The sequence below is a fragment of the Tachysurus fulvidraco genome, chromosome 20 (assembly GCF_022655615.1).
Source record: "Tachysurus fulvidraco isolate hzauxx_2018 chromosome 20, HZAU_PFXX_2.0, whole genome shotgun sequence".
NCBI lineage: Eukaryota > Metazoa > Chordata > Actinopteri > Siluriformes > Bagridae > Tachysurus > Tachysurus fulvidraco.
In genome coordinates, this window is record NC_062537.1 from 7,120,861 (window position 1) to 7,173,318 (window position 52,458).

General features: G+C 41.2%; 1 protein-coding gene across 1 annotated transcript; it reads left to right on the top strand.

Moving 5' to 3' along the window:
• Window positions 1-9,954: 9,954 nt before the first annotated feature.
• LOC113638296 lies at window positions 9,955-35,374 on the top strand. Its single transcript, XM_047805109.1, has 8 exons — window positions 9,955-10,076; window positions 20,774-21,067; window positions 22,437-22,712; window positions 28,069-28,404; window positions 30,101-30,271; window positions 31,328-31,432; window positions 33,711-33,776; window positions 34,995-35,374. Exons 1-8 carry the CDS (start codon window positions 9,968-9,970, stop codon window positions 35,081-35,083), a joined length of 1,446 nt encoding a protein of 481 aa, XP_047661065.1. The 5' UTR covers window positions 9,955-9,967; the 3' UTR covers window positions 35,084-35,374.
• Window positions 35,375-52,458: the final 17,084 nt, after the last annotated feature.

Genomic DNA, 52,458 nt, shown 5'->3' on the forward strand with positions numbered 1-52,458 from the left:
CCTCCCCCGGTCCAAAGACATCCATGGTAGGTTGATTGGCATCTCTGGAAAATTGTCCGTAGTGTGTGAGTGAATGAGAGTGTGTGTGTCCTGCGATGGGTTGGCATTCCCTCCAGGGTGTATCCTGCCTGAGGTAAAGGACTGCCTGAGGACGCCTGAGATAAAGCGGTAGAAAATGAGCGAGTGAGTGAGTGAGTGAGCTTATAACGGAAATCAGAATGTTGGCTTCTAAAGCCAACATAATAAATTCTATAGGAAATATGTTGCACAACCACCTGCGACAGACAGGCAAGTTTAGCAGGCACCTTTTCCATTTACCTCAGCGCGTTAAACATGTCACTCATTTGTGTGCAAGGTTTACTATTTAATACATTTTGCATTGTGTTTTAAGAGTTCTAATTTAAGATTTACTTTAAAATATTGCCTTTTCTTCAAAAAATAATTTAATTTAATAATTGCAGTATATACTGTATGGTTTATATTGTTATACCACTAACTGTTAAAAGTACTGTTTGCTACTACATTAATACTTTTTTTTAAGGTTTCTTGTGTTTTCATTTTTCATCCAGTAATGGGCATTTTTGTACTTCTTTGCCAGAAACAAATAAATCTTAATAACTGAATGAGTTGTATACATTCTTTAGTTTTAAAGGTAGAAAAGAACACAGGTATAGGGTTGGTATCTGTATCTGCCGATACTGGCAAACGCTGGTTTCGGAATCGATTCGGAAGAGAAAAAGTGGTATCGATACATCCCTAGTCCTGAGAGTCCACAACAGCTTTGACACACATACATGTACAATCACACCAGTTTCACAGACTTGGAGCCCAATCCGAATATTTTCCTTGTTAATACTGCCAGCTACAGTGTACTTGTGTTTATTTGGACAGGATTAAAGTGTATAATGCAGTGTGTGCAGGACAGGACATCTGGAGCAATAGAAAGCAGCTTGAAAGTGATAACTTGTGGAGGGGTTCGTTGATGATTGACACACATTCTCTGTTTGAGACAAGGGTGGTACACATTCTAATTTCTCTGAGGCGAGTGGAGCACCTGTCTTAACCAAAAACATGATGTTTTTAATGCTTGCATTTCTCTGGCCTCTCACCCTGCTTACTGACAGCCAGTTCCACAGTCAATGCAGACAGAAGAATGTATACCTGGGGGAGAATACATGGAACAAACATGGAAGGTGAGAATCATGCTAGATTAGTTAGATTGTAATTTTCTTTGGATGCAGACATACTGTAGATTGTAATTTTCTTGAATGCAGACATAGAAGGAATCTGATACCAGCTGGTCAACACAAAGAGGAACCATTCTTGTTCTGAGTGACATTTGACAGTGGAACTATAAATCTGCACAGTATATAGCTGTAGAAGGCTGCTATTGTTTCGAAAAATATATGAGCATATTGTGAATAGGAAGTAAAGGAGGTGGTGCTGTAGCTCTCATAGTTTCTCAATGTTTCTTTGTTTCATCCTGAGCTTGAGTTTCTGTCTGAATACAATTTCTGTGCATGCTTATCCTGTGTCCAAATGGAATTCTTTCAACCTCCCAAAACATGCCATTTGGGTATGATAAATCACTACTAGATGAATGAGCATGTGAAGGTAATATAATATAAGTAAACTAAATATTTGCTCTTTCCAAACATATCTTACACCCAAGATCCTTGGTTTAGAGGATAATATGTATAGAGCGAAATAGAGAGAGAGAGAGAGAGAGAGAGAGAGAGAGAGAGAGAGAGAGAGAGAGAGAGAGAGAGAGAGGGAGAGAGAGAGAGAGAGAGAGAATCTTTGGAAATATTTAGGGTATCTCTATAGGTCCATCCACAGCAGCAGAAAGTGATTCAGTGCAGAATACATGTATAAATACAGTAGTGTAGCCTGCTAAAATCAAGGGGAAAACTGTTCTGTCTGATAAAAATGCTGTATGATTAGTAATATGGTATTCCCATTGACAGCAATACTATATGTCTAATTATAATGATGCATTCTGGACAGAATCTGATTCTGGATTCATTTTCTTCTGTGGATGGTCCAATAAAAATGATCTTTTTATATTTATATATTTTTTTCTCTTTTTCAAGTCAGACAAACAGCCTTTAAAATGAAGAAGCAAGAAGTCCATGCTAATTAAATAAGAGCAGCTTCTGCGCATTGAGGACCATGACTTCCTGATGAGGCCTGGTTTTTATATATATCTTAATTTTTTACTACATTAATTCTTTTTTCTCCTTATGTCTAACTTCTGTTCTATGTTTATGTTCTGTAAAGCTGCTTTGAGACGAAGCCCATTGTAAAAAGCGCTATACAAATAAACTTGAATTGAATTGAATTTATGGTGAGAAAACACATGCAGTCTTCTAATGATGACTGATTCAAAACCTTTTGATAACTAGGGAGAAAAAAATTAAAAGGAGAGACAGAGAGACTTTGGTTCTGTGGGTGTAAGAGAGAAATATCGTAGCAATGATAGGTCTATGTAAATTTTAATTTATAAATAACAACTGTGCCAGCCATCCATGGCTAGGAGCCAAGGAACCAAGTTGCTCACTAGTTGCTAGTTGTTGTATGATAGCCAGAGAGCTGACTGGAGGTGAGAAACATAAACATCTCTGTGTTGGAGCTATCGGGACTATTATTAATTAATGCATAACTTCGAATCAGGTTTAAAATGTTTTTAGTGTATTCCTTAAGAATGATTACATATCCAAAATATGCTCGATTAAATGTGAGATCAATCTTTGGTATGAACCCCCGTCTCCCAAGTCAAGCAGTTTATATAGAAGTGCTCATAAAACTCAGGACTTCTGGTAGTTTCCAGAATATCTAAGTCTACTAAAGGTTTTAGAGCGTTTTCTTATTTAGCTCCCAAACTTTGGAATAGTCTTCCTGATAGTGTTTGGGGCTCAGACACACTTTCCCAGTTTAAATGTAGATTAAAAACTCATCTCTTTAGTCAGGCGTACACATAATAGTATCATGCACTAGTACATCAGACCTGCACATTTTTATGAACAGCAGATATGTTAATCCCTCTCCACTGCTTCTCTCTTTGTACCCATCCCGAGGCATCCAGACATTGTACCAGCTCCCAACGTCCTCTGTGGGACGAAGCCTTTGGACGTCCACTGAGCTGAGGCCGACTCTAAGAGTCCTGAGACATCTCCAGTTAGACTCTGTGATACTAAGGAGATCCAAAGTCCATGATCCTTACACCAATACAACATTTATCTGACTGTATATTACAATCACACCCCCAGTGTCACCCATATGAGGATGGGTCCCCCTTGAGTCCGGTTCCTCTCAAGGTTTCTTCCTTTACCAATTTAAGGGAGTTTTTCCTTGCCACTGCTGCCTGAGTCACCTCAGACTTGCTCATATGGGGATAAATACATACAGATTGTGAACTATTTATATCTAATAATAATCTAGAATTTTTTATTCTGTCAATTCTTTTACTTTTATTATTCGTTATTTCCTTTATCATTAATTATGTTTACCTTCTGCTCTATGTTTATGCTCTGTAAAGCTGCTTTGAGACAAAGTCTATTGTAAAAAGCGCTATACAAATAAACTTGGATTGAATTGAATTGCTTATAGAGACCCTTATGACCAGTGTGCAGCACAGCCATCAGATTAGCAAATGGGAGCAATGTAAATTAGACTGTCATTTTCCATCCTAAGAAAACACTGTGACCCAGAATTGCAATTGAATACACAGTGGGCACAAAGGACTCACATGTGCTTTAGTTCTTATCTGGATTAAAATCCTAGTCTCTCATTATTTAGACCAAAGTTCAACCTTACAGTGAAGTGGTCAATAAAATAATGTATCATGACTTTGTCTTTCAGTCATTTTATCCACTGATTAGATTATACCCAGCATTATTTGTAAATGTTTAAAGGGCTGTTTCTATGACAGTGCAAAATTGCTTCTCAGCAGAAAAAGCAGTTGTGCTATGGAAAGAAGTAGAGAAAAGGAATAATTGCTTGTTTGGATTGCTGAAGTTGTGTTTGTTCTTTAAGGGAAAAATATGTCTTTGTGTATCTCGCTAAAAGGTAAAGTATACAAAGTACAATATTATTAATTAACCACAACAGAAGGATTAAATCAGAGAGCATTTATCCACACAAAGCCCTGCAAATATAAGCATCAACCTTACTCATACAAGAAGGATGTTTTTCGTGGAGAAAGTGAAGTGATCTCAGATTTTATATAAATTTCTGGATGTGGTTGTCTCATTGCTCATCTGCTATTGCAGTGGTTCCCAAAACCTTTTTTAAAACTATTTTAACATTTTAACAACAGGAGCAAACTTGAAGATTAAATAACCAGACAATTCATTTGTTTAAATTGTGCATATGTGTCCTAATTTTAATTATGCATATTTTAATTATGCACATGTCAATTTATGCATGCCATTTCTTGCACCTCTCTGCATCTCTGGCACCGTTTTGTCATGGTTTATTTCATACCTATCTGATCGTCAGTACTACATACTGTATCTATTAAACAGTCGACTATCACTCCAGTCACATATGGTGTTCCTCAGGGATCTGTTCTTGGGCCTTTACTTTTTACATTTACATGCTTCCATTAGGTCACATTATCCGTCGTCATGGGCTTAGTTATTACTTATACGCGGATGACACACAACTATACATGAACTTTAAACACACTGATCCCTTTCCCATAGATGTTATAACTCCTTGTATCAATGAAATAAACGTATGGATGACCAAGAACTTCCTCAAGCTAAATACAGATAAAACAGATCTGCTCTTAGTTTGCCCTCCTAAATGTACTTCATCTCTTATTATTGATAAAATTAATATCGCTGGCTGTCATGTAAACCACTATCAAAAACCTGGGAATAGTGTTTGATTCTTCTCTGTCTTTCTCCTCTCACATCTGATCTCTCACAAAATCTGCCTTCTTTCATCTACGAAATATTGCCTGATTACTCTCATGTTTAAATATCAATGATGCTGAGTCCCTTGTCCATGCTTTCATTATCTCCCCTCCCCTAACTTCTTGAAAGAAAAAGGTCAGACAAAGGTGTGTCTCTTAAGTGGCTCACTAGCTCCCCTGTTTGTCTAAAATGTGGGGTTTCATTTACCTACAGTCCCCAAATGGGTCAGTAACAACATAATATAGTCCACTGATATTTACCCACTTGATGCACTTGCCCACTGTGCATTGTTTTCTGGGCGGCACCGTATAGCGATAAAAAAAACGTGCGAGGGCCCGCCATCGCTGCTTGCAGCTATATTTATAGGCTGAAATCTTTTGGTGGTAGAGCCTTCTGTATTGCGACTCCCAGCCTCTGGAATTCTCTCCCCCAGAGCATTTGAGACCGGGCCTCTTTACACTTATTTCTAGTCAAAACTAATCTGAAAACTTATCTTTTCACTTCTTGATATTCAAATTCTCAAGTCCATTGACATGGTTTTGTGTTCTCTATTTTTCTCTTCAGTATTGTATGCATTTTTTGAATGTTTGTTGCTCTAATGTCTATGTTTGTTGATTGGGATGTTTTGATGTTTTGTTTCCTTTTCTATGGTGTATGTGTATGTTTTGTATACGTATAGTGATGTTGATGATAGTTCCTTAATTCTGCTTGATTGTATATCACATCATGTAAAGCGTCCTTGCGATTGTTGAAAGGCGCTATATAAAATAAACGTATTATTATTATTATTATTATTATTATTATTATTATTATTATTATTATTATTATTATTATTGAATTAAGCCCTTGATTAATTGTGAAATGCTAATTAATGTGAACGCTGAGCCTGAATTTATTATTATTATATTGTAATTTATTAATTAAGAGACTGGATATTAGGCATGATATTCATGACAGTCAGTTTAGACACAAAAACAGTTTAAGCTTAGAAGCAAGCTGTGTCCTGCACATTATTTCCGGGTTTCAGCAGAGTTTCCCCGTTTTTTTTTTTTTTTTGATTGGGCAATTAAGAGTGTGCACTCAAAGGATTGATCATTTCCAACTCTATTCAGTGCGTCTCAGATATCTTGATATAACAAATTATAACAAAAAAATAATACTGTTTTTTCCAGGTCAAATTGACTTGAATGTGGTGTATTTAAAGCCTGTTTAATGAAAAGCGATAATAGGCACTTATGCTTTGTTCATGATTATGAGAACCGTGAAGATGTGAGTAAAATAAATGGAAACAGTTGTGATTTAAATTACAATTTATAATGTGAATGTAGTGATGAATATTATATGATGTGATTATTTACATTTATTTAGGCCACGTTCACACTGCAAGTCTTAATGCTCAATTCGGATATTTTGCTCAGATCTGATTTTTTTGTTTGGCTGTTCACATTACCTTTTAAAATGAGGACTATATCAGATACCAGTGTGAACTGTTTGCTGTTTCTACCTGACCCGCATGCGCAAACGAACAATAACAATGACGTCACACGTAGCACGCCATTGCGCTAAAAAGTTGGCGAGGTAATCTAGGAAGTATTGTATCATCTGGTGCAAGCAAACATATCATGTAATGCTATAATGTGATGTATTCAATGCAAACATTATGAGCTGGTTCACGTATATCCACTCTTAACACACATACGTTACCAGTCACTTTTGTGTCACGTTTTCGCCGGGACAAAAAAAAAAACTGTAAATAAAATAAAAAAGGTTTCGCTGGCCCAAAAAAACAAAACAAAAAAACCCAAAAGGTTTTCGCTGGCGCATAATTATGACGAATGTCGATGTAGATTGACGTAAAAGTCGCATCAAATCCACCTTGGCTGTTCACACTGTGGCCACATTGGAAAAAAATCAGATTTGGGTCTGATTCAGGACCACATATGGAAGTGATTTGAGTGTTCACACTACTCCTGAAGAAGTCTGACCTGGTCACTTGACCCCAAAAATATCAGATTTGAGCCACTTTTTCCTGCAGTGTGAACGTGGCCTTAGAATACATGATGCAGTGTATTGTTCACATTGATGCCCTATTGAGTTACTGGGACAAATATGGACTTTATTTTAAAAGAGAGAATTTATTTGAACATATGGATTTTTGAATACATAGTTAATAGGAAATGTATTTTCCTATTGTGTCACTATGTTCTTTTTCTGAAACTGAATAGTTGCAATTCATGTTGACCTTATCTGAGAGAAAACAGAAAAGAGAAAGAAAGGTCAAAGTTCATTAAACATTGCCAGAGCTCGCAGCATAAACATGTGTCTGTTATTTCTCTGCAGTGTTATACATTCAATGCCCCTCTGGGTTTCTCTGACCTAGAGCGGGTAACATTAGCAAGTGACCAACTTTTGGGAAGAGGTCAAGAGATTCTTAAAAAATAGCTAAATATTGACATATAATTGATGGGGCTATTAACACTATTAGCAAATTTTTTAACTTCAAATCGGGTTCAAAATATATTTTAATCAAAATCAAGCAGCTTATAACATGCTTATTGCAAGCCTGATGATCAGTGTGTAGCTCTGGAAAGCAATCCGGAGAGCAAATGGGAGAAAAATTGCTTAGACTGTCATCTTGTGCTTCTAAATCTTCTGTCCTAACAACATTGTGACCCAGATTTGCATTTGTGCCATGCACACAGTGCTCACAAAGAACACAGATGTGTTTGTTTTATTTGTTGTAAATCTGGATTAAAAACCTGGGTTGTCTCTGAGGATGTAGGATAAAGTTGGTCCAAGCTTACAGAGAAGTAAGATTGTATCCAGCTATATTTATAATTGTTTAAGAGGTTGTTTCTATGACAGTTCAGTTGTGATGTGGAAAGTAGAGAATTGGAATTATTGCTTGGATTTCTGCAGCTGTCTTTGTTCTTTAAGGGAACAAATATGTCTTTGAGTATCTCCTTAAAAGGTAGGGGATACTCAGTACACTATTAATCACAACAGAAAGATTAAAAGAGTGAGAGGTGTTATCCATACAAAGCCCTACAATTATAAACATCAGCCTTAGTCATACAGCAAGGATGACTTTCTGTTTGAAAGTGAAGTGCTCTCACTTTTATATAAATATCTAGATCGGGTTTTATCATCACTTCATCTACTATTCAATCCTCATTAAACAGAAGGATTGTAAAGAGAACATATATGAAGCCAAGTACCTTTAGCAAAAATAACAAGATTTTGCTGTGAATCATGGTTCCATCAAAGGAACAAGCAGCTAGATCAATAGTTTTGCTCAAGATACATTCTGCCTAACTGTGCAGTCATATCATGAGTCCTACAAGTGGCTTAAAAAAAATTCTATAATCTTTTTGTAGGAGATTCCTCTGCAGGGTAATTATTGTAAATGTATATCCAAATTTGCCTGGTTGGTGGCACTAAAGGGCTTGACTGGCATAGAGCAAAATTGCAGAGAAGGTAGCTGAGCTTTATTTATTTTTGCTCTATTGCAAGATTCATTAAGCATACAAAACAGACAGAATAATAATAATCATCATAAGGAAGAGGAAGAGGAAGAGGAAGAAGAAGAAGAAGAAGAAGAAGAAGAAGAAGAAGAGTAAGTAAGGGTGTACCTACAGTATACTGCTGTTCTTGTCTGGACTAGGAATACATCTTCTCCTTTTACCAGCTGGCTGCCTGGTGTAGTCAAAATAACCTTAAAATTAATACTGCATGCTAAAAACTGTGCAGGTTATAGTGGATTTCAGGAAAAACCCTTCATCTCTCCCTCCCCTCACAATTCACAAAAACACTGTGACACCTGTGGAGTCATTCACATTCATCCACATAGACACCATTGTTAAAAAAAGCCAAGCAAAGATTATACTTCCTCTGCCAATTGATTGATCTACCACAAAAGCTGATAATACAATTCTTTACAGCTGTGATTGAGGCAGTCCTGTATACATCCATTACAGTCTGGTTTGGTTTAGCCACCAAATCAGATATCAGTAGGCTACAATGGACTTTTAAAATAGCTGAGAGGATTATTAGTGTGCCCCTGCTCAACCTACAGGACTTGTACAACTGGGTGAAGAAATGGGCAGGTAACATCATCAAAGACCCTGCTCTTCTGCCATCAGGCAGACGCTATAGATCACTTTGCTCTAAAACATATAGACACAAGGAGATTTTCTTCTCACAGGCCACTTTCTTCTCACAAGTAGCACACCAACCATTACATGTCCTGTCTGTTAAAGTGCAAAACTAGAATATATGTAAATATGAATTTCTCTATGGTTGTATAAATGTACAGTATTCACAATTGTTATATGTAGGCATGTCTGTAAAGAACTCAACTGCACCTTACATATTATTTATATTTTTGTATTTTTACCCTTTAGTCTTTATATATGTATACACTGTTATATATGTATACAATGTTATGGAGAGCTCCTGTAACCCCAAACATTCCTTGTGTGAGCATGGTGGTGAATAAAGCTGATTCTGATTCTGATTATTGCTGCCTCCAGTGGTAACCTGGTTTAATCATAGCTATGCCAGTACAAACCAAATTCTGAAACATGTATAGTATATACCTATACTGTGAATTGCACTTAAGTAAAAATCTTATCTTGCACATAAGTAAAAATATACTGTTTTAATTTGAATAGGCCACCACTGTTGTTTTAGATTGTCCTGACTTATGCTGATCCGAAGTCTTCAGCCACACAGCATTATAGTAACTCATGACAGGAGTAACCATTTTGTTATTTATATCTTCACATTTAAACTGTGGAGTAAAAAAGTGTGCCTTATATTTTTTCATTAAAGAGATATAGTGAAGAAATAGTGAAACATTTACCATCTATGGTAAAATGGTCTTCACTGGGAGTGTCAACCTTCCACTCTCTTTTCAAACAGCATTTTCTATTCAGTTTACACAAAGGACAGGATCAGATTACATTCCACTGAGAAAGCCTTTTAAATAACCCTTCTTCTCTCTAAGTTTTCATTCTCCCTCTATCAATTTGCCATCACAAATCATGTTCAGTAAATCCAGTAAGAGTGTGTTTCCAGTAAGAATGTTATACACATTTTTTGGGATTTATTCTCTCTTATGGATACAGTCCCATGCTCAAATCAAGATTACAGGTAATATTTGGTTATCTCTTTTTCATCATTGCGCACATAAACACATGAGATAGTATAATAGATTTGCACAACTTACCACCATCCACATGTATAGGTTTGGTTATTAGGTGCTATTAGGATAGTAATTTGTTTTCAATTCTAATAAATATGAACTCTTTGCAAATTGGTAATTAAAAAAAATTATAACAATGTTTCTTATTCAGTATAATAACATATGATTTACTCTAAATTCATCCATGGATTGGATGCAATTAAATTACCACTAAACATTAAATTAGCTACATACTGTACAACTCAATATTTATACAAAAAAAGTATGTGGCATTTGAATCTCTATACAATAAAAGGTTGCTTACCTTCTTCTGGGAATTAACTCTGTATACTAGACATGATACTGTACACAGGGAAGACATTTCAAATTGGATAATCTAACAACATTGTAGTTAGATATTTGGTCAGCTATGCATATTGCTGGGGAAGTAAAATTAACATTATACATATGTGTAAGTAGTAAATAGTTTCAATGCTAAAATAATTAAATTTTTTACACATTTGTGTATAGGGGATTATGTTATGAAGAACAACAATAACAAGCCTTTTTTAATGCTACACACTTTTAAAATGCACTGTTCTGCACTTTTTTCTTGTGGCAAACAAAACAAAGCATGCCAGTGAGTTCATTTAATTCACAAATGTTTTAAACTTACGGTTAATAGATATAGCAAATCTAACTCACGTTCACGTATAATGGTATGTTTTTTGAGTCGGGACTGACCTTAGGGCTGGTGTGTTGTACAGTACATTATGCTACGCTTTGCTAGGTTAGGTATGATATGTTATGTTATGCTATGCTATGCTAGGTTACTTTATGCTATGATAAGTGCACTGACTGGAATATAAGGTATACATTTATTTGTCCCACAATGGGGGAAATTTCTCTGTTACAGTAGCAAAGAGAAAGAAATATTGCACACAGTCATTCATTCATTCATTCATTTTCTACCGCTTATCCGAAATTCTCGGGTCACGGGGAGCCTGTGCCTATCTCAGGCATCATCGGGCATCAAGGCAGGATACACCCTGGATGGAGTTGCACACAGTCACGTTTATTCAATTCAATTCATCCATCCATCCATCCATCCATTTCCTACCGCTTATCCGGGGCCGGGTCGTGGGGGCAGCAGTCTAAGCAGGGACACCCAGACTTCCCTCTCCCCAGACACTTCTTCCAGCTCTTCCGGGGGAATACCGAGGCGTTCCCAGGCCAGCCGAGAGACATAGTCCCTCCAGCATGTCCTAGGTCTTCCCCGGGGCCTTCTCCCGGTTGGACATGCCCGGTACACCTCCCCATGGAGGCGTCCAGGAGGCATCCGAAACAGATGCCCGAGCCACCTCAGCTGACCCCTCTCAATGTGGAGGAGCAGCGGCTCTACTCTGAGCTCCTCCCGAGTGACTGAGCTTCTCACCCTATCTCTAAGGGTCCGCCCAGCCACCCTGCGGAGGAAACTCATTTCGGCCGCCTGTATCCGGGATCTTGTCCTTTCGGTCATGACCCAAAGTTCATGACCATAGGTCAGGGTAGGAACGTAGATCGACTGGTAAATAGAGAGCTTCGCCTTGCGGCTCAGCTCTTTCTTCACCACAACAGATCGGTATATCAACCGCATCACTGCAGAAGATACACCGATCCACCTGTCGATCTCCCGCTTCATCCTTCCCTCACTCGTGAACAGGACCCCAAGATACTTAAACTCCTCCACTTGAGGCAGGAGCTCTCCACCAACCTCAAGGGGGCAAGCCACCTTTTCCGGCTGAGAACCATGGCCTCGGACTTCAAGGTGCTGATTCTCATCCCCGCCGCTTCACACTCGGCTGCAAACCGCCCCAGTGCATGCTGAAGGTCCTGATTTGAAGAAGCCAACAGGACAACATCATCTGCAAAAAGCAGAGATGAAATCCTGTGGTCCCCAAACCGGACTCCCTCCGGCCCCCGACTGCGCCTAGAAATCCTGTCCATATAAATAATGAACAGGACCGGTGACAAAGGGCAGCCCTGCCGGAGTCCAACATGCACCGGGAACAGGTCTGACTTACTGCCGGCAATGCGAACCAAACTCCTGCTCCGGTCATATAGGGACCGGACAGCCCTTAGCAGAGGGCCTCGAACCCCATACTCCAAGAGCACCCCCCACAGGTCACCACGAGGGACACAGTCAAATGCCTTCTCCAGATCCACAAAACACATGTGGACTGGTTGGGCAAACTCCCATGAAGCCTCCAGCAACCTGGTGAGGGTATAGAGATGGTCCAGTGTTCCACGACCAGGACGAAACCCGCATTGTTCCTCCTGAGTCCAAGGTTCGACTATCGGCCGAATTCTCCTCTCCAGTACCCTGGCATAGACTTTTCCGGGGAGGCTGAGGAGTGTGATCCCCCTGTAGTTGGAACACACCCTCCGGTCCCCCTTCTTAAACAGAGTGACCACCACCCCAGTCTGCCAGTCCAGAGGCACTGTCCACAACCGCCACACGATGTTGCAGAGGCATGTCAACCAAGACAGCCCCACAACATCCAGAGACTTAAGGTACTCAGGGTGGATCTCATCCACCCCCAGTGCCTTGCCACTGAGGAGCTTCTCAACTACCTCAGTGACCTCAGCTTGGGGGATCGACGAGTCCACAACCAAGCCCTCCGCCTCTGCTTCCTCAATGGAAGACATGTTGGTGGGGTTGAGGAGATCCTCGAAGTACTCCTTCCACCGTCCGAGGATGTCACCAGTCGAAGTCAGCGGATTCCCACTCCCACTGTAAAAAGTGTGAGCAGGGCACTGCTTCCCCCTCCTGAGGCGCCGGACGGTTTGCCAGAATTTCTTCGAGGCCAACTGATAGTCCTTCTCCATGGCCTCACCGAACTCCTCCCAGACCCGAGTTTTTGCCTCTGCAACCAGCCGGGCTGAAGCTCGCTTGGCCCTCCGGTAACTATCAGCTGCCTCCGGAGTCCTCCGAGCCAACCAGGCTCGATAGGACTCCTTCTTCAGCTTGACGGCATCCCTTACTTCCGGGGTCCACCACCGGGTTCGGGGATTGCAGCCACGACAGGCACCAGAGACCTTACGGCCACAGCTCCATGCGGCTGCATTGACAATGGAGGTGGAGAACATGGTCCACTCGGACTCAATGTCTCCAACCTCCCTCGGGATCTGGTTGAAGCTCTGCCGGAGGTGAGAATTGAAGATCTCTCTGACAGGAGACTCTGCCAAACATTCCCAGCGGACCCTCACAGTACGTTTGGGTCTGCCAAGTCTGTCCAACTTCCTCCCCTGCCATCGGACCCAACTCACCACCAGGTGGTGATCAGTTGACAGCTCCGCCCCTCTCTTTACCTGAGTGTCCAAGACATATCAGGTCAGATGAAACAACCACAAAGTCGATCATGGACCGTTCATTATGGACAAACTGTGACTAGCACAGAAGTCCAATAACAGAACACCACTCGGGTTCAGTTCGGGGGGGGCATTCCAATCACACCCCTCCAGGTGTCACTGTCGCTGCCCACATGAGCATTGAAGTCCCCCAGTAGAACGACAGAGTCCCCGGTCGGGGCACTTTCTAGCACCCCTCCCAGAGATGCCAAGAAGGTCAGGGACTCTACACTACCATTTGGCCCTTAAGCACAAATAACAGTGAGAGACCTCTCCCCGACCAGAAGGCGCAGGGAAACGACCCTCTCGTTCACCGGGGTGAACTCCAACACATGGCTGCTGAGCTGGGGGGCTATGAGCAAGCCCACACCAGCCCGCCGCCTCTCACCGCGGGCAACTCCAGAGTAGTAGAGAGTCCAGCCTCTCTCGAGGAGTTGGGTTCCAGAGCCCAAGCTGTGCATGGAGGCGAGCCCAACTATCTCTAGTCGGTATCTCTCAACCTCCCGCACCAGCTCAGGCTCCTTCCCCCCAGCGAGGTGACATTCCATGTCCCTAGAGTCAGACAGAGGTGACAGGCCAGAGGTGACAGGCCAGACAAAGAGCGGTTCAAAAACCCTTATGAAGAAAATTAAAACAAGGTCCGTGACGTCGCCCGGTATGGCGCAACCGGGGCCCCACCCTGGAGCCAGGCCGGGGGTTGGGGCTCGCATGCGAGCGCCTGGTGGCCGGGTCTTACCCCACGGGGCCCGGCCGGGCTCAGCCCGAAGGAGCGACGTGGGGCCGATCTCCTGTGGGCCCACCACCTGCAGTAGAAACCGTAAGGGGCTGGTGCAACGTGGATTGGGTGGCAGTCAAAGACGGGAGCTTCGGCGACCCAATCTCCGGACACGGAATCTGACTCAATTCAATTCAATTTAAGTTTATTTGTATAGCGCTTTTTACAATGGGTTTTGTCTAAAAGCAGCTTTTCAGAACATAAACATAGAATAGAAGGTAAACATAAGGAGAAATATAGACAATTAATATAGTAAAAAATTAAAGATATATATAGTTCACAGTATGTATGTATGTATGTATGTATGTATGTATATGTATTTATCCCCAATGAGCAAGTCTGAGGTGACTCAGGCAGCAGTGGCAAGAAAAAACTCCCTTAAATTGGAAAGGAAGAAACCTTGAGAGGAACCAGACTCAAAGGGGAACCCATCCTCATATGGGTGATACTAGAGGGTGTGATTACAAATATACAGTCAAACAAATGTTGAATTGGTGTAAAGATCACTTGGAGTTCATATCTCCTCTTGGTATCATAGAGTCCAACTGGAGCTGGGAGATCTGTAGATGTCTCAGGATTCTCATAGAGTCAGCCTCATCTCAGTGGAGGTCCAAAATCTTCATCACACGGAAGATGATCGGAGATGGTACAATGTCTGGATGCCTCGGGATGGTTGTGAAAGAGAAAAGCAGTGTAGAGGGATTAATATATCTGCTGTTCATAAAAATGTGCAAGTCTAATGTAATGGTGCATAATTTTATGGGATGTATTATGTGTGTGGACGCCTGACTAAAGAGATGAGTTTTTAATCTGCTTTTGAATTGGGAAAGTGTGTCTGAGCCCCAAACACTATCATGAAGACTATTCCAAAGTTTGGGATCTAAATAAGAAAACGCTCTACCACCTTTAGTAGACTTAGATATTCTGGGAACCAGAATATCTAACCAGAAGTCCTGAGTTTTGTGATCTCAGAGAGTGTGGAAGGATTGTAACGTGTTAGAAGACTAGTTAGATACATGGGAGATAAACCATTAAGAGCCTTGTACGTAAGTAGCAGCATTTTGTAATCAATTCTAAACTTAACAGGTAGCCAGTGTCGAGAAGATAAAATTGCTGTTATATGATCATATTTTCTTGTCCTAGTGAGAAATCTGGCAGCTGCATTTTGGACTAATTGAAGGCTATTTATTAAAGATGTAGGACAGCCATCTAGTAACTCATTACAATAGTCCAGTATAGTGGTCATGAATGCATGAACTAGCTTCTCAGCATCAGATACAGACAGGATGTTTCTCAATTTGGCAATTTTTCTAAGGTTGAAGAAGGCTGTTTTTGTGGTATGGGCAATATGATTTTCAAAAGACAGGTTGCTGTCTAATATAACACCCAGGTCTTTCACTGTCGAGCTACTAGTTACAGAACATCCCTCTAAATGGAAGTTAAATTGTGAGAGTTTCTGTGTACTGGTTTTTGGACCTATATTGTAAGTAGTATTTCTGTCTTATCAGAGTTTAACAACAGAAAGTTGCAGCTCATCTGTTTATCAAACGTTTATCAAAAAAAAAAAAAAAAAAAAGCTTTTGCACATGTTGTTAAAATACTTGTTATTGTTATTGCAGTTAAACAGTAATCCAGTGTTTAATTATGGTGGCCAGATCACCGGAGCAGCTTTGATTGTAAATTATGCTATGCTACGCTATGTTATGTTACGTTACGCTATGTTATGCTATGTTATGCTAGGTTACGCTATGTTATGCTAGGTTATGTTATGCCTTGCGTTGTCATGCGATGTGGAGTTATGCTACGTTATGCTATGTTATGCTATGCCATGTTATGCTATGCTATGCATGTCACAATGGGTTATGCTATATGCTTTGCTATGCTTTGCTATGCTATGCTAGGTTACGTTATGCTAGGTTATGCTATGCCTTGCTATGCTAGGTTATGCTATGCCTTGCTATGCTAGGTTATGCTATGCTACATCATGTCATGTTATGTTAGGTTATGCTATGCCTTGCTATGCTATGTTATGTTACGTTAGGTTTTGCTAAGTTATGTTATGCTAGGTTATGCTATGTCATGCTAGGTTATGCTATGTCATGCTACAGTATGTCATGCTAGGTTATGTTATGACTTGCTATGTTGTGTGATGCGATGTTATGCCACGTTATGCTCTACCATGCTAGGTTATGTTATGCCTGGCTATTTTATGCAATGCAATGTTATGCTACGTTATGCTATATTATGCTATGCCATGTTATGCTATGCTATGCATGTCACGATGGGTCATGCTATGCCATGCTTTGCTTTACTATGCTGTGCTAGGTTATGCTATGCCTTGCTATGCTAGGATATGCTATGCTACATCATGTCATGTTATGTTAGATTATGCTATGCCATGTTATGTTACGCTATGTTATGTTACGCTATGTTATGCTATGTCATGCTAGGTTATGTTATGCTATGTTATGTTATGCCTTGCTATGTTGTGCGATGCTATGCCATACTAGGTTATCTTATGCTAGGTTATGTTATGCCTGGCTATGTTATGCAATGCAATGTTATGCTACATTATGCTATGCCATGCTATGCATGTCACGATGGGTCATGCTATGCTATGCTTTGCTATGCTAGGTTATGCTATGCCTTGCTATGCTAGGTTATGCTATGCTACGTCATGTCATGTTTTGTTAGGTTATGCTATGCCATGCTATTCTATGTTATGTTATGTTATGTTATGTTACATTATGCATTGTATGCTATGTCATGCTAGGTTATGCTATATCATGCTAGGTTACGTTATGTTATGCTAGGTTATGTTATGCCTTGCGATGTTATGCGATGTGATGTTATGCTACGTTATGCTATGCCATGTTATGCTATGCTATGCATGTCACAATGGGTCATGCTTTGCTATGCTATGCTATGGTAAGTTATGCTATGCTATGCTATGAAACGTTTAATCCTCCAAGCTGATGGAATCGCTGTTGGTTGCAGCCTACCTGAAAATGTTCTGGTTAGTGCACTCAAAACAGTTCTGAAAAGCAGAGGTGGCTTCTTCAGGCCAAGTTTTCATGTACTTCAGAACCACTTTAGAGCCTCTGAGTGTTGTATATGCTGGAATTAGCCTAACAGCAGAGTGCAGTGCAGAGCCCCACTCCCAACTTTGCTCACCTCTGCACTGCACTCTGCATTGTCTAGCTAACTAAAAGAGTTTTGGCTTGACTCTTAGTTTGCCATGCTTGAAATCGTGGAATTGAGACTTTTTGGAATCAAAACCCAGCTTAATCTATGGGAACCAGAAAGCAGATCTGACCTGACATGCAATATTTGTGTGTGTAAACAAAGCAGGGTGGCTCCAAAGGGGAAATACAGACACAGATGTGTTGATAGCTAAAACAAACGTTTTAGTACAATCAACAAACAAAATTGACATACAGGAAACACTAGGAATAAACTAGACAGTTAAATACAAAACAAGATAACATAAATCAGGAATATAAAACAAAGCACCAAACACAATCACGAGAGACATCCAAACTGCAACAAGGACTCAACGAAAAACAAACGCAATAGGCAAAGTAGTTAATGAAATTTTTTGGAACAATTGTACGGAAGTGGGAAGGGAAAAACACTCATAAGGACCAAAACACACAAAGGTCCTTTTTTGAACACCTGGTCACTTTGTGTGTTTTCTCTGATCCGATAGCTATCTGATTTGTTAAAACTGTTCCATTTACATTAGTCAAGTCAAGTCAAGAAGCTTTTATAGTCATTTCAACCATTTATAGCTGTTGCAGTACATGAGACAACTGAGACAACGAAAATGAGCGAAATGAGACAATGTTTCTCCAGGATCATGGTGCTACATAAAAACAAAGACAGGGCTAAGGACTTGTAATTAGTCTTAGCCACATAAAGTGCAACTGTGCAACGTGGTGCAAACAGTGCAGGACAAGACAAACAAGACAGACAAGACAGTGCAGGAAAACAGACGGTGTAGACAAAAAATACAATACACAAAAGACAATAAACAGTAACAGAAACAGTGCCGACCGACCAGTGTAAACACTGTATGTGAATACTGAATGTTCAAACAATATTTCGTGCAGCAACATTAGAATGAACACAGTTTCTTAGCAGCAGGTCCTTGGGATAATATATAGAATTGTGCAAAAAACAGCAAATGACTAAAATATTGTACAATATGTGCAAAACAGCAGTAAAGTGTGGAAAACAGCATGTAAACAGTTTGATGGATTGTAAGCAGCATGTAAACAATTTGATGTGTCAGTGTGTGTGTTTTGTGAGGGTCTTTGCAGTCCATACAGATGAGGTGTGTGTTTGTTGTGCTCAGTACAGTTCAGTTCAGTTATTGAGAAGTCTGATGGCTTGTGGGAAGAAACTATTACACAGTCTGGTCGTGAGGGCCCGAATGCTTCGGTACCTTTTTCCAGAAGGCAGGAGGGTGAAGAGTGTGAATGAGGGGTGTGTGGGGTCATCCACAATGCTGTTGGCTTTGCGAATGCAGTGTGTAGTGTAAGTGTCCATGATAGAGGGAAGAGAGACTCCAATGATCTTTTCCGCTGTCCTCACTATCCGCTGCAGGGTTTTGTGATCCGAGATCGTACAGTTCCCAAACCAGATAGTGATGCAGCTGCTCAGGATGCTCCAGTGAGGGTGGTAGCTGGGTCTTGATGTGCCTCATGACGAGCTTCTCGAAGCACTTCATTACTATGGGTGTGAGTGCAACGGGACGATAGCCATTGAGGCAGGACACTGTAGACTTCTTTGGGTCAGGAACAATGGTGGTAGTTTTGAGGCACGTAGGAACAATAGCTCTGCTCAGGGAAATGTTGAAGATGTCAGTAAAGACATCTTCAACATTCTCCTCACGTCGGCCGTGGATAGACAGAGTATCTGGTTGTCGGGGGGAGGGATGGACTTCGTTGCCGCTACTTTGTTCTGCACCTCAAACTGAGTGTAGAAGTCGTTCAGCGCATCTGGGAGGGAGGCGTCGCTATCACAAGCAGATGAAGTTGTCTTGTAGTTTGTGATCGCCGGTATACCCTGCCACATGCGCCGGTTGTCCCTGCTGTCTTGGAAGTGGCTGTGGATTGTCTGGGCGTGTGCACGCTTTGCCTCTTTGATGGCTCTGGACAGTTTGGCCCTTACTGTTCTTTGGTCCTTGCTCTAGTCCTCAGCAGCGCACGCACGTTAGCAGTCATCCACGGCTTCTGGTTGAAGCGTGTAGTGATGGTCTTGGAGACGGTCACATCATCAATGCACTTGCCAATGTAACTGGTCACTGTTGATGTATACTCCTCCAAGTTGACGGAGTCGCCGTTGGTTGCAGCCTCTCTGAAGATATTCCAGTCAGTGCACTCAAAGCAGTCCTGAAGAGCAGAGCTGGCTCCTGCTGGCCAGGTTTTCACCAGCTTCAGAACCGGTTTTGAGCATCTGACGAGTGGTCTGTATCCTGGAATTAGCATAACAGAGATGTGGTCTGAGTAGCCGAGGTGGGGGTGGGGCTCCGCACGGTACGCACCGGGAATGTTTGTGTAAACAAGATCCAGCGTGTTTTCAACTCTCGTACCAAAGTCCACATGTTGATGGAATTTAGGGAGCACTGACTTGAGATTTGCATGGTTGAAATCTCCGGCTATGATAAGGGTGAAAATTCTGCAGATCACTAATAGCTACGTATAGCTCACTTAGCGCCTCTTTAGCATTAGCGCTAGGAGGAATGTAAACTCCGACAATGAAAACATGCTACTGCCAAGCCACCATCAGGGGTCCTTCATTAGGCCACATAAATGCATCTTGGCGAATCTGATTTCAATCCAATCTTTCTACTCCTGCCCAAAATGCAAATATATTTTACCTAATTTCTGGGGTAATTGAAATGGAACACGCTTTGATGTATTTGGTTTTAACAATGCAATCAAAAAGAAGACGAAAAAACTACAAGCGTTATGCTACAAAAAACAGCATTTACTGTTTGCTGCAAAACACTCTAAGAGGTAATTTTCTTGAGCATTAGGCTTTAGAGAAATTTTATTGAGGTTCAGGTCTTGGGATTTTCACACTCAATTCTCTAAACAGAAATCCTCGCCATTTGGATAACTGGTTCGACTCGGTACCTCTTCCGCTTACCTAGTCTGAGCTTGCCTTCGTTAACAAATAATAATACATTACATACAAGACCATATTCTGAATTTTAATTAACATCTTGACCCTGAAATTCTGTTGAAAATTATTTAACTGATGTTAATGTGACTATAATTTTTTAATTAGGCATTTTGTAAAGATTACACAAAAGCAGTTATAATAATCATTAAATACAGATTTGTTGTTAAAAAAATTATTTTAATTTTGTCAAGTATTTACTTATTCCTAAAGCCATTTACCTTAAGATTTTAATAAATGTTAATAAATTGCCCTGTACCACATTGTTTGTTATACTTAAATATTTTATGTCCTTCTTGTCTTTGATTTCAGAAGTTCATGTCATCTGCATCTACTCTGAAGACTGCATCTTGCCCTGTCCCTTCCCTCCATCTTCTGAAGAGGTTTTTTTTCAATGGTTCAAACAGGGAACACTGATATACAGTTTCCTGGAGGATGAAGATGAATCAGTTTACAGCAGCATTTCAGTGTTTACTGATGAAGTGTCACATGGAAATGCCTCCCTGCTTTTGCATGTCAGCAATATAAATAGCCGAGGGCGCTATAAATGTGTGGTTAATACCACCAAATCTGTTCAGGAGTCTTACATCATTGTCAAGGTTGAAGGTTAGTCTTACTGTTATAAAATTAGACCTTTTTAGACCTGCTTAATATTTTGTAGATTCCCGTTGTGCTGTCAAAACTGCTGACCCATCGAGGCATGGACTCCACAAGATGTCTGAAAGTGCTCTGCAGTAATTGGCACCAAGCAGCATCTTGTAAGTTGTGAGGTGGGGCCTCAATAGGATTGGACTTGTTTATCCAACACCTTAGCTCTGGGAAATTTGCAGGCTAAATCAACATTAAATTAACTTTTCTCCCTCCCTGTTACCTAAAAGTTATTTGATAGGTGGTATATGCCAAGGTACTGTAACTTCCACATAAAAGCCAGGATTAAAGCATTTCTGGCAGAGCATTGCCCAAAACATCACAGTGCCTTTAATGGCTTGTCTTTTTATTGTGCTTCCTGGGGCCATCGTTTCCCAAGGTAAGCGAAGCTCATGTACTGTACACTACCTGATTGTCTACAGGATGTAAAAGAAAACTTGATTCATCAAACCAAGCCATCTTCTTCCATTGCTCCATGGTCCATTTCTGATGCTTATGTGCATGTTGTAAGCACATTCATTGGTGGACAGGGGTCAGCATGAACATTCTGACCAATCTTTTGTAGGATTTCCCTTTGTACCCCTCTTACATCAGTAAACCTTTTCACTGATTGTCCTTTCTATGATCCTGTGGCAACAAAGCCACCAACTTCGAAGAGGAAAGCATTTTTTGCACAACTCCCATTTTTTGCACACTCTCCTCACCATTAAGAAAAAGCACAACTTTAGGCACCAGGGACAGCACAACTCACCCTCCAGCAGAAGAGAAGCTCTGTCTTTTGGCCACCAACTGACCCTTAGTTATTTTCTCCCCCTTCTCCTTACCTCAATCTTCAATCTGTTCACCTCCAATTTAAGAGGAAAAAAATAAACTTGTGTTCATACTGGTTTCAGCCATATCACTGTCTTGTGTGTTTTTGCTTGCCACACAGCGTTACGATTACTTTTGGTAGGTACTAACCACTGCATTCCGAAAACAACCCCAAAACCTGCCATATTGGAGATGCTCTGATTGCTGAAATCTATGCTTGCACGTTTTTCCTGCTTCCCACTTATCAATTTTGAGAAGTGCATGTTCTCTTGCTGCCTAATATATATAACAACTTGACAGGTGGCATTGTAATGAGATGAAATCAATGACATTCTCTTCACCTGTCAGTGGTTTCAATGTTATGTTTGATCAATGTGTAATAAAAACAGCTCTCTAATTGAAACATATCTCTTGTTCAGTGATGCAAACCCCCTTTCATAGATACATTTGTGCTGATGTTACATTTGCATAGATACATTTGTGCTGAATGTAATTATTGACTTTATACTTCTTGCAGCTCCAATCCATGAGATTGCCATTGAGGTCAGTCTCACTGAGCATTTGCAGTGCTCTTCACATGGTGTGTACCCTGCTCCACTGCTAAAGTGGTCTACAGATCCAAGTATTGCTTCGAACTCCTTTCAAGCTGTCACTCGAATAAGGGCAATAAATAACCTGTATAGTATAGAGAGTACTGTAAAGAAAATGTACACAAACTCAAATCTTACCTACATCTGCAGCATCACATCAAAATACAGCTTACAATCATGGAGAGCCTCACTGCTTCAGACAGGTATGCAGTAATTACACAGCATACAGCCACAAATATTATAGACACAAATATTACTCTCTTTATTTTCATATGGTGTATACTCCAATTTCCATTTTTTTATTTAAACACAGATTAATTTCCAAGTTTGTATGGAAATACAGTGGCAAGAAAAAGTATGTGAACTTTTGTGAAGTACAGTATATAATCTTCACCAACTTCACAAGTATAGACAAACATAGCCAACAACACACAAGCAATTATGATTTTTATGTCTTGATATATCCCATTAAACCTTCACAGTGCTGTTAAAACCAAGTGAATATTTGGATCCCATTTGCTGCAACCACTTCAAACAAGAATTTCCTGTAGCTGGGGATTAAGTTCTGGGTTCTGACTGTGACACTACAAAGGAGGATTTACTTCTATGTTTATGATCATTGTCCTGCTGCATAACTCAAGTTCTACTGAACTTCAGCTGCCACAAATGGTATTTTTCCATTGATGTCAACTGAACCAGCATAGCAGACCCAGTTTCATTAATTGAATGACAGGTTTAAACTCACATGCTTTCTCCAACATACATCATGAATATATGAATAATATATTCAATATGAATAAGAAGGGGGGGGGCACGGTGGCTTAGTGGTTAGCATGTTTGCCTCACACCTCCAGGGTCGGGGTTCGATTCCCACCTCCGCCTTGTGTGTGCGGAGTTTGCATGTTCTCCCCGTGCCTCGGGGGTTTCCTCCGGGTACTCTGGTTTCCTCCCTGATCCAAAGACATGCATGGTAGGTTGATTGGCATCTCTGGAAAATTGTCCGTAGAGAGTGACTGAGAGTGTGTGTGCCTTGCGATGGGTTGGCACTCCGTCCAGGGTGTATGCTGCCTTGATGCCCGATGACGCCTGAGATAGGCACAGGCTCCCCGTGACCCGAGGTAGTTTGGATAAGCAGTAGAAAATGAGTGAGTGAGAATATGAATAAGAAGAATTTGTGTGTATGTTAAAGCAGATCTAACGAGCTTTAAAGACATTAAAACAATTCCAAAGGGTTCACATTATTTTTCTTGCAATTGAAAATCTCATGAGTCTTTGAACTAATGATGGTATTAGATATTAGGTTATTAACATTTTCCTGTGAATATATCATTTTGCTAAAGTCAATACAAAAAATAAATAATCTATTCCTTTTTTTTTTAACATATTTAACATTTATTATGGACAAAATAACAATTGTGAGGGCCTCATCAACATCTAAGAGGTCACCATTGATGGTTATCTAAAATTGTACATTTCATTAGTAACAGCTCATTGTTTATCACTCTGCTGTTGACTGTGGAAATAGGCATAGTTATTGTCATGATGGAAGCACCTGTCTTGTTCTCCCATCGCCAACAGAGGGAACCATCCCCGGAGTATTAACACTTCCGGACAACATTTCCCATAAGCCACCTGCCGGGACTGATTGCACCGCCACCTGCAGCCAATTACCCAGTGCCTATTTAAGGCAAACTTGAACTTGACTCCAGTGCGAAGTCTTGATTTGCTACGGCTGTCATTCTGAGCGTTGTCTGGTTATTCCTGTTTCTGGTTTTTGATCTGTTTCTGTATTTTGCCTCACGACTGATTTCTGCCTGCCCTGACCTTTTGTCTGTTGTTCTGACTACGTTTTTGCCTTACCTACACTGTCGTGTTTACCGGTACTGAACTCTGCCTGTTGTTTCCGAGATTATATATTAAAGCTGCAAATGGATCCTCAGTCTTACGACTCATCATTACAGAAGACTTCGCCACCAAGCGATCCAGCAGCTATCACTCTGCTCAATACGGAGCTGTCCGCCCAAGCCCAACAACTCGCTGGTCATCACCAACAGCTCACGCGCCTCACCACACTCACGGGAGAACTCGTGACAGCACTGCACCACCTGCGAGGAGCCCCCGCCACACCGGTGTTCTCGTCTCCAACTCCGCCCACCGCCAGCGAAGTCAGAAATCCCCGGCTCGCCTTCCCTGATAAGTTCAACGGCGATCCGGGGAAGTGTAGGGGGTTCCTCATGCAGTGCTTTTGTCCTCAATGTCTTTTTGTGATGCAACAACTCTCTCTCTATCCCACCGAAACAAGTCGGATTGCATTCGTATGCACACTTCTCAGTGGGAGAGCACTCGAATGGGCGACGGCAGTATGGAGGGAGGATGGAACTGCGTTCCCGTCTTCCTGGCCCAATTTTGCAGTGTATTCCACTGGAGGAGAGAGCACAGAGGAGCAGTTACTGACCCATTCCCAGGAGGGTCGCCTTGCAGCAGAGTACGCTCTAACGTTTCGCACCCTCACCGCCCAGGCAGGTTGGGAGGAAAGATCCCTCAAACTCACGGCTTGGAGGAGAGCGAACCCATGCAACTTGGCTACACTCATCTCACCCCCGAGGAGATGACTACGGCGCCCTGAATGAAATCACTGTGAAATTCCGTTATCCTCTCCCTCTCGTACCGTCGGCACTAGAACAGCTACGTAATGCCAAATACTTCACCAAACTGGATCTATGCAACGCCTACAATCTCATCTGCATTAGGGAGGGAGATGAGTGGAAAACCACGTTCTCCACACAAACCAGTCACTACGAATATTTGGTCATGCCGTTCTGCATTTCTAACAGTCCAGCCGTGTTCCAGTCATTCATCAATGACATATTTCGTGACCTGCTAGACCGCTGCGTGATCGTCTACATCGACGACATCCTGATCCACTCTGAGACACTAGAGGCACCCATTTACCGTCCTCACCGATCACAGGAACCTCGGGTATCTCCGCTCCGCCAAGCGAATGAATACTCGCCAGACACACTGGGCCATGTTCTTTATGCGCTTTCACTTATACTAAATACTAAAGCCGAGGCACTGTCTCGCTTGTACCGCAAGCCCAACCACACCGTGCCTGCTGAGCCCATCATCTCTGATTCTCGCTCCCATCCAATGGGACATTATGACGGAAATTTCTCAGGCCAATACACACTCACCGCCCCCCGCAAATTGTCCTCCCTCAAAAACCTACGTACCCGAAGACCTACACATGGCTCTCCTGAAACTACTTCACGCCACACCCAGTTGTGGCCACCCCAGCATCTTGGGGACCGTGCACCTCGCGCAAAACAAATTCCGGTAGCCATCGCTATCTGAAGACGCATGAAACTTCGTTAAGAACTGCACCATATGTAATACTTCGAAAGACTCTCAACAAGTCCCTGCCGGACTGTTACAGCCTTTACCTGTCCCACAACGACCTTGGTCCCATATAGCCGTCAACTTTTTCATGGACCTACCCAAGTCTGACAACTACACTGTAATTCTCAACATCATTGACCGCTTTTTGAAAGCATGCTGCCTAATTTCTCTGCCAAAACTCCCCACGGCATTTGAAACCGCCGAAGCTCTTTGCAACTTTGTGTTCCGTTTGTACGGGTTACATGAAGACATTGTCTCCGACCGAGGTCCCCAATTCACGTCACGAGTCTGGTCGGCCTTCTTTAAGTAGCTGAACATTAAAATCAGTCTCACCTCGGGGTATCATCCACAAGCCAACGGGCAAACCGAACGCATGAACCAGGAACTCACTCGATTCAGAAGACAGAAACTCCAGGCTGACAGACACCGCAGACCGCATCCGGATTATCGGCTCGGTCAGTCGGTCTGGCTCTCCACCAGAGGCATTCGGCTCCGCCTCCCGTATAAAACGGCCGATGGCGAGGAGGCGTACCAGGTCCGCAGCCTACTGGATTCCAGACGCCGGGTGGACATCTTGAATATCTGGCTGACTGGTAGGGGTACGGTCCGGAGGAACGCTCTTGGGTAGAGTCGGGGGACATCCTCGACCCATCACTCACCACCGAATTCCATTGCAATCACCCAATCGCCAACCGAGGGAACCATCCCCGGAGTATTAACACTTCCGGACAACATTTCCCATAAGCCACCTGCCGGGACTGATTGCACCGCCACCTGCAGCCAATTACCCAGTGCCTATTTAAGGCAAACTTGAACTTGACTCCAGTGCGAAGTCTTGATTTGCTACGGCTGTCATTCTGAGCGTTGTCTGGTTATTCCTGTTTCTGGTTTTTGATCTGTTTCTGTATTTTGCCTCACGACTGATTTCTGCCTGCCCTGACCTTTTGCCTGTTGTTCTGACTACGTTTTTGCCTTACCTACACTGTCGTGTTTACCGGTACTGAACTCTGCCTGTTGTTTCCGAGATTGTCTATTAAAGCTGCAAATGGATCCTCAGTCTTACGACTCATCATTACACTTATTTTCCTACCTAGTTTCTGATTGTTGGTTTACCTTTTAGAAAAAAAATATACTACATATTGAAATCTGTTGTCAACTGAGGATATTTGTTTGTTAAAAGTCAGAAAGACTCACATTCCCTCACATACAGGTGAGTATTAAATTTAGAATGTCGTGTCAGTAATTCAACTCAAATAGTGAAACTCGTGTATTACATAAATTCAGTACACACAGACTGAAGTAGTTTAAGTCTTTGGTCCTTTTAATTATGATGATTTTGGCTCACATTTAACAAAAACTCCAATAAAATTAGAATACTTCATAAGACCGATTAAAAAAACATTTTTAGTGAATTGTTGGCTTTCTGGAAAGTATATTCATTTACTGTATATGTACTCAATACTTGGTAGGGGATCCTTTTGCTTCAGTCTGTGGCACTGCTGAGGTGGTATGGAACCCAGGTTTCTTTGACAGTGGCCTTCAGGCCATCTGCCTTTTTTGGTCTCTTGTTTCTCATTTTCCTTTTGACAATACCCTATAGATTCTCTATGGGGTTCAGATCTGGTGAGTTTGCTGGCCAGTCAAGCACACCAACACCATGGTCATTTAACTAACTTTTGGTGCTTTTGGCAGTGTGGAAAAGTGCCAATTCCTGCTGGAAAATTAATTCAGCATCTTTAAAAAGCTAGTAGGCAGAATGAAGCATGAAGTGCTTTAAAATTTCTTGGAAAAATCATCACAATTAAGAGTACCAAAGACTTGCTTTACTGAATTTATATAATATAATGATAAATGATTTACTGAAATAAATTAACTTTTCCATGACATTCTAATTTATTGTGATGAACCTGTATATTGGTTGAAATTAAGTTATATTTTAAATCAGATTTTATTTTAAGACCTACTTTATACTTTATATATCATAACGATTGGTTATGCATTTGTCTATTTAAAGACCAAAAAGCACCCATAGCTCATAATTATGATTATTTGTTACATAACCTTTGTATGTTTTTCTTACATTGTTACATTCTGATATAGACTTTAAAGTGGTACAATATGGCTTTAATTTCTAATCTATTCTCTTTTGTTTATCTACAGAAATGTCTGTAAATTATGGGGAAAAGCTGGTTATTCCATGCATGGCTCCAAATAATCTTAAAAACCTCACTCTTACATGGACTTTTATAAGTCAGAACAAGCGGACAGACATCTTGACCTATTTCAGTCAAACTCAAAGAATCAAAAATCACTGGGATGACCGGGCAGAATTGGACCTGAACAAGGTTCTGATGGGAGATGGATCACTGTACTTAAACAACTTAGGCTCTAAGCATTCTGGGACATACACCTGTACATTTACAGGTTCCCAGGTCAAACACATAGTCCAAACCTTAGTCAATACCAGTGCCTCCACAGCAGTTTCACAGACAGGTGAATAGGAATGAATGTTTATAATGAATAAATATGAATTAATTAATGTGTCCCATATATGGATATAATTAATATAATTAATATTAACTATCGATTAATAATATTGATTAATACACTGAATATAATTTATAAGTTTATCATTATCAACTTTCATGTTGACTTGACAAAACCTCTCTGAAATTACACTACTGTTCAAAAGTCACATCTATTTTTATATCGAAATGTATGCATTTTAATGTTTCAATGCTCAATACTCTAAAATTAAAGCATAGAACAAATAAAAAATTGGATATAAAGAAAATCAAATAATCGATATATTTAACAAAATGTAATCTAAATTTTTGACTCATCAAAGTGGCCAACTTTTGCAGATATAATAGCCAAACACATTTGTGGCATTCTTTCTATAATGGAAATCAAATATTGTTTAGAAAGCTCTTCCCAAACCTATCGCAGCAGTTTCCACAAATGTGTTGCATTTGTAGGTCTCTTTGCTTTTACCCTTGATGGGGTTTAAGTCTGGAGAAGCCTACCATCTTGTTCTTTTCGTCAAACATCACAGCCTGGAGCTATGTTTGGGTTATAATCTTGCTGGAGGATGAATCAGTGACCAACTAAGTTGGCATGCCATCACAAAATGCTGTGGTAGTGTGTTTGGTTCAGGTTGCCACTCAATCTGTGCAAGTTGCCAACGATGATCCAGGAAAAGATCCCCAGACATGCTTCCTCCTCCATATTTGACAGTTGATGTCACACAGATGGACCATTATTTTGCCTACTTGACACCATAAATGCCCTGTGGGATGGGCCAAAAAGTTTAACTTTTGATACTTTGGTCCATTTTGCTTCATGATGTCACCCACCTTTGTTTGACATGTTTGCTTCACTTTCCTGATACCAGCATAATTTTTTATGTGTGCTTTAACCTGCATTTGTGGATGGCACAGTGAACTGTGTTCATAGATAATGTTTTCTGGAGGTGTTACTGAGCCTATTCAGTGATTTCCATGAAAGGATTATGTCTGTTTTTAACGTAGTACTAAAAAAATCAATCCATTATTGATTTTTGCCCTCATCCATTGCACACAGAGATTTTGATGATATTACAGTTTGTAATGTAGATGATGAGATATTTAAAGCCTTTACTATTTTATGTTGAGGAACATTGTTCTGAGATTGTTCCACACTTTCTAAATGTCATTTACACAATGGCTGTCTCAGTCTCCATCATGTTTTGTCTCCATATCCTCAGTTGTGTCTGCACATAGGCTGTTGGATTCTCTGTTTCTCCAAACTTCTCTTCTTTCTTGTAATTAAGGTATACTGTCCTTCCACAGTTGCTTGCCAGGATAGATTCCCCAATTCAAGAAGGGTTTTTACTTCCAAAGTGGAAAAACTGCTTGATATGTCACAGGATATGTTGAATGTCTAAAAACAGAGTAAAGTAGAGTGATTATAGAGTAGTCTATAGCTCTTTGGATATGTTGGACGTCTGAAAACTGAAAAAGTAGAGACATTATAAACTAGTCTATAGCTCTCCAAGATGGTAATCAAATTATAGCAGCAGGCATAAGTTTTGAGGGCCTGCACAGTGCATATCCAGTGCAGCCTTTCCTTGAGGTGGTGGACAGAAGTTCTGAATGATGACTTGCTGCTGTGGACACCTTTGGGGACATGTGTGCCCTGCGGTGCAATATAGCCTTAACTATCCCTGGAGTGAACTCCAGAACTCCAAGCTATAAGAGAGCCAACAGGTCTCCTACCCTATTTAAAGATGTCAAGGCTAACACCATTGGCTCAAAGGGGGCTTCTATCAGACTTTCCAGGACCATTTCCAGGTCTAAGGAAGTGAGTCATGGTCTTCACGAAGGTACCAGCTACCTACAATCTTGTATGGACCGAGGGTTCACAATAAGGGGGCACGTGGCTTGCATTGATGGCCACAGCATAAACAATCAAGGTGTTTGGCCCTCAGAGAGGCTCAAGCAGGAACTCCAGCATTGTACCGGCAGAGCATTAAACTGGGTCCTGGTGGGGCTTAGTGAACCAGAGGCAGAATAGACTCCACATCAGGGTGTAGAGCTTCCTAGTGGAGGGAGCCCTAGCATTCAGGATAGATTTGACAACCTCTGCTCAGAGGCCGTAATCTATGAAGTGGTCATGAGAGAGGCCCTTTGAACACCTGAGGTAGGATGCTTTTTCTGACCGCAATTTCCCAAGGAATGCTATCCAGAAAGGAATTTAGGTCCAAAAATCAGACATTACGAAGTGAAATTAATCCTGGCACACTCTGGGTAGGACTACCGAGAGCAGAGTGATTGGTAAAAAGGCATACAGGTTAAGCCATGGCCATGCCTGCACCATGGCATTCAGCCCTAGAGGGGCTGTAGGAGTGAAGGAGTACCAGAGGGTACAATGAGTTGAATCCAAAGATGCGAAGAGATCGACTTCCTCCTGGTCAAAGATCCATATGCACTCCACCAACTAAGGGTGGAGCTGACATTCCCCGGGCCTCAGCCCCTGCCTTACCAGGATATCTGCTCCCCTGTTGATACAACCAAAATGTTAATTGCTCACAGCAATAAAAATCTGGTCTTTGTCCTAAGCAGGATCTACTACACCAACCTGCACAGAGGGTGCAAATGCAATTCACTATGATGATTGATGCAAGAAACACAGATTCATTCATGAACCGAACGCTGCTATTAGGCTTAAATAGCATTAAAAGTCTTAATAATTAATAACAGTGCACTGGCTTTGCCAATAGAATAGGTTCAAACAGCATAAAATAATGTTAAACTTGTCAAGCCAACATATTTAATATAATTAATAATTAACCAGTACTAAAGTATGTTTTATTTAACTATTAGCTTTTCAGCATGTTCTATGTGTTAAATATCATCAAAAGTTTTTCTTTATACCGTAGGTAATAGTGGGTCCATATTTTGGATGGTGGCTATCACAGTAGCCATTACAGTAGCGGCACTGATTCTCCTTTGTGTGATTTTCTGCATATACAGAAAATACAAAGGTAAAAGAGAAGTTCTATCAATCATGTTGTCATATATCAAATATTTGCTACATTTGCTAGATTTGTATTGATTTTGAACTTTTGCCCACTGACAAAGAATTGATCAGTCTATAATTTTATATAATACTCCTAATCTCAGCTCATTAACTGTATAAAAGACACCTGTCCGAAGAAGCAATCATTCAATCAGATTCCAAACTCTATACTCTCGGTCAAGCCCAAATAGCTGTCCAAAGATTTCAGGGACAAGATTGTAGACCTGAACAAGACTGGAATGGGCTACAAGGCCATCGCCAACAGCTTAACAAGAAGTTGACAAAAGTTGGTGCGATTGTTTGCAAATGGATGAAACACAAAATAATTGAAGTTTCAGTTATCCTGAGAACAGTGAGAAAACAGCCCAGAACCACTGGGACCATAGTCACCAAGAAAACAATGACTGAATGACTGAAATCATGCAGCACCTGTAAGGTCCCCTTGAATGATTTAGAAGAGAACTGGGTGAAAGTTTATTGGTCAGATGAGACCAAAATCAAGACATTTGCCATCAACTTGGTGTGTGGAGGAGGAGGAATGCTGCCTATGAACCCAAGAACATTATCCCCACCGTAAAACACGAAGGTGGAAACATTATGCTTTGTGGGTGTTTTTCTGCTAAAGGGACAGCACAACTTCACAGCATCAAGAAAACATCCTTTTCTCAGCCATGGCATTAAAAATGGGTTGTGAATGGGTACAGTATATCAGCATTACCCAAAACATACGGACAAGGCAACAAATGAGTGGGTCAAAAAGAAGAACATTAAGGTCCTTAATTAAGGTCCTAGGGCCTCATTTATAAAGCGTGCGTACGCACAAAACGGGGCTGGAAACGTACGTACACCAGTTCCCACGCAAAGGTTGTGATCTATAAAAAACAAACTTGACGGGAGAATGTGTGCACCTACAGTATAAGCAAACTTTGAGCCGTGCGTACGCACATTCTGGATACAAAGGAAATTGGCGACACAGATGGTTATGTCGTGAACTAAAGTTAGATTGTAGAAAATAAATGTGAGAAGAACGATTATGACTTTTAATTAATGACATTAATGACATTTAATTTTCACTCCATTTCATACGTTATATCCACATTATCATGAAGATTAAATCCAACAGTGTTATTTGTGTCGATTGTTTTAGGCTATATACATCTAGTAAAATCCAAACATAATTCAAAAGTATTCAAAATAATAATAAGCGCCGCCTTACGGTGGCACGGTGGCTTAGTCGTTAGCACGTTCGCCTCTCACCTCCAGAGTCGGGGTTCGATTCCCGCCTCCGCCTTGTGTGTGCGGAGTTTGCATGTTCTCCCTGTGCCTCGGGGGTTTCCTCCGGGTACTTCGGTTTCCTCCCCCAGTCCAAAGACATGCATGGTAGGTTGATTGGCATCTCTGGAAAATTGTCCCTAGTGTATGAGAGTGTGTGTGTGCCCTGCGATGGGTTGGCACTCATTCCAGGGTGTATTCTGCCTTGATGCCCGATGATGGCTGAGATAGGCACAGGCTCCCCGTGACCCGATAAGTTCGGATAAGCGGTAGAAAATGAGTGAGTGAGAGTGAGTGCTGCCTTACAGTCACATTGTCCACAACGGGAGCGCAGGAGGAGATGGCACAACTACATGTGATACAGAATAGCATGAAATACCCTTTTATTAGAGAACTGCAGAACACAGTGTAAAAACGAAATATTTTCCTTAAGGTAAACTTTTAGTAGGGATCATATGCACAGTTACTGTATATAAATGAGACCCCTAGCCTGACATTAATTTCCTGACCTTAGTCCCATAGAAAATATGTAGAGGGAGCTGAAGGTTTGAATGTCAGCCTTGAAACCTTAATGACTTGGAGAAGATCTGCAAAGAGAAGAGGGACAAAAATGAGATGTGTGCAAACCAGGTGGCCAACTACAAGAAACATCTGACCTCTGTGAATGCCAACAAGGGATTTGCCACCTAAGTCATGTCATGTGAAAGGGTCAAATATAAACTTTAAATAAATAATTAAAATGCAAATCTATTCATAACTTATTTGAAATGAGTTTTTCAGGATTTGTTTGTTGTTATTCTGTCCTCCTACCATTAAAATGACTGACTTACAGTATCATCTCTTTGCCGGTGGGCAAACATACAAAATCAGCAGGGGATCAAATAATTTTTTCTCTATAATTTTTTATATATGTATATACAGTATATGCGTGCGTATATATGTCAATGATGTTCTCATCTGTTCATGTGTAGGTAAGTCTAAAGATTCTTGGCAAGACCACAACCAACAGGACACAGAGATGCAGACTATGCATGAGGGTATCAAAACACTTGCCACTTTACAAATTATGTTAAATTAAATTTAAATGAAGCTAAACTTTGAGTATTTGTATTTTTAACTGTACTATGCTGTATAATATGGAAGTCCAAAGAGGCTATGCATTAAATTTTGATGTGATCACAAATTTTCTCATGATCTCTGCATAAGAACATGTTCTAGAGGCAACAAAAGCGCAGTAACGAGGCGTCAGTGTCCGACAAGCTGTGATGTCTGTATCTTTATCGTCCAAGACAATAAAACGACCCTGCTGTTTATGAAAGCATGGTTAAACTAGCCGCAAAATGAGTACAAAACAATTCAGAGTATAAATACAATTCACAAAAAAGATGAAATCATTTTCCTGTAGAATTAAGATATTCCTCTTCAAAGTCTGTAATATAATTTATCCAGAAAGTGAATTCTTCCTTAATTCCTCATCAAAGTCACCATATCTGGTAATATAATTATGCAATGAAGCATTTTTTAATCCATTATAAAATGAAAAATTCACATTGTTGATCAAACTGACTCACATCACACCAGGATGGCCTACCCTATGCTTAAAATATAGATTAATAAAATATTTTATTATATTTTTATACAAAATAAAATTTGTATAATTATAATGGACTACACCTCCCAGCACCCATCATGAAGACTGATTGCCTCGCCACCTGATTCCTATCAGTCAGCTCCTATAAATACAAACTTGACCTTGACTCCTGTGCGAAGTCTCAATTTGCGTTAGCTATCATTCTGAGCATTTCCTGTTTGTCGTAGTTCCGGTTTTGACCTAGTTTCTGTGTTTCTTGATTCTCTGACTGTTTGCTTCCTGCCCTGACCTTCTGCCTGACTTTTCGTGTCTGATTTCTGCCTGCCCTACGATTTCGTGTTTGCCGTGTTTGACCCTGCCTGTCTGTTTACGAGTTCTATTAAAAACGCTGCAAATGGATCACCAGCCTCATGACTCCTCATTACAGTAACTTTGAATAAAAATATTTTAAAATTCCACAGTAAAATTGATTGTTTATTGTGGGAATAGAGGAGGGGATTCTTAAGTCAACTTTTATGTCAACAAGAAAGAAAAAATACAATAATGCATGGCCTCTTATGACTTCCATAGTAAAACATTTTTCATAATTAATATTAAAGAATACTGAGGAGTAATACTATTGACTACTAAATTTTTTCTGCTTTATTTCTTTTCTATTTTATAGGAAATTCAGTGGATGAGTTACAAGCAGAAAGCAAACCACTTGCAAATCACAAGAAAGGAGGGTCTTCTGCAGGAAAGTCCCTACAGTAATAAATGCAGTGACATCAGGCATTCTATATGTGCACTGTAGTATAGGGTGAAAATCAAAGTAAATAATATTTCAAAGACACACGAACATAGTCTCTGGGGTATTTTGGTAGCCTGCTTCCATATTTATACAGTGATCCAAAGGCACATACTATATGTAGATGTGATTTATTTTGTAACATTATTGCTCTTTCAAAAGCAAGTGTGAGTTTGTCACAAAATGTGTCTCTGATGATTCTCAGTCATCAATGTGTGGTGTGGTAGATTTGTCATAAATTATCAAATAAAAATGTGTGTGTGTGTATATATATATATATATATATATATATATATATATATATATATATATATATATATATATATATATATATATAAGACAGATTAAAGGCCCAATTTAGTGGCCATCAGTGGCCATCAGTGGCCACAGAGCTTGATTACTGGTTCACTGGGACAGCAGGTAGATTGCATTGTCTGAGAGGGAGAGTAAAAAAAACATGTACTCAGGAGGTTAATAGGATAATAGTACTGTAGGATGGTAGGATAATATTCAGTATAAATATAGATAATTATCAGTATAAAAAAAGTTAGTGAAAAACAGCCTTGTGTTATTTTAGCTCAATTTTATGTTAATAATTCCTATTATCACTATATGTTTTGCTTGCAAAACATCATTCAGATGTTAAAAATCCCAAAATAAATTGTGAGTTTTAATCAGTCTGCATTCATTTGGGCTCTTATTATGCCCTTTGTAATTTGTTGCAATTAAAGAATCATTTAATCATAACTGCTTGAGAGCATTAGAGAGATAAATGGATGAGATAGATAGAAAGGGAGAGAAGCAGAGGGGAATGATGTAATTCCTGATATAACAAAGCTGTTTTTTGAATTACTTTTTTGATCAATGTAATTATAAATAAATGGAAATAAATAAAAAACTCAAACATTTTCTTTAATTTCATTTATATTGTTTATTTGTCAGAGAATAAATACCTGCTGTACATACTATACATTTTATTGGGATGTTAGTTGCATGGAATTCAGCCATATTTACAATATAGACTTTGCATAATAGATGGAGATATTCAATTCAATTTGATTTTATTTGTATAGTGCAACAATGGACATTTAAAGCAGCTTTACAGAAATATAGACATTTAGAAATTACAAAGTTTAAAATTAAAGTTATATTTATCTGCCTTTATATTTTTGTGTGAATGTGTGAGGCCACTTAGAACAGTTCTCCAAACTGGGAATTTGAAGACCCTATCAAATACCAAGAAGGATATATAAATCTCATATAAGATTTATTTTCTATCATCGTTTGTTTGGTCAGGATCTCACCATTTATGTTTTAATGTTATTACATCTGCTCAAATGTGTTGTTCCTCAATTACGGATTAGATGGAACAGCGTCACTAAAGTGAGTAACACATTAGCAGCAGTGCAAAAGAGAAGAGACATGCAGAGACAGTAAGTGTATGGCAAAGTATTCAAAGTTTACTGAGACCAACAGAGAGTATATATAGAAGAAAGGTGTAATATTTAGTGTGTGACCGGTCAGAACAAGTTCTAATTTGTTGAGTTAAGTGAAACTGCTAATTGTCATTAATGTAATGTTTATTGGAGTTAAAATGTGTGTAAACAAAATGAATACTGTGGCTGTTTTATTCACACAATTTGAAAGTGTGCCCTCTGTCGCAGCCCCTTTGGCTACTTCATAAGCTATGGTTACCAGCAGCTATTTCACAATCTTGAAATTCAAATCTTGACCTTAACAGCTAGATATTTAGCTAAGATTGAGGCTTCTAAATCAGAAACCAGTGTGGCATGTAAAATTGGCTTACCATCTACAGCTTTAAAAAAAAAAGATCAGTTGCGAAAGCACACAGGATCTTCCATGTAACAGTGAGCAGATATTGCAAATCATTGCAGAAGCTGAGAGACCAGGGATCCAATGATCTTCCCAGTGTAGGTTACCAATGCAACAACAAAGTTTCCTCTGAGGTGGAGGAGAAAAGTTTGGCTGACTTTTTGATTCAGGCAGCAGACTCCACATGAGGTAAGATGATTAAGAATAGACACAAAATGACAACGTTTTTGATTTAGACCTACATGTTCTTTGTGCAGGTATATTGACATAGAGCGTTCATTAAGCATACATACCATTAAGGAAGTTTGTTCTAGTAGCCACATACAAGAACACACAAACAGACACCAACATTCACACTCTCTATCTTTCTCACACTCACACTCGCACACACTGTTTTGAATAAAACAGAAAGTGCATTTGAATTATGGCCAGTCATAAAAGAGACAGACATTGTTGTGGATTGTGCTTTGATTTCAATAAACCTCGTGAAAGACTATTGATAGACTATCACAATGTGTGGCCTCTGTTTTGTCTTTTTTTGCATACTGTTACAACTTGCCCCAGCTTGTGTTACCACCTACCCTATTGTAGTGGGGTAGGTTGTAACAAAGGAACACCATGTATGTGATACTCTTGCAGGCACTTGAACTGGTGCCATTTGTTGTCAACAAATGTGGGTAATTTGTATAAAGGTTTTAGAATTATAACTCAAAAATTTAGTGAGTTACAGGTGTTGAAGCAAAAAGTGTTACAACAATCGACTGGGTATCACATACATGGTGTTCCTTTGTTACAAATATTGTGACAGCAGCGCCAACTGCTTCACAAACAAGCCAAATAAAATCACCCCTTTTCCCCTAAATGCCACAGCTCTGAAGAAACAGCGGCAGGCCAGCACCATGAACAATGCCACTGAGTGTGGCTGCAACCCGGGGTGACCAACAGCCAGCCACAAGCAGAGGAGCCAATCAGGATCGGCCTCTAATTCTTTGAATTCGACATACCAGTGACACAATTACTTAGTCTGCTATATTTTAACACTTAACTACAGAACTTATTTGCAACTTATGTGCCTCACTCCCATCCAAAGCTGTTCTGAGACCAGGAAGCAATTAGGCAATTCCTCATCCTTATTGATGATGTTTTTTTCCTTACATGCTTTCTTGTTCAGGTATCTGAAATCTCAATGTAATGAATGATCAGGGCCCAATCTGTCTGATGCTACATGAGGAGTGTTTGGTCCTGTTGCACAGCAGCACAAAACAAATTGTGAACCTTTTTACACTTGTCCGTGCCTAGCAGTGTTTTATAAATATATAAATATACAGTATATTTTATATTTTTCTTTTTTTCTCAAAAACTTCAAAAGAAAACCAGACAAACATAATTTTGTAAGCATCTTAAATGCACAGTTCATGCATGTGACAGTAAGATATAGCAGGGAAGAACTTAAATATCAAACTTAAATATTGCCTGTTGGACTATAGCTTTCTACTACGCCTCTACCCAACCAACACCCGACGGCAAAACATATCAGTACCGGTGTGGCATGAGAGGCGCAGACTACACACAGTGCAACCAATATGGAGATGAGGCAAGAGAGGCTAGAGCTATGCAACCACCGTTACCTAGCCTAGGTACAATCCTAGATGAGCTGAATGAGTTTTATGCTCGCTTTGAGGCCCCAAACACTGCCCAACAGCATAAGACTCTTTTCTCAGAGGGTATAATGGACACTCACTGTGTCATCAGCAGAGGTGGGCATGACTCTGATGAAAACAAGCCCATGGAAGCCAGCCCAGATAACATCCCGGGGTGGGCTCTCAGGGTTTGCTCGTCGGAACTGGCTGACGTGTTTACGGACATCTATAATCTGTCCCTCACTCAGGCCTTGGTGCCCACCTTTTGAAAGAATAGTCATGTCCCATATAAAAAGGAACATTCTAACCACCTTGGACCCATTTCAGTTTGCATATCAACAAAACTGATCCACTGAAGATGCTGTCAACTCTCTAACTTTCTTAAACTAAATAGTAATAAAACAGAATTTCTCATTATGGGCACAAAATCTACGCTAAACATATTTTCAAATTTTCTTATTTCCATCTATGAATCTCTCATAGCTCCCTCATTTCAGGTTAAGAGTCTTGGTGTCATCTTTGATAGCACCCATTCTTTTACTTCTCATGTAAATAATGTTACTCGGGCTGCATACTTTCACCTTCGAAATATAATTAGGCTTTGTTCCTTTCTCATGACTCAATCAACCACCACTCTTGTTCACAGCCTAGTAACCTCCCGGGTAGATTATTGTAATTCCCTTCTTATTGGGCTCCCTCACAAAACCCTTCATAAGCTGCAACTCGTTCAAAATTATTCTGCCCGGATTATCAATCGTAGCTCCTCTATTCATCATATTACACCTGTTTTGCAACAGCTACACTGGCTTCCCATTATTTTCCGTATTAAGTACAAAATTGTCTTTCTAACATTTAAAGCTATCCACAATCTTGCACCTTCATATTCTCTTCTCACACTCTTAGATCCTCCTCTTCCACTCTTTTCATTGTTCCCTCTGTCTGTCTTGTAACTATGGGGAATAGAGCTTTCAGTTACTCTGCACCTCAGCTCTGGAACTCACTTCCCTCTGAACTACGTAATATTGATTCTCTTTCAATATTTAAATCTCAACTCAAAACTCATTTGTTTAGTTTAGCTTATTCAACACCATAATCTACTACTGGTCCAAATTCTATCACTATGTAACTATCTGATCTTAATTGTTTTTGTTATTTTTTGTTTTTGTACGGTGACCTTGAGTGTTCAGAAAGGCACCTTTAAATAAAATGTGTTAAGTTATTATTAACTCTGCAAACTAAACAGCCCTCACACACTTTTAGGTCAAGGAATTTGTCTACAGTTGTGGTATTCCTCTTGTCAAGCCACTCCTGAACCACAGACAATGTCAGAAGCGTATTAGCTGAGCTAAGGAGAAGGAGAACTGGACTGCTGCCCAGTGGTCCAAAGTCCTCTTTTCTGATGAAAGCAAGTTTTGTATTTCCTTTGGAAACCAAGGTCCTAGAGTCTGGAGGAAGGGTGGAGAAGCTCATAGCCCAAGTTGCCTGAAGTCCAGTGTTAAGTTTCCACAGTCTGTGAGGATTTGGAGTGTAATGTCATCTGCTGGTATTGGTCCAGTTTGTTTTTTTAAAACACACTTCTCATTGTGCCAAACATTTTGATCTGTCATGTGAATGTTGTGGTAATTTTGTGATTCCATTTAATATAGATAGATAGATAGATAGATAGATAGATAGATAGATAGATAGATAGATAGATAGATAGATAGATAGATAGATAGATAGATAGATAGATAGATAGATAGATAGATAGATAGATAGATAGATTGATTGATTGATTGATTGATTTTGTCAATAATTTTAGAGATTGGATAGATGGGTAGGAGTGGATAGGTAAATACATTGAGAATCTCCTCTACAGTTGCAGTAATTAATAAATCTGGTGCACATGACACTTAATAACGTCATGTTGTGGTAATTTTTATATTGTGTGGTGGTGCTTTTGAATATTTCAGGGGTTGACACATGACGTCATGTGCACATGACATCATGTGCGCATGACATCATTGAAATTCACGTCACACAGCTTTGCTATGGCACATTTGTATGTTGTGGAAATTTTGTGATTCCAACATACTTTTACAACTCCTCATTGTGCTGAGAGTTTTATACATCACGTTTATGTTGTGGTAAATTAGTGATTGTGATTTGTGATTATTTTGGGGGGGATTATTTTGGGGATTATTTTATTATTTATTATTTGTGAAGATTTTTTATCTTTTAAAAGTTTACCGCATGCAGCTGTTGAAAAAATCCACCATTGCGACTGACACACTTCCTGGGGCCTGTTGGTGGTGCTATACCCGGGACTCACAATAAGCACATCGATGAGAGCGGAATCCTTGGCCGAACATACACACCGAGTGTCTTCACAATAAGACATTTTTTGCTTTAGATATTAGACACTTCCTGTTTCTCTGAATTCACCATAAATTTGTCGCCTCGCCATGTCAGCACCGTTCGAGATATCAAAAATCCCTTCTCAACTTAGCAAGTGCAACGTCTCGGCATCATGTTCACCACGTTTGATGTCAACCGCATGAATTCCCTAGGAGGAATATTTAAAAGATCAACGCATGCCATTATAAAACAATCCAAAATGTCCGACTTCCTGTTGGGCAGAGCTCATAGTTTAGAGTGCGATAGTTGTTCGGGTCGATGAGATTTATATGCAATGGACATGTTGTGCAAATTTTTAATTTTCATGTGACATCACGTGACATGACCATAATACCCGTGGCGCAGTTCCCCTCATTGTGCTGAGTGTTTTGATATGTCACATGTCCATGTTGGGCAAATGTTTAATTTGCACAACATGAGCATGAACATGAGCGGACATGAGCATGTGACGTGATCCAAATACCCGTGAGGTAGTTCCCCTCATTGTTCTGAGTGTTTTGATATGTCACATGTCTATGTTGTGACAATTTTTAATTTTCACGTGACATCACGTGACGTGACCATAATACCCGTGGGGCAGTTCCCCTCAATAGGCTGAGTGTTTTGATATGTCACATGTCCCTGTTGTGCAAATTTTTGATTTCGCTGGTTTTGGGGGCGGGGCTACACATGACGTCACGTGACGTGACCAGAATACCCATGGGGCAGTTCCTCTTATTGTGCTGAGTGTTTTGATATGTCACATGTCCATGTTGTGCAAATTTTTGATTTCGCTTGTTTTGGGGGCGGGGCAACACATGACGTCATGTGGTGTCGAGTGGCGTCACCAGAATACCCGGTGGGGTGCCAAAACTTTTGGCTAAAAGTGGCTACTGAGGGTTTGGACATTTCATGTCAATACTGCAGTCATTATGGGATTCTACTTATTATACTGCTTAGAACAGTACATGCATTTCTTAATGTTGGATGTATTGTGTGTGTGAGAGCTTAGAGGACTTTTCGGAATTCCCTATTGAAGTCTATGGGATGTTCGACTGTTGACTACCGGAAAACCGACAATTCTGTCGGAATTCCGGAATAAAAACTTCGTCCACAGTAAGGTCCTAAAGAACCTGTCCGAGTTCGGTGTAAATCGCTTGAAAACTTGCAGAGTTACAAACCTCAAAAGTTTATAATGGAAGTCTATGGGAAAAAATGCCACTTTGAGCTTCCGAAACGGGAATGCCGGAATTCCGATCGCTTAGAAAAATAGAAGGAACAAACTTCAGACTAGGGTCTATGACACATCCGAATATCGTGCATGTGGCTCGAAAGCCCTAGGCCGCATTTTTTTTAATAAAGTTTTGACTAAGAATAATAATAACTAGATTTGTAAAGTTCGTCGCGACAAACTTTGATGTTGGCTTTGGCGGTGCAAGTATTCGCAAAGGCCTGTGCATTTTGGAGGCGAGTGGACAGAAAGATTGTGAAAGCTACTAGACCGCTAGGGTGCCAATACTTTTGATAGTGAGCGGACATGAGCATGTGGCGTGACCACAGACAACCCGTGGGGCAGTTCCACTCATTGTGCTGAGTGTTTTAATATGTCACATGTCCATGTTGTGCAAATTTTTGATTTCGCTTGTTTTAGGGGCGGGGATACACGTGACGTCACGTGACGTGACCAGAATACCGGTGGTGCAGTTCCCCTCATTGTGCTTAATGTTTTGATATGTCACATGTCCATGTTGTGCAAATTTTAAATTTTCATGTGTCGTCACGTGGTGTCGACTGACGTCACCAGAATACTCGGTGGAGTGCCAATACTTTTGGCAAAAAGTGGCTACTGAGGGTTTGGACATTTCATGTCAATACTGCAGTCATTATGGGATTCTACTTATTATACTGCATAGAACAGTACATGCAGTACATCGAAAAGGCCGGGGCATTTTGGAGGAGAGTGGACAGAAAGATTGTGAAAGCTACTAGACCGCTAGGGTGCCAATACTTTTGATGGTCAGCGGACATGAGCATGTGACGTGACCACAGACAACCCGTGGGGCAGTTTCCTTCATTGTGCTGAGTGTTTTGATATGTTACATGTCCATGTTGTGCAAATTTTTAATTTTGCTTGTTTTTGGGGCGGGGCTACATGTGACATCATGTATCACGTGACATCATGTGTCGTCACGTGACATCACGTGACGTGACCAGAATACCCGTGGGGCAGTTCACATCATTGTACTGAGTGTTTTGATATGTCACATGTCCATGTTGTGCAAATTTTTAATTTTGCTTGTTTTTGGGGCGGGGCTACATGTGACATCACGTGACGTCACGTGACGTGACCAGAATACCCGTGGGGAAGTTCCCCTCATTGTGCTGAGTGTTTTGATATGTCACATGTCCATGTTGTGCAAATTTTTAATTTTGCTTGTTTTTGGGGCGGGGCTACATGTGGCATCACGTGACGTTACGTGACGTGACCAGAATACCCGTGGGGCAGTTCCCCTCATTGTGCTGAGTGTTTTGATATGTCACATGTCCATGTTGTGCAAATTTTTGATTTCGCTTGTTTTGGGGGCGGGGCAACACGTGACGTGACCAGAATACCCGTGGGGCAGTTCCCCTCATTGTGCTGAGTGTTTTGATATGTCACATGTCCATGTTGTGCAAATTTTTAATTTTGCTTGTTTTTGGGCGGGGCTACATGTGACGTCACGTGACGTGACCATAATACCCGTGGGGCAGTTCCCCTCATTGTGCTGAGTGTTTTGATATGTCACATGTCCATGTTGTGCAAATTTTTAATTTTGCTTGTTTTTGGGCGGGCTACATGTGACATCACGTGACGTCACATGACGTGACCATAATACCTGTGGGGCAGTTCCCCTCATTGTGCTGAGTGTTTTGATATGTCACATGTCCATGTTGTGCAAATTTTTGATTTCGCTTGTTTTGGGGGCGGGGCTACACGTGACGTCACGTGACGTGATCAGAATACCCGTGGGGCAGTTCCCCTCAATGTGTTGAGTGTTTTGATATGTGTCATGTCCATGTTGTGCAAATGTTTGATTTCGCTTGTTTTGGGGGCGGGGCTACACGTGACGTCACATGGTGTAGAGTGACGTCACCAGAATATCCGGTGGGGTGCCAATACTTTTGGCAAAAAGTGGCTACTGAGGGTTTGGACATTTCATGTCAATACTGCAGTCATTATTGGATTCTACTTATTATTATACTACGTGGATCACAGAGAGAGAAGCCGTGCCTGAGCTCTGCGCACGCTGTGTGTGTGAGAGCTTAGAGGAATTTTCGGAATTCCCCATTCAAGTCTATGGGATGTTCGATTGTCGACTACCGGAAAACCGAAATTTCCGTCGGAAGTCCGAAATAAAAACTTTGCCTGGAGTAAGGTCCTAAAGAACCTGTCCGAGTTTGGTGTAAATCGCTCGAAAACTTGCCGAGTTATAAACCTCAAAAGTTTATAATGGAAGTCTATGGGAAAAAAGGCCACTTTGAGCTTCCGTACCGGGAATGCCGGAATTCCGATCGCTTAGAAAAATAGAAGCAACAAACTACAGACCAGGGTCTACAACATATCCGAATTTGGTGCATGTGGCTCGAACGACCTAGGCCGCATTTTTTAAAATAAATTTTTGTCTAAGAATAATAATAATAATAATAATAATAATAATAATAATAATAATAATAATAATAATAATAATAATAATAATAATAAGCTTATAACGGAAATATTCTACAAAGCCAACATAATAACTAGATTTGTAAAATGCGTTGCGACAAACTTTGATGTTGGCTTTGGCGGTGCAAGTATTCGCAAAGGCCTGTGCATTTTGGAGGCGAGTGGACAGAAAAATTGTGAAAGCTACTGGACCGCTTGGGTGCCAATACTTTTGGAGGTGATAGGCCATGAGCATGTGACGTGATCCGAATACCCGTGGGGCAGTTCCCTTCATTGTGCTGAGTGTTTTGATATGTCACATTTACATGTTGTGCAAATTTTTAATTTCTTTTGTTTTTGGGGCGGGGCTACACGTGACGTCACGTGACGTGACCAGAATACCCGTGGGGCAGTTCCCGTCAATGTGCTGAGTGTTTTGATATGTCTGATGTCCATGTTGTGCAAATTTAAAATTTTCACGTCACGTCACGTGACCTCACGTGACGTCACGTGACGTGACCAGAATACCCGTGGGGCAGTTCCCCTCAATGTGCTGAGTGTTTTGATATGTCACATGTCCATGTTGTGTAAATTTTTGATTTCGCTTGTTTTGGGGGCGGAGCTACATGTGACGTCACATGACGTGACCAGAATACCCATGGGGCAGTTCCCCTCAATGTGCTGAGTGTTTTGATATGTCACATGTCCATGTTGTGCAAATTTTTGATTTCGCTTGTTTTGGGGGCGAGGCTACACATGACGTCACGTGACGTGGCCAGAATACCCATGGGGCAGTTCCCTTTATTGTGCTGAGTGTTTTGATATGTCACATGTCCATGTTGTGGAAATTTTTGATTTCGCTTGTTTTGGGGGCGGGGCAACACATGACGTCATGTGGTGTCGAGTGGCGTCACCAGAATACCCGATGGGGTGCCAATACTTTTGGCTAAAAGTGGCTACTGAGGGTTTGGACATTTCATGTCAATACTGCAGTCATTATGGGATTCTACTTATTATACTGCTTAGAACAGTACATACATTTCTTAATGTTGGATGTATTGTGTGTGTGAGAGCTTAGAGGACTTTTCGGAATTCCCTATTGAAGTCTATGGGATGTTCGACTGTTGACTACCGGAAAACAGACAATTCTGTCGGAATTCCGGGATAAAAACTTCGTCCGGAGTAAGGTCCTAAAGAACCTGTCCGAGTTCGGTGTAAATCGCTTGAAAACTTGCGGAGTTACAAACCTCAAAAGTTTATAATGGAAGTCTATGGGAAAAAATGCCACTTTAAGCTTCCGAACCGGGAATGCCGGAATTCCGATCGCTTAGAAAAATAGAAGCAACAAACTTCAGACTAGGGTCTATGACATATCCGAATTTCGTGCATGTGGCTCGAAAGCCCTAGGCCGCATTTTTTTAAAGAAAGTTTTGACTAAGAATAATAATACTAACTAGTTTGGTAAAGTGCGTCGCGACAAACTTTGATGTTGGCGTTGGCGGTGCAAGTATTCGCAAAAGGCCTGTGCATTTTGGAGGCGAGTGGACAGAAAAATTGTGAAAGCTACTGGACCGCTTGGGTGCCAATACTTTTGGAGGTGATCGGCCATGAGCATGTGACGTGATCCGAATACCCGTGGGGCAGTTCCCTTCATTGTGCTGAGTGTTTTGATATGTCACATGTACATGTTGTGCAAATTTTTAATTTCGCTTGTTTTGGGGGCGGGGCTACACGTGACGTCACGTGACGTGACCAGAATACCCGTGGGGCAGTTCCTCTCAATTTGCTGAGTGTTTTGATATGTCACATGTCCATGTTGTGCAAATTTAACATTTTCACGTCACGTCACGTGACCTCACGTGACGTCACGTGACGTGACCAGAATACCCGTGGGGCAGTTCCCCTCAATTTGCTGAGTGTTTTCATATGTCACATGTCCATGTTGTGCAAATTTTTGATTTCGCTTGTTTTGGGGGTGGGGCTACACGTGACGTCACGTGACGTGACCACAATACCCATGGGGCAGTTCCCCTCATTGTGCTGAGTGTTTTGATATGTCACATGTCCATGTTGTGCAAATTTTTGATTTCGCTTGTTTTGGGGGCGGTGCTACACGTGACGTCACGTGACATGGCCAGAATACCAATGGGGCAGTTCCCCTCAATGTGCTGAGTGTTTTGATATGTCACATGTCCATGTTGTGCAAATTTTTAATTTTGCTTGTTTTTGGGGCGGGGCTACATGTTACATCACGTGACGTCACGTGACGTGACCAGAATACCCGTGGGGTAGTTCCCCTCATTGTGCTGAGTGTTTTGATATGTCACATGTCCATGTTGTGCAAATTTTTGATTTCGCTTGTTTTGGGGGCGGGGCTACACGTGACCTCACGTTACATCACGTGACATGACCATAATACCCGTGGGGTAGTTTTCCTTATTGTGCTGAGTATTTTGATATGTCACATGTCCATGTTGTGCAAATTTTTGATTTCGCTTGTTTTGGGGGCGGGGCTACACGTGACGTGACCAGAATACCCGTGGGGCAGTTCCCCTCAATGTGCTGAGTGTTTTGATATGTCACATGTCCATGTTGTGCAAATTTTAAATTTTGCTTGTTTTTGGGGTGTGGCTACATGTGACATCACGTGACGTCACGTCACGTGACCAGAATACCCGTGGGGCAGTTCCCCTCAATGTGCTGAGTGTTTTGATATGTCTTATGTCCATGTTGTGGAAATTTTTGATTTCGCTTGTTTTGGGGGCGGGGCTACACGTGACGTCACGTGGTGTAGAGTGACGTCACCAGAATATCCGGTGGGGTGCCAATACTTTTGGCAAAAAGTGGCTACTGAGGGTTTGGACATTTCATGTCAATACTGCAGTCATTATTGGATTCTACTTATTATTATACTGCGTGGATCACAGAGAGAGAAGCCGTGCCTGAGCTCTGCGCACGCTGTGTGTGTGAGAGCTTAGAGGAATTTTCGGAATTCCCCATTCAAGTCTATGGGATGTTCGATCGTCGACTACCGGAAAACCGAAAATTCCGTCGGAAGTCCGAAATAAAAACTTTGCCTGGAGAAAGGTCCTAAAGAACCTGTCCGAGTTCGGTGTAAATCGCTTGAAAACTTGCCGAGTTATAAACCTCAAAAGTTTATAATGGAAGTCTATGGGAAAAAAGGCCACTTTGAGCTTCCGTACCGGGAATGCCGGAATTCCGATCGCTTAGAAAAATAGAAGCAACAAACTACAGACCAGGGTCTACAACATATCCGAATTTGGTGCATGTGGCTTGAACGCCCTAGGCCGCATTTTTTTAAATAAATTTTTGTCTAATAATAATAATAATAATAATAATAATAATAATAATAATAAGCTTATAACGGAAATATTCTACAAAGCCAACATAATAACTAGATTTGTAAAATGCGTTGCGACAAACTTTGATGTTGGCTTTGGCGGTGCAAGTATTCGCAAAGGCCTGTGCATTTTGGAGGCGAGTGGACAGAAAAATTTTGAAAGCTACTGGACGCTTGGGTGCCAATACTTTTGGAAGTGATCGGCCATGAGCATGTGACGTGATCCGAATACCCGTGGGGCAGTTCCCTTCATTGTGCTGAGTGTTTTTATATGTCACATGTACATGTTGTGCAAATTTTTAATTTCGCTTGTTTTGGGGGTGGGGCTACACGTGACGTCACGTGATGTGACCAGAATACCCGTGGGGCAGTTCCCCTCAATGTGCTGAGTGTTTTGATATGTCACATGTCCATGTTGTGTAAATTTTTGATTTCGCTTGTTTTGGGGGCGGGGCTACACGTGACGTCACGTGACGTGAACAGAATACCCATGGGGCAGTTCCCCTTATTGTGCTGAGTGTTTTGATATGTCACATGTCCATGTTGTGCAAATTTTTGATTTCACTTGTTTTGGGGGCGGGGCAACACATGACGTCATGTGGTGTCGAGTGGCATCACCAGAATTCCCGGTGGGGTGCCAATACTTTTGGCTAAAAGTGGCTACTGAGGGTTTGGACATTTCATGTCAATACTGCAGTCATTATGGGATTCTACTTATTATACTGCTTAGAACAGTACATGCATTTCTTAATGTTGGATGTATTGTGTGTGTGAGAGCTTAGAGGACTTTTCGGAATTCCCTATTGAAGTCTATGGGATGTTCGACTGTTGATTACCGGAAAACCGACAATTCTGTCAGAATTCCGGAATAAAAACTTTGTCCGGAGTAAGGTCCTAAAGAACCTGTCCGAGTTCGGTGTAAATCGCTTGAAAACTTGCCGAGTTACAAACCTCAAAAGTTTATAATGGAAGTCTATGGGAAAAAATGCCACTTTGAGCTTCCGAACCGGGAATGCCGGAATTCCGATCGCTTAGAAAAATAGAAGCAACAAACTTCAGACTAGGGTCTATGACATATCCGAATTTCGTGCATGTGGCTCGAAAGCCCTAGGCCGCATAAAGAATAATAATAATAACTAGATTTGTAAAGTGCGTCGCGACAAACTTTGATGTTGGCTTTGGCGGTGCAAGTATTCGCAAAGGCCTGTGCATTTTGGAGGTGAGTGGACAGAAAAATTGTGAAAGCTACTGGACCGCTTGGGTGCCAATACTTTTGGAGGTGATCAGCCATGAGCATGTGACATGATTCGAATACCCGTGGGGCAGTTCCCTTCATTGTGCTGAGTGTTTTGATATGTCACATGTACATGTTGTGCAAATTTTTAATTTCGCTTGTTTTGGGGGCGGGGCTACACGTGACGTCACGTGACGTGACCAGAATACCCGTGGGGCAGTTCCTCTCAATTTGCTGAGTGTTTTGATAAGTCACATGTCCATGTTGTGCAAATTTAAAATTTTCACGTCAAACGAGGGCCACAGGGCCAAACGACGTCCACAGCCGAGCAGAAGGGCCACGCGACTTCCATAGCCGAGCTGAAGGGCCGAGCGACATCCACAGCAGAGCTGAAGGGCCGCGCATAAATCCCGACCTACCACTGCCAGTCCCACCCCTCAGGAACCAGGAACAGGAAGGGAGGGAGGGCGGGGAAGAAGAAAAAAAATACGGTGTCCTGTGAAAACGTGACGTGACCAGAATACCCGTGGGGCAGTTCTCCTCAATGTGCTGAGTGTTTTCATATGTCACATGTCCATGTTGTGCAAATTTTTGATTTCGCTTGTTTTGGGGGCGGGACTACACGTGACGTCACGTGACGTGACCACAATACCCATGGGGCAGTTCCCCTCAATGTGCTGAGTGTTTTGATATGTCACATGTCCATGTTGTGCAAATTTTTTATTTCGCTTGTTTTGGGGGCGGAGCTACACGTGACGTCACGTGACGTGAACAGAATACTGCAGTCATTATGAGATTCTAATTATTATACTGCATAGAACAGTGCATGCAATTCTTTTTGTTGGTTGTATTCTGTGTGTGAGAGCTTAGAGGACTTTTTGGAATTCCCTATTCAAGTCTATGGGATGTTCGACCATCGACTACGGGAAAACCGAAAATTCCGTCAGAACTCTGGAATAAAAATTTGGTCCGGAGTAAAGTCCTAAAGAACCTGTCTGAGTTCAGTGTAAATCGCTCGAAAACTTGCCGAGTTATAAACCTCAAAAGTTTATAATGGAAGTCTATGGGGAAAAAGGCCACTTCGAGCTACCGTACCGGGAATGCCGCAATTCCGATCGCTTAGAAAAATAGAAGCAACAAACTTCAGACCAGGGTCGACGACATATCCGCATTTGGTGCATGTGGCTCGAACGCCCTAGGCCGCATTTTTTAAAATAAATTTTTGTCTAATAATAATAATATTAATAATAATAATAATAATAATAATAATAATAATAATAATAATAATTATTATTATTATTTTCATAACGCGGGGCAGGGAGCGGACCCAGACGCAGGATAGCAAAACAAAACAGGGTTTAATAACAAAGGGAACACGAAACATGACGCAGACTGAAGACAAGACAGGACAACAGTAGATTCCGTGCTGCACAAGGCAACGCGGCACAATTAAATACATGAGACAATCATGACACAATGAGGAGCAGGTGTGGTGACAGGACGGAGTAGACGAAGGTGGGGCAGACTCGTGACGAGAAACATAAACAAAACTGCACGTGGCCAAAGTCCGAGGTGAATCATGACAATAATAAGCTTATAACGGAAATCAGAATGTTGGCTTCCACATTCCAAATCCCGACAAGGTCCAGGAGGGGGGGCGAGGCACACCGCAAAGGCAGGTGGGGGGAGCAAGGCACACGGCGAGGCAGGTGGGGGGAGCAAGGCACATGGCGAGGCAGGTGGGGGGGAGCAAGGCACACGGCGAAGGCAGGTGCAGGGAGCAAGTCACACGGTGGCGCAGCCAGCGGGGGCCGAGCGACGTCCACAGCCGAGCAGAGGGGCCGAACGACGTCCACAGCCGAGCAGAAGGGCCAAACGACGTCCACAGCCGAGCAGAAGGGCCACGCGACTTCCATAGCCGAGCTGAAGGGCCGAGTGACATCCACAGCCGAGCTGAAGGGCCAAATGTCGTCTACAGCCGAGCTGAAGGGCCGAGCGACATCCACAGCAGAGCTGAAGGGCCGCGCATAACTCCCGACGCACCACTGCCAGTCCCACCCCTCAGGAACCAGGAACAGGAAGGGAGGGAGGGCGGGGAAGAAGAAAAAAATATATATATATCCTCCACAGAACAGAAAATCCAAAAAATACGGGCCTGCAACACCCCCCACGAACAGGAAGTGGGGCGATGCCCTCCACGTGACAAATGCGGGGCGATGTCACAGGACACCGAAAAAACAAAACAAAACTCGGGCTGGCGACATGGCCCGCAACCCGGAAGTGAGGCAGCGCCCCCTGTGAAGAAACCGGATGTGGAGCAGCGTCCCTCACCGAAAAAATGCGGACCGTTGTCAGCAAAACCGCAAAGTCCGGGGGAGAAAAACAAAAACAAAAACAAAACAAAAAAGCTCCCACAATCAGCCGGTCCAAGCTACTATCCTGCTGGGTCCTGGTGCGGCGGAATCTTCTGTCATGACGCAGGGCAGGGAGCAGACCCAGATGCAGGATAGCAAAACAAAATAGGGTTTAATAACAAAGGGAACACGAAACATGACGCAGACTGAAGACAAGACAGGACAACAGTAGGTTCCGCGCTGCACAAGGCAACGCGGCAAAACTAAATACACGAGACAATCATGACACAATGAGGAGCAGGTGTGGTGACAGGAAAAAGCAGACGAAGGCGGGGCAGACACGTGATGAGAAACATAAACAAAACTGCACGTGGCCAAAGTCCGAGCTGAATCATGACAATAATAAGCTTATAACGGAAATCAGAATGTTGGCTTGCACAAAGCCAACATAATAATAATAATAATAATTAAAAAAAAAAAAAAAAAAAAAAAAAATTTTTATAATAATAATAATAAGCTTATAACGGAAATCAGAATGTTGGCTTCTACAAAGCCAACATAATAATAATAATAATAATAATAATAATAATAATAATAATAATAATAATAATAATAATAATATAAAAAAAGAATAAGCTTATAACGGAAATCAGAATGTTGGCTTCTACAAAGCCAACATAATAATAATAATAATAATAATAATAATAATAATAATAATAATAATAATAATAATAATAATAATAAATATAGCTGCAAGCAGCCATTCCGGGGTCAAGCCGATCACATGCACTCAGAACATGTCGCTGATGAACCAAACCAAGTTTCATAGCGATATGGCATTGTTTTTAAAATCTCGTT

Bases quoted from the DNA above. Each gene is read 5' to 3' on its own strand.
- LOC113638296 (XM_047805109.1), top strand. From the start codon at position 9,968: ATGTTCAGTAAATCCAGTAAGAGTGTGTTTCCAGTAAGAATGTTATAC. The intron at 21,068-22,436 runs GTTAGTCTTACT...TACTTCTTGCAG, and splicing joins CATCATTGTCAAGGTTGAAG to CTCCAATCCATGAGATTGCC. The intron at 30,272-31,327 runs GTACCAGCTACC...TTTATACCGTAG, and splicing joins GAGTCATGGTCTTCACGAAG to GTAATAGTGGGTCCATATTT.